This window comes from Fomitopsis serialis (assembly GCF_022376445.1).
Source record: "Fomitopsis serialis strain Sig1Antser10 chromosome Unknown B0H18scaffold_98, whole genome shotgun sequence".
Taxonomy (NCBI): domain Eukaryota; kingdom Fungi; phylum Basidiomycota; class Agaricomycetes; order Polyporales; family Fomitopsidaceae; genus Fomitopsis; species Fomitopsis serialis.
In genome coordinates, this window is record NW_025955058.1 from 23,312 (window position 1) to 79,290 (window position 55,979).

General features: G+C 55.4%; 16 protein-coding genes and 1 non-coding gene across 17 annotated transcripts; 8 read left to right on the forward strand and 9 right to left on the reverse strand.

The window, feature by feature from the left end:
• The first annotated feature begins 6,808 nt into the window (after positions 1–6,808).
• B0H18DRAFT_t131 lies at positions 6,809–6,908 on the forward strand. The gene has a single exon. It is a non-coding gene; the product is annotated as a tRNA-Thr (tRNA).
• A 312-nt stretch (positions 6,909–7,220) lies between these two features.
• Positions 7,221–8,444, reverse strand: B0H18DRAFT_1087003 (pectin methylesterase; the record flags this gene model as incomplete). Its single annotated transcript, XM_048032123.1, has 3 exons — positions 7,221–7,523; positions 7,582–7,842; positions 7,902–8,444. The coding sequence occupies 3 exons, from the start codon at positions 8,442–8,444 to the stop codon at positions 7,221–7,223; spliced, it is 1,107 nt and encodes a 368-aa protein (XP_047888489.1).
• A 4,704-nt stretch (positions 8,445–13,148) lies between these two features.
• Positions 13,149–14,214, reverse strand: B0H18DRAFT_688382 (uncharacterized protein). Its single transcript, XM_048039190.1, has 3 exons — positions 13,952–14,214; positions 13,648–13,890; positions 13,149–13,591 (listed from the first exon to the last, which is right to left on the reverse strand). The coding sequence occupies exons 1-3, from the start codon at positions 14,087–14,089 to the stop codon at positions 13,253–13,255; spliced, it is 720 nt and encodes a 239-aa protein (XP_047888490.1). The 5' UTR covers positions 14,090–14,214; the 3' UTR covers positions 13,149–13,252.
• A 1,775-nt stretch (positions 14,215–15,989) lies between these two features.
• On the forward strand, positions 15,990–17,363 carry B0H18DRAFT_1107163 (uncharacterized protein; the record flags this gene model as incomplete). The annotated part of the gene is made up of 3 exons (XM_048032708.1): positions 15,990–16,905; positions 16,979–17,125; positions 17,179–17,363. Coding segments are annotated over 3 exons (1,248 nt in total), but the record flags the coding sequence as incomplete, so codon positions are not given.
• Positions 17,364–17,786: 423 nt separating this feature from the next.
• Positions 17,787–19,235, forward strand: B0H18DRAFT_1033497 (uncharacterized protein). Its single transcript, XM_048030183.1, has 5 exons — positions 17,787–17,878; positions 18,024–18,087; positions 18,144–18,287; positions 18,340–18,909; positions 18,970–19,235. Exons 2-4 carry the CDS (start codon positions 18,024–18,026, stop codon positions 18,906–18,908), a joined length of 777 nt encoding a protein of 258 aa, XP_047888492.1. The 5' UTR covers positions 17,787–17,878; the 3' UTR covers position 18,909; positions 18,970–19,235.
• A 148-nt stretch (positions 19,236–19,383) lies between these two features.
• Positions 19,384–24,257, reverse strand: B0H18DRAFT_1033499 (condensin complex subunit SMC2). Its single transcript, XM_048030184.1, has 16 exons — positions 24,199–24,257; positions 24,010–24,149; positions 23,810–23,959; positions 23,292–23,429; positions 22,670–23,239; positions 22,160–22,624; positions 21,817–22,107; positions 21,309–21,761; positions 21,090–21,254; positions 20,941–21,034; positions 20,775–20,890; positions 20,481–20,722; positions 20,290–20,430; positions 20,099–20,236; positions 19,891–20,043; positions 19,384–19,834 (listed from the first exon to the last, which is right to left on the reverse strand). Exons 1-16 carry the CDS (start codon positions 24,224–24,226, stop codon positions 19,501–19,503), a joined length of 3,618 nt encoding a protein of 1,205 aa, XP_047888493.1. The 5' UTR covers positions 24,227–24,257; the 3' UTR covers positions 19,384–19,500.
• Positions 24,258–24,363: 106 nt separating this feature from the next.
• Positions 24,364–28,891, forward strand: B0H18DRAFT_1033507 (uncharacterized protein). Its single transcript, XM_048030185.1, has 16 exons — positions 24,364–24,597; positions 24,653–24,710; positions 24,766–24,813; positions 25,155–25,235; positions 25,292–25,367; positions 25,622–25,642; positions 25,689–25,774; positions 25,806–25,859; positions 25,916–26,124; positions 26,145–26,710; positions 26,772–26,847; positions 26,904–27,065; positions 27,100–27,285; positions 27,307–27,341; positions 27,706–28,558; positions 28,617–28,891. Exons 1-15 carry the CDS (start codon positions 24,478–24,480, stop codon positions 28,514–28,516), a joined length of 2,589 nt encoding a protein of 862 aa, XP_047888494.1. The 5' UTR covers positions 24,364–24,477; the 3' UTR covers positions 28,517–28,558; positions 28,617–28,891.
• A 360-nt stretch (positions 28,892–29,251) lies between these two features.
• Positions 29,252–29,642, reverse strand: B0H18DRAFT_1087007 (uncharacterized protein; the record flags this gene model as incomplete). The annotated part of the gene is made up of 4 exons (XM_048032124.1): positions 29,252–29,319; positions 29,382–29,416; positions 29,475–29,584; positions 29,640–29,642. The coding sequence occupies 4 exons, from the start codon at positions 29,640–29,642 to the stop codon at positions 29,252–29,254; spliced, it is 216 nt and encodes a 71-aa protein (XP_047888495.1).
• Positions 29,643–29,840: 198 nt separating this feature from the next.
• B0H18DRAFT_1033511 (uncharacterized protein) lies at positions 29,841–30,490 on the forward strand (the record flags this gene model as incomplete). The annotated part of the gene is made up of 3 exons (XM_048030186.1): positions 29,841–29,942; positions 29,998–30,183; positions 30,239–30,490. Coding segments are annotated over exons 1-2 (269 nt in total), but the record flags the coding sequence as incomplete, so codon positions are not given.
• Positions 30,491–31,872: 1,382 nt separating this feature from the next.
• B0H18DRAFT_1123430 (uncharacterized protein) lies at positions 31,873–33,959 on the reverse strand (the record flags this gene model as incomplete). Its single annotated transcript, XM_048034689.1, has 10 exons — positions 31,873–31,888; positions 31,946–32,014; positions 32,085–32,153; positions 32,207–32,319; positions 32,376–32,483; positions 32,556–32,783; positions 32,857–33,159; positions 33,220–33,340; positions 33,396–33,639; positions 33,695–33,959. 10 exons carry the CDS (start codon positions 33,957–33,959, stop codon positions 31,873–31,875), a joined length of 1,536 nt encoding a protein of 511 aa, XP_047888497.1.
• A 980-nt stretch (positions 33,960–34,939) lies between these two features.
• B0H18DRAFT_1033526 (uncharacterized protein) lies at positions 34,940–37,498 on the reverse strand. Its single transcript, XM_048030187.1, has 12 exons — positions 37,325–37,498; positions 37,205–37,269; positions 36,899–37,146; positions 36,590–36,833; positions 36,413–36,533; positions 36,047–36,349; positions 35,760–35,984; positions 35,595–35,702; positions 35,422–35,534; positions 35,289–35,357; positions 35,155–35,223; positions 34,940–35,093 (listed from the first exon to the last, which is right to left on the reverse strand). The coding sequence occupies exons 2-12, from the start codon at positions 37,225–37,227 to the stop codon at positions 35,081–35,083; spliced, it is 1,536 nt and encodes a 511-aa protein (XP_047888498.1). The 5' UTR covers positions 37,228–37,269; positions 37,325–37,498; the 3' UTR covers positions 34,940–35,080.
• A 1,219-nt stretch (positions 37,499–38,717) lies between these two features.
• B0H18DRAFT_1200507 (uncharacterized protein) lies at positions 38,718–40,840 on the reverse strand (the record flags this gene model as incomplete). The annotated part of the gene is made up of 9 exons (XM_048036116.1): positions 40,441–40,840; positions 40,142–40,385; positions 39,965–40,085; positions 39,610–39,912; positions 39,318–39,530; positions 39,143–39,250; positions 38,974–39,086; positions 38,852–38,920; positions 38,718–38,790 (listed from the first exon to the last, which is right to left on the reverse strand). The coding sequence occupies exons 1-9, from the start codon at positions 40,694–40,696 to the stop codon at positions 38,718–38,720; spliced, it is 1,500 nt and encodes a 499-aa protein (XP_047888499.1). The 5' UTR covers positions 40,697–40,840.
• Positions 40,841–42,344: 1,504 nt separating this feature from the next.
• On the reverse strand, positions 42,345–43,778 carry B0H18DRAFT_1123433 (MAGE family-domain-containing protein; the record flags this gene model as incomplete). Its single annotated transcript, XM_048034690.1, has 3 exons — positions 42,345–42,808; positions 42,857–43,396; positions 43,490–43,778. 3 exons carry the CDS (start codon positions 43,776–43,778, stop codon positions 42,345–42,347), a joined length of 1,293 nt encoding a protein of 430 aa, XP_047888500.1.
• A 228-nt stretch (positions 43,779–44,006) lies between these two features.
• On the forward strand, positions 44,007–47,018 carry B0H18DRAFT_1033546 (spindle assembly checkpoint component Mad1). The gene is made up of 7 exons (XM_048030188.1): positions 44,007–44,175; positions 44,260–44,504; positions 44,616–45,154; positions 45,206–45,500; positions 45,566–45,803; positions 45,860–46,278; positions 46,334–47,018. The coding sequence occupies exons 1-7, from the start codon at positions 44,067–44,069 to the stop codon at positions 46,667–46,669; spliced, it is 2,181 nt and encodes a 726-aa protein (XP_047888501.1). The 5' UTR covers positions 44,007–44,066; the 3' UTR covers positions 46,670–47,018.
• Positions 47,019–48,413: 1,395 nt separating this feature from the next.
• Positions 48,414–52,214, forward strand: B0H18DRAFT_1087011 (uncharacterized protein; the record flags this gene model as incomplete). The annotated part of the gene is made up of 5 exons (XM_048032125.1): positions 48,414–49,092; positions 49,144–49,822; positions 49,878–50,001; positions 50,043–50,396; positions 50,457–52,214. The coding sequence occupies 5 exons, from the start codon at positions 48,414–48,416 to the stop codon at positions 52,212–52,214; spliced, it is 3,594 nt and encodes a 1,197-aa protein (XP_047888502.1).
• A 703-nt stretch (positions 52,215–52,917) lies between these two features.
• On the reverse strand, positions 52,918–53,931 carry B0H18DRAFT_1033562 (uncharacterized protein). The gene is made up of 4 exons (XM_048030189.1): positions 53,674–53,931; positions 53,519–53,615; positions 53,391–53,455; positions 52,918–53,331 (listed from the first exon to the last, which is right to left on the reverse strand). The coding sequence occupies exons 1-4, from the start codon at positions 53,828–53,830 to the stop codon at positions 53,069–53,071; spliced, it is 582 nt and encodes a 193-aa protein (XP_047888503.1). The 5' UTR covers positions 53,831–53,931; the 3' UTR covers positions 52,918–53,068.
• On the forward strand, positions 53,932–55,093 carry B0H18DRAFT_1033569 (uncharacterized protein). The gene is given in 5 exon segments (XM_048030190.1): positions 53,932–54,059; positions 54,112–54,474; positions 54,536–54,631; positions 54,644–54,645; positions 54,689–55,093. 4 exon segments carry the CDS (start codon positions 54,232–54,234, stop codon positions 54,699–54,701), a joined length of 354 nt encoding a protein of 117 aa, XP_047888504.1. The 5' UTR covers positions 53,932–54,059; positions 54,112–54,231; the 3' UTR covers positions 54,702–55,093.
• Positions 55,094–55,979: the final 886 nt, after the last annotated feature.

Below are 55,979 nucleotides of genomic sequence, written 5' to 3' on the forward strand. Positions count from 1 at the left end.
GAGATGTACTCGTACCATCGAACCTGCCGGTTCGATGGGTTGGCGACGCCGTTGAAGAACGTCAGGGCCTTATGGTCCGTGACGATGTTGATCTTCCGGCCGAGCAGCTTGTCCTCCCATTTGAGGAGGGCTTCCATAATTCCGAGTGCCTCCTGCTCGTACGTATGGTACGCGCGTTGCGCACTCGAGAATTTCTTGGACAGAAACCCTGCGGGTCGACACGTCTGCCACTCGGGCCCTTGACCGTAGACGGCTCCGACTCCAAAGACGGAGGCGTCTGTGATGACCCAATGGGCTCATCGACCTTCGGGTCGATGGGCTTGAGTATGGGTGCGCGACTGGCGAGCGCTTTGATAGCTTCAAAGCACTTGTCATGCAACGCACGCCATACGAACGTACGTTCGTTGCGACACATCTCTGATAATGGAGATGTGTAGCCACTTATCTCGGGCAGGAAGTGCGCGAGGTAATTGACCAGTCCAAGGAAGCGTTGAACTTCCTTGTACGAACGTGGCGTACGCCACGTACGGATCCGTTCCATTTTGTCGCGGTCGGCATGCAGTCCTCGGTCATCTATTAGATGACCCAGGCAATCCATGCGTCTTGAATACAAGTCGCATTTCGTTTGACTGAGGAAAAGCTTCGCCTTCCTCAGTTTCTCGAACACTATCCCTAGATGTTTTTCGTGTTCTTCGATGGTATCGGAGAACACAAATATGTCATCTAGGTATACATGTACGAACCGACCAATGCAATCTCTAAAGATTGCAGTCATCAGCGACTGGAAAGTCGCTGGTGCGTTGGCGTCACCTTGTTGCATCACCAGGCTGAGGAACGTGCCGTATGGTGTAGAGAATGCCGTCTTCCAGACATCCTCCGCCACGATACGAATCTGTTCGTACGCGTCGGACAGGTCAATCTTTGACCTGAACTTCGCTCGAGCCACATCCATACGGATCTGGTCTTGGTCAGGGAAGGCGTTACGTCTTTCCGCGTGTTGTCGTTGCGCTTCCGCGCATCGATAACTGTACGCAGCTTGCCCGACTTCTTCGCTATGCAAAGAAGTGGGGCCGCTTGACCATTCGGAATCTGGGAAGTCTGGATGGGTTGCCACCATCCCGCCGCCGTGTACCGTTCGACCTTGTCGAGCAATTGTGGCTTCATGGCCTCCGGGCACCTTGGCAAGTGGTACCGGAGAGACAGGTCAGGGTCGATGAGCGGTATGCGGTGGTTCACGTCTCGAAACGGCGGTAGTTCGAGAGGTGGTGGGCACATGATGTCCTCGCACACCTCCATCCATCGTTCCCTGTTCGCGACGACCTGCGGGTCGTCGTCGAGTGTCTGCCGAACTTCCTCATCCTTGAGGAAGTTCAGTATGGCCCTGTCTACCTCGTCGTTTGTACCCAGTGGGTCCAATCGACCGAGTGAGTCCCGACGCGGCTGTTGCGCTGAATGTACCATAGGTACATTGGTTTCCGCGATGTCCGGCATTGCGGTGATATGTCGATTACCTGTTCGTACAGGTACCTTCCGCCGGCTCATCACCTCTGGTTTCAGACGTGGTGGGTCGGGTATCTCACGAACTCCCGGTCCGTATTCAGTAATGTCGGGTACCACCTCCATGCTAGGACGTGGTACTTTCGCCTTTTTTACTGTTTTGTCTGGTACCACCTCCAAGTTCGGACGTGGTATCGAGTTTTTTGTTGCTATTTCCACCAAGGAATCGACGGCGACGTCGATCCCCTCCCCCCTTGAGACCATAGTCCCCTCTTCAGCGAAGCGAGACTGGGGGGGTTGCACCGCGGTGGATCTCGCCGTGCAACCCTATTGTCTCGAGGAGGACGCGAGACGGAGTTGTGCCGTCAGTCGCGCACTCCGTGTATCCCGTCGATGCTCAAGGACCTCCGCCTCCTGGGCCACCGTATAGGCCGGCACCGCCACCCCATCAACCCAAATCTGGTGGGTGCGGAAGTCTAGGACCACGTTGTGCTTGATGCAGAACGTGGTTCCCAGAACGACATCGTACCTGTCGATGTCAACTACATCCATGTAGTTGACACCGTTCACCGGACCGACCTGGATACGGGGGCGTGCACCATAGTTGATGGTGGTGCGACTACCCTTCGTACCTAGTTGTAGATTGAGGGGCTCCCTCAGGTCTACCCTGTCGGCCTTGGATAGGAACGCTAGTTCTGGAGACATGGCGTCGGTCGTACACCCTGTGTCAAACAGCGTGTACGCCTTCACGCCATTGACATCGATCTCAGCGCAGAGTGTCCGAGTTGCCTCGGGACTGCGTTCTGGCTGATCCGCCGGCTCGGAGGTCCTACGGATCTTCGAGTCGTACAGCCAGGCCGCCTTCATAGTGCGGGCTGGCGGTAGTGTTTGTATCGCGCTCATTCGCGTAATGTCCGTCATGGCGGCATTATACGATGGGTGTGCCAGGTTTTCCTGGCTCACCCGAGTCGACGATCTGCGTTCGACACGCATCGCACGGAATGTCATGAGTCCGAGCTGTGCTACAGCTCCGTCTTCATCGTCATACTCGTCCACAGGAGACTCGTCTCCTGGGTCGTCGTAGGCGTACTGCGATCCACCATACTCAGATTGAGGGTGGTCGATCGTATTCCCGTTGTCGTAGTCTTGCACGTCCACCATCTGGTCGACGTGCTCGGTGGGCTCGGGCTGGACATGGACGAATCCATCGTCCTGGTCCTCCCCACTGTCCTCCGCAATCCGTGCGGCATACATGCGGCCCGTCTTGCTGGGCGGCAGTCTACCACCGTTCTTACACTTCTCCTTCTCTCGAGAAGTGTGTCCGGGCTCGCCGCAACTCCAGCACAACATGGTGCCACCACTCGCACCAGTGGTCGTCTTCCCTGCTGGTGCTGGTGTGGACTTCGGCGGGCCCTTGTCGCTGACCACCACCGCCTTAGGCAGCGGTGGTGTTGGCTTCGACGCCACCACGGCCCCCGCACTCGGTCGGGTCATGAATCGAGCGAATGGGCCAGTCGTCCTAGCACGACCGGCCAAACCTGCTGGAGCAGCAGGTTTCGATGTACCACCACCATCTCTGGTGGTGGTGGTTGACGGGGTCGCCTTAGAGGCCGCCGCCGACAACATCGCGAATTCGTAGTCGCTCGCTGCCTTCACCATCCTGCCGAACGAGGATCGTTCGGGAGAGATGTAGGAGACCTTCCGTAAGGTCTCCTCCATGTCCGAAGGTAGTGCCGCTAAAAAGCGCCGCTTCCATTCATAGTCCCCAGGACGCTCCGTCATGCGGTCGGCGTACTGGGACATCCTATCGAGCAACTCGGTGACCCCACCATTCTTGTGGTAGGTCACTTTGTTCCACGATTCTGCAGCCTTGATTTCACCATCTTGGTGAATGAATCGCCGGTGCAGTGCGGCGATCGCTTCCGCGAATCGCCAATGTCGCCTCGTCCGTCGAGGGGACTGTACGTGACGGAAGTACCAATCCTTGGCACTGTCCGTCAGCGCATTCCCAGTGAGCCGTAGCCGGTCCATGTCTAGACGTGGACCCGTTATTCGGAGCACTGAGAAATACGTTAGCAGTTCGAAGAGCCACTCTTCGAACCGGTACAGGTCATCGGTGCCGGCCCAGGTGGACGGCTTGTCCATCTTGGCCGACCTCAAATAACCAGGTGCTTCGCCATCTGGTTCATCGCTCACCAATTCGTCGATCATGCCGAGGCATCGATCGAGAGAACGACTGGTATTGTGCGATGGGCCATCCATGTCCCTCTCGGAGATGGATGGGCCGTGGTCATGAATACTGCTACCTTGCATGTACGAGTACATGCCTTGGTAGTCGTATTCATGGCTTGTTTGCCCCGAGGACGGGCTCGAGCCACCTACGCCTGGTGGGAACGACACTCGTACGCCCTCCCGGGAGTACGTGGGTCGTTTCACGGACGTCGGGACTTCCTCGCGGAAGTACCGTCCGAAAGATTCGCGAACAGGGGCCTTTTGAGAGGCACTAGCCTGCGAACGCAAACCCTCCGCGTGAACATGCGTGCCATGCTTCCGTTCCGCAGGCGATGGGGTGGCTGGGCCTGTGCCCTCAGCTTCCTCGTCGCTGCTCGACACCGACGGTCGTCGAAATGGCGGAGGTGGTGCTCTCGTCGGCGGGGACGATGGGTGGTGAGGGCGGTAGTGATAGTGGATACTATCATATTCCGGCCCCGACGTTCGGTACGGCGACCTTACCTTTCGACTACTACCTGAGGTCGTAGTCGTCGTCGCCGACGGTATGCGTGCGCTTGCCGCTCGACGACGTAGGTATGCCTCCTCCGATTCACCCTTCTGTCGAGGGGACTTAAGCGCCTCTGTCGCTGCCTTGAGGACCGGGTCTTCTTGGTCCTCTGGTCGGGGTACCTCCTCTGGAGGTACCTCTTCACCAGCCCATGGAGTCTGTATAGACTCAGCGTCGCTCACGACATCGGTGTCGTCAGCGGCCGCCTCTTGGGCGCGGATGTTCGCTATCTGCTTATCAGCCTCACCTAAGGCTGCGTTCAACTTAGTTTCTAAGTTGCTGGTTTTTTGGTGCAGCTCCTCGCGGAGCTCGCCCAGGGTTCTCCTGAACCCATCGAGAAAGTCCAGTGTCTGTCCTGCCTTGCGGGATCCCTTACGGGATCCTGCGCGGGAGCCAGTCGCACTGGACGTTCGTGACCGTGGTTTGCGCGGTTCCGCCGTCGCACCCACAGAGTGCTCCTTCACAGGCGCACTCTTCCCTTCTTCGGGCCTTAGGTCCTCACGCTCCTTCTTAATAGAAGGGGACGAAGAGGCACCATGTGGTTGCGATGATGTCTCGACCTTACTGGTCGAGGCTTCATCACTGGGGTTGCCTTTCGGGGCATTCAGTGACGACGGGCTCGTCGTCATTGTTGATGCTTTCCGTTGAAAGCGGCCGCGGCTATCTCGTTGCGGTAGCGGCCTGCCTGTTCTGTCGTACTCCGTGATGGAGTGAGGTTATTGGTTGATTGATCGCGCTCGACGTGTTCAACGTCGTATTCGACCGCACGCACTTCTGTGTAGAAGTTCGAGCTTTCGAAGGAGCGTAAAAAAGTGTGGCGCCCCCTTACTCACGCCGTGATACGCTGCACCCAGTCTCTATTCCAGAGTGGTGCGGTATCGGTGACGAGTGTAAGAGAGCTGGCTCCCACACTCGCTGGCGCCGCCCTTAAGGGACGGCGCCTACGCACGCGATCGTAGATACATGATATGTCCGGATATGGTAAATACGTGAATGTAACGTATCCACGTTACAGGAGCGGTGTGGCCGTTCGGACGCGGACACTTGGCGTTAGTGCACGTTTTCTGCGACGACGTCGATTTCCCGGGCTTCGAATAGGCGGCGAGAGCCGTGGCGGACGAGGATGCCTTGCTGTCGGAGAGGAGCCGCTGCTCAAGGTCGAGGCGGGCAGCGATGTCGAAGGACGTGTAGGGAATGCCCGAAGTAGCTGACGCCGTGAGTGACGAACCGACCTGCGACTGGAGATGGGTGAGGTAGCCATTCATGGAGTTGAGCATGCCGATGGTCATGAAGACCTCGAGATTCGGGATGCCGATATGAAAGATACGCTCGGCCAGCTCCTGGAGGCGTGTGGTCGTCTCCGAGAAGTGCTCTTCGGCGGTATAGCGACAGGCGAGGAAGTCCTGAAGAAGACGGACCTGAGCGTATGCGCCAGGCTGCTTCTCGTGTCGAGCGCAGAGGGCGACCCACAGGGCGCGTGCGTCCGTGAACCGAGCGATGAAGCGTTGCTCTTCTTTTACCGCCTTCGAGCTGAGCAAGGCGATGATCACCTGCTCGTTGCGTCGGAAGTTCACGACGGAGCTGGGGTCGTCGTCGACAGATGGAGCGATCTCATCACCGGATAGGTACCCCCAGGCGAAGCAGATCTTGAGAGAATTTTCAATGTAGGTCTTCCAGTCGTACCAGTTGTCCTTTTTGCGGTCGAGGATGACTCCGCCGCTGAGCAGGGACGACGGGACGTGGAGGAGCGTAATCTTCTCTCTGGGGGTCGCCTTGAGATCCATCTTTGGCGCCGGAGATAGTTCCGATTGCTTTCTCGGCGTTTTGGGCACCGATACCCTGGGACTCGAGGTCGGGGTAATTGTCATTGGCCGGCAGAGCGACTATATGCGGGGTAAAAGCGGGGTTAGCACACGTTGATGGGTGCCTCGAGGTTGTTCCGGGTCTGAAAAGCCGAAACGAAGTCTCAGGTAAGCGGGCGGGATCAAAAATACCGCCCGGGGCTCATAACCTGTAGAGACTAGACAGACGGTCAGACGCTCAGTCGCGGTACAACATCGACTGAGATTGATCTACCTAGACAGACGGTCAGACGCTGCGTAGGTAGTCAGTACTAGATCGTCGTATAGTAATGTGAGAGACCTTACCTCAGTCGCGGTACAACATCGACTGAGGGAAAGGGAGGAGGAGAGACGAGAAGACGAACCGCCCCCGGCGGTATGTCACGTGCCCGGTGGCTGAGATCGAGATCGCGGCGCGACCTCAACAGGAGATTCGGGCTGCGTTATGCGACGACTGCTTCAAATCAGATGGGACCTCGGCGTGACAAGTGTGCCGCGGCGGTGGAATCACACAGCGAACTGCTTGAGAAAATAGAATCCAGAGCCCAAACATCTCGCGAGGATGGGTGTCGACGAAGAGTCGGAAGACGGCACAACGCGCTAACTTGGCGCTGAAGCGCTGACCGTCGGTGCAATCGCTACCTTCCCACTTGCCCAAGTTGTAATGGCCAATTGGCAACAATGCTGTAACGCCGCGTTAGCGTAGTGGTAGCGCGTCGCACTTGTAGCACTGCAATCTTCTCTTGCCTGCTGAGATGCGAAGGTCACTCGTTCGACCCGGGTACGTGGCATTTCATTTTGTCGGTTGGTGGTGCAATCATGCCGAAGAGGTCGACGACTCGATGTGCACACACTTACGATTTGTCGATGTGTACGACACAAATTTTACATTCCTTGACATCCTCAGTTGGTACCTCGTGCACCCGAATAATATAATGAGTCGGAATACATTCCGAAGAAGCGGCTTGTTCAATTGGTTGGTACCAAGTACTTCAAAAATTCCAACCGACTGAGCACTAGCTTTATCGCACCAACTTTGGTTGAATATTGAACACCGCCATAGCATAATTCGCCGTTGTACGGACGACCGTGCCAGTGAACGTCTACTCGCGGTAGCTCCAAGGTTCGACATCGATCCAACCGACATTCCCAAACTCCCCGTCCGGCGGATACTGGAAGACCTGCTCGACGGTCGAATACGGCTCGTATTCTAGCTCCGTCATGAGCAGCGTCACTTTGCCTTCGATGCGCCCCGTGAGGTTGAACCCCGGCCCGAAGTTCTGGTACTCCGCCATGGTGGTGTTGTAGTCGATGCGCGGATCGGTGGGCTGCCACTGGATGTAGCCCGCGGGGCGGATGCTGTCGTCGAGGTAGCAGTGCGCGAAGATCGCGCGCATCTGCGCGTTCTGCGCGTCGCCGTCGTCAGCGGAGGAAGAGAAGGGGGAGGACGGGCAGAGGACGTACCCAGGGCCGCCCGAGCGCGCACTCGCCGGCGATGCTAAGGGTGTTGTTTTCCTTCATGACGGCGGAGTCGTGGATGTAGACGCCATACTTGTTGACGAAGGTCGTATTCGTGCCCTTCCAGGCGGTCACCCCGCCGCCGCACGAGCGCATCGTGACGAGCGACGATTGGATCCACGCTGTGCCGTAGCCATAGAAGAAGTCGGTCTGTCCAGCGATCTCGCTGTCGTAAAAGTACGCGTTCCCTAGCTCGCCGACGTAGATCTAAGAACAATGCAGTTAGGTCAATCTGGATACGATTTTACAACGTGGGTCCACCCTACCGTATCCTGGTAACTGTAGAATCCAGTGTAGTAGAAGCTCGCGTTCGCATAGCTCACGTCGAGAGCGAGGCTGGGGGTGTCCGAGTACGGCGCGTAGTCATTTATGAAGTCCATGTTGTACACGCGGAAGTCCGTGCTCCCATACGGCGCACCGGCAGGCGCAGCGGTCAACGTGCTCGTGCGCGCATTGTCGTTGGGGCCAGCGACCTCTGCCCAGTAAACGCCGACGGTGTTCTGCGTGCGATCGTTGGGAGCGGTGGTCTGCCCGAGTATTGTCACGGGCCCGAGCCGCGTAACGTTGACCTGTTCCGTGTAGTTTCCGGACGCGACGAGGATAATCTGTGGCGTTGTATCGTCCGGGAGACTTCGAACCGCCGCCTGGATGGTGGTATAGTTGGAGGAAGGGCCTGCGAGGATCGTCCCGGCAGGACAGCCCTCGAGAGGATCGCTCGTGGGGTACTGGCATGCTGCACGATTATAGTCAAGAGACGCGCAAAGGCAAAGACACGCGAATCCGAGGCAAGCCAGAGATCGCAGGGTCATCGAGCATAGCGGTGGCATAATGATCATACCTAGACTCAGGAGAACGCCCTTCCTGTTGCCGGACGGACCGGGAGCTCTGTTCGCATTATATAGCGTCCAGGAGAGTACGGCAGGGTCCCACACGACAGATTTTGCAGCAGCCGTCTGTGAGAATGCATCATGAATTGAATCGTCGTCCTCGGAGGCGTGGACACACGGGAGGTCTGTCGTGACACGGTCAGAGTGCGGTCCGGGCCGGCCGCGCCAGTGGGAGCGCACTGTATCCTCTCATCCAGGTAGGTGGAATCCACGAGCATAGGTGGACGTTAGCAGATCCACAGCGCCAGGTCAGGGAGTGTCGGCAGCCACTATTCGCAAGGAAGCAGTGAGCGATTTGGTCATACTGAGATGATGGTACCGTGACTGACGGGTACTGCTGTAGCGCCGGAACTGTGAGCGTACTATAAGCGCCGCGGCATGTCAGATCACAATCTGAACGTTAAGTGCGTTTGCAAATGCGTAAAAATATGTTGCCCACTAGCCGATGCCCGTGCTCCGCTACGGGTCTGCGGCGTTCAATTGTACATATGTCTCCGAGTGAATGACATTAGTTCGCAAGCGTAGGCGACTTCTGTGAAAAAAAAAAAACTGCAAGTCGATAAGCCACTCAGCCGCCTCTCTCCGGGAGTCGGCTTCGCGGCCCTATGCCAGTCTGTGTGATAGTATACCGACTGCTCGGAGGTAAGTGGATCTGCCTCGACTGGCGCCTGTCTCCCCGGGCAGCAGTAAAGGGAGAGTGTAACAGAGAATGGGTTATATGCAGATGTCACGTACGGCATGCCCATGCCCATCGCCTCTCCGGAGTCTGAGTCGGACTACCCTATCAGGTGTTGGAAAGCTGGTGAATCGTTGTCTGCCTCCAGAAGCTCGCTCTACATACCATGTTTGCTCTCCTCTCATTCGCCCGTGCCGTTGCTCGCTGAGTCGGCGATGTCCTCGTCATGCTGTTAGTCACTGGGGTTCTGGGTTCGCGCGCTCGTCCGGCGCGACTCTTGCTCGCCGTGCTCCTCTCATTGGGTGCATACTCGCTGGTAACTGCACCCGCTGTAGCACTCGGTACAGTCTGTGGGCGATGAACTCCACGAGTCACCCGAAACAAACATCACTAACTTAGGTCGAACGTATATGTCAGCGATACAAATTCGCCTTCGTGAGCAGCTGTTAGACCACGCAGACGCACCGATCGACAGCCATAGTCGCTCGCAGACCATATCAATGCACCCAGGGAAGTGCCTCATCACTGCAGTGGTAGGTAAGGAGTGGATGGTGTTGCCCCGATATGGGCATGTACTTTGCATGCAATCATGACCCAGAGCGGGAGGAGCGTAGGAATGCCTGCGGAATCGTAGTCAGCGTGTCGGTGTGGTGATGCGGGCGGTTGTCACGGTAGAAGCATACAGTAAGTTCAGCAGAACCAAAGCAGAACCATAATTCGGACTAAAGGAACCTGACGGCTCACATACTTGTTGCTCGCTATTCGTCATCGTCCACGTGAGATGCAGAATGGTGTGTCGAGCGTTCCCATGCGCCGCGTCCGACACAATGGGCTCAAGCAGACTCGAACGCGCGTTGTGCTTGCATCCTCGGTATTGCCGCGTGTCGTAGCTGACGTTCGCTCGTCCTTGCTCATACTGGCCTATCTCATCCCCTCGTCCTCACCCGTCTCTGCCAGCCATTCACCCTTCCCTGCCCACTCGCTCCCATGCGCGCCCGCCATCTGCCGGCCCTCCCTGCACGTAGCTACGGCTCACCCGTGGTCCGCAAGTCAGCTGCACTTCACGTGGGGGCTTTGTACTCCTGCATGGGAGCCGAGCATTCGCCCTCGTCTGAGCTATGCATGTTGTAGTCCACTTGTAGGCCGCTCGCCCGCTTGCGTATACGTGTCTGTCGGCCGTGTCTGCGTACCGTGGGTGTTCTCCCAGCACACTTAGTACGGTCGAGGTGTGTCAGTGTGATGTCGCCTGCCCACTCACCTGCTCGCCCGCACACTCTCCCGGCCATCCACTCGCTTACTTGCCCGTCCAGTTACCCATCCACGCCTGCTCTTCTGCCCACAGGCTCGCCCGCCTGCCCGCTTGTTCTGTGCGCGTTCGTCGGCCGTGTCTGCGTGCTGGACATTCGCCCGGCGCGCTCACGGTCGGCGTGCACGTCGCCCTTCATGCCGCCACGACGACTGCGCCATGTGCTTGTTCATTCCCCCTTCCCTCCGGCTCCTTCGCTCATGCACCCGCCGTCCGTTCGTCGGCCCTGTTTACGTGCTGTGCATTTGCCCTCACGGTCGGCGTGTGCCGCTCGCTAGCTCGCTCGTCCGCCCGCCGCTCGTTCGTCGGTCATGCCTGCATGCTCTCGATCGTCGTGCTGCACGGCGTCGCGTCCTATGCCTGCAGTTAGCCCGCTCACTCGCGGGTGTCTGCACTCACGATGGTCGTCTCCATCACTGCGCTCGCTGACCTCCTGGTCCCGCCCTCCCATGCCAGAGCGAGAGTTGAACTCGAGTGTCGCGCGCGAGTCTAGTGGTGAAGGGTGGTACATAGAGATTCAGTGTTGAATATTGAATATTGAATATGAATGTTGAACGTTGAACGGTTGTGCGAGTTCGGAGCGCTTGAGAGGTTCGGGCAGCGTTCGGGCGTCCGTCTCTCAGCCAATGAGAATGTCTCTAGCGTTTGTCCCGTCTTCTTGTCTTGCTTCTTGTCTCTGGTGTTTGTCTTAGCGTTTGTCTCGCGTTCCCACGTTCACGCCTCTTGTAGAGTAGACTAGCCGATGCCCGTGCTCCGCTACAGGTGTGCGGCGTCACGGTTCGATTGTCAGTATATCTCTGAGTCAGATACATTATCTACAGCTTCGAGCTCACGGCGAGGCGAAAGCACTCAAATATTATGACTGTATTAATTTGCAAGGGTAGGCGACTTCTGTAAGAGTGAAGTTGAAAGGCCACTCAGCCGTCTCCCTTCGGGAGTCGGCTTCGTGGCCCCATGCCAGTCTGTGGAATACCGACTGTTCGGGTGGATCTGCCTCGACTGACACTTGGCTCCCCGGCCGAGCAGCAGTAAGGGGGGCGCAACACAGAATGGGTGATATGCAGCACACCCATGCCCATGGCCTCTCCGAGTCGGACTACCCCATCGACTGCTGGCAAGCTAGTAAGTCTGTCTGTCTCCCGAAGCTCGCTCTTACTTTCGGGTGGTACTATTGTAATGAATATGCCTTCAACGTTCAACCCCTGTTTCTCCGCACAGCAGTAAGGGAGAGCACGATGCCATTGATCAATAGCAGACCTTCGAGGATATTCAAACTTGCAGCGCACCTATGCTCATGGCCTCCGGGTGGCTACTCTCTAACTCGGACTCGTGCGCGTTGTGCTTGCATCATCGGTAATGCCGCGCCGCGTCGTACCTGACATTCGCTCGACCTTGCTCGTTCACCCTCATCCTCGCCCATCTCATCCCTTCATCCTCGCCCGTCTCTGTCAGCTGTTCGTCCCTCCCTGCCCACTCGCTCTCGTCCGCGCCTGCCGTCTGCTGGCCCTCTCTGCTCGTACCTACGCCCGCGGCGCGCGCCCGTGATCCGCGAGTCCGCTGTGTTTCTGCCCTGCATGCCCGCCGGGCATTCGCCCTCGCGTTTGCTGTGCGTGTCGCGGCCCGCTTGGGAGCCCGGTCGCCCGCCTGTGTGCGCGTCCGTCGGCCGTGTCTGCGCGCAGTGGGTGTCCGCCTGGCGCGCTCAAGGTCTAGGGTGTGCCAGTGTGATGTCGCCTGCCCGCTCGCCTACCCGAGCGGCCGCTCTCCCGCCTATCCACTCGCTTGCTTGCCCGTCCGATTGTTTGTCCACGCCTGCTCACCTGTTCGGCGGCTCGCTCTGCGCGCGTTCGCCGGCCGTGTCTGCGTGCTGGGCATTCGCCCGGTGCGCTCGCGGTCGGCGTGTGCGTCGCACTTCATGAAGCCACGGCGACTGCGCCCTGCGCCTGCCCATTCTCCCATCCCTACGACTCCTTCGGTCATGCACCCGCGGCCCGTTCGTCGGCCATGTCTGCATGGGGCATTGGCCCTGCGGGCGTCGTGCGTTATGCTGCACGTCACCGCGTCCTGTACCTGCAGTTAGCGAGCTCACTCGCGTTGTGTCTGCACTCACGGTACCCGTCTCCATCGCTGCGCTCGGTGCCCTCATGTCACTCGTGAAGGCACTGGCTGACCCCCTCGTTCTCGTCACCTTGCTTGTCTGTGTCATCCTCGTCCTTCTTTGATTGCCCGTTGCTCGTTGATTTCTGTGCCTTACAGCTGCCCTGCTGGTCCGCGCCCTCCCATGCCAGAGCGAGAAGTCAACTTAAGTGCGTCTGAGTGTAAGTCTGAGTGTAATTTGAAAGGGGAAGGATGCCAGGTAACCGGTAGGTGTTGCGGCTAGCGCGAGCTCGGAGCGCTTGAGAGGCTCGGGCAGCGTTCGGGCGTCCGTCTCTCAGCCAATGAGAATGTCTCTAGCGTTTGTCTCTTGCTTCTTGTCTCGTCTTCTTGTCTCCAATGTTTGTCTTAGCGTTTGTCTCGCGTTCCCACGTTCACGCCTCTTGTAGAGTAGATACCGCTTGCTTCTCACCTGGTCTTGACCGAGAGCTTCGTGGTTGCCGTTCGACCATGGTGAAGCATTGTTGAATTGGCCGCGATGCTCGAGTCACTGGGGGCGGATGCGATGGAGTCCGTGCCACGCGTACCACTAGAGTCGTCCATCCATCGAAATTCCTCTCGTGATCGTATGCATATATAGATTCACATCCCATTCAATCACAAGGGTGCATAGAATTCGTAACGAAACAGACCATCATCGTAGTACGGGGGCTGGGAAAACAGCAAATGCGTCTTACCGAGTCCCCTTGGATAGCCCTCCGTGTAATCCTCCATGGTCTGTTCGACTGCCTGGTTGAGCCGCAGTACGATGTCGGAAGGGAGCCATTGGTAGATAGAGTGGCGAGCGCAATCCTGTGCCTTGGCCGTGGAAAAGAAGGGTCGCGGGGTCGTGTCGGAGTAGGACTCGACGACAGCTTTGATGAAGTTCTGGAAGTGAGACCAGCCCTCGACAGGAGTTGTGTCCATCTCGTCCCGGCCGGAGAAGCGTTGGAACCTCTGGTTGGACGTCAGAAGGCCAGAAATGGAGTCCGATACCCGGTGAGCAGACGTACCATGAAGTTCTTCTGCCGCTCCCAGTCCTCCATGCTCTTGCATGTGGTCGCAGTTTCCTTGAAGGTGTTGAATTCGTCACGATGGTATGCAAGGACAGCAAGCTCCACAGGGGCAACATGGCCGCCATTCGGCCTATTGGAAGTGTGGAAGGCAATATCCATGGCTATATCGCGCCCGACGCGAGCGACGAGGGCAACGAAAACCCCCTGGAGCTTAGGTAGGGATCCCAGAACATGCGAGATCTGTTCTGCGCATCAGCACAAACTTACGGTCACGACGGGGTCACGACTCGGGATTGCATACCTTCTTCAATTGGTAGATGAATTCTTCCCTCGATTGAGCTACTACACACATGAAGACCTCCGTTCCAGGGGTGGTGAACACGGGTCCATCATAATCCTCGTTGTGAACTGTATCGCTGCCCACGACACAGAACTTCATGCAGGATTGCACATCAGGGCCCTTGATTATGGTCCTGGCCGACGAGTGAAGTGCACGGCCTGCGGGCCAGTCGCTCAGCCTGCGCCATGTGCCGCGTGATTATGGAGCAGCAGTCCTCTGTAAAGGTCGGTGCCTGGAAAATCCATCCTGCAGCGAGTAAGCTCCATTGTACACGGCAGAAGATATCGCATCACGCACCTTATGCACCTAATGAACGCCACCCACTGCCTGAGACGTTGGTCCTGTTCGCTTAATTCCCATTCCCAACTGTCGTCGAGTCGATCCTGCAACAACCAAAAGCGATGTCCATCGATATCCTCAATGACCTGACGTTCTGTATATTAGCCCATAATGACACTGCAACTCGAGACAAAGGAAAGGAGAGCTTCACCTTCACGACGAATCCATCTCGGTCAGCCTCCACCCAGACCTTCTGCAGCAGGCGAATTGCTTCGAAATAGCCTCGCAGCAATTCAACGTCTGGCTGAGTAGTTGTGGCCGAAAGGAGACGCCAGAACGAGCTGGGGATGGTACTGAAATCGTCTGCAGAGGACCGAGAGCTGCCGGAACCATGTTGAACGGACACTGGTAAGCCGAGCGATGCGAGGAAGTGTGCCGAATGAGCCCCGGGCTGTCCCTCAGATTGTAGCATAGTACTAGTGGGTTCGGTATGGGATGAATCCATTAGAGATGGTAGTGTCGATGAAGTGCTTACCAGTCGACATAGCCGGAATCCTGTACTTAGCTGGCTGTAGAACGTCAGTTCAAACCCCAATTACTACGGTTGCCCGATATGGATGTAGTCCGAGGCCGGGCCGGGCGTTTCGTGCCAGGCCACACTCGTAAGTAAGTTAGACAATTTCCTAATTTCCTTCGACCTTCGTGCCTTTGTCTGGCACTTGTCCGTGTTGAGTTCGGTCGCACCCCAGTGCACCTCTGATCAGGATTGCCTTGTCTGACCACTCGTCGTCCTTAGGCCAACCTGATGTCCCAGCCACTCAGTTCTCCGCTGTCACGGTGTCGTACACCGCGCGAGCAGATTTGACTCGGAGGCTTAAATTGTACGTCGAATGTGTCTGGCCAGATGTGTACGGACTCGCTGTCTGATAGTATCAGCTACGCTGCAAAAATATCAGTATCGATTCGTCACGAAGACCCTCTGACGGATGTGACCCACATACGTTTCTCAACTCCTCCGTGCGTGGTGGTGTAAGTAGTTCCGGATGGATGACCATTCATCGCGACCCAAGATGGCCCGCCATGGCCAGATGAAAGGCGTTCATGCCGTGATGCAGTGCAAGTTGCGGATTCTCCTCACGATAACGTATCGATGTAGATGTTAAGTACAGCCGCAGATGATTTGAGGCTCCAATTGGTCGTGTGTCGTTTGCCTGTCATACTCACTGGAGGTGCGCCAGTGCATATGTTGTAACTTTTGCTTGCTGCTTGGTGCTGATGGTCGAAATACCAGGTCGTCATTACATGCCTGAAGCTCCTATGCTGTAACCGGTCTGCGCAGATATGTTTTGCTCATCCGGCGCGGCGAGAGTCTCGACTCTGCAGTTCTGGCGTATCTGATTGAGAACTCGTCCACAAAGCTGTTCTGGACGAATACTTTGCACTTCTGGCCCTCGAAGTGTTGCCGCATGGTACCTGTGAGACTATGGCTCGGCTTCCTCTCAATCCTTATCCTTATCATGCGCGCAATGGGGGACTCAGCTCAAGATTCATAGCTTGTCAACGACCGCCGTTGACCCACCTCTCGTTTGGCCGACGCTCGACATCGAATCCATGTACGCCATCGCTAGGTACTTATGACCATCCGAGTCCTTCGTTTGCTGAATTCTATCAACGTAGGTCCGAACAACATACGGTCTCGTCTCCGATTCCCCACGCAAGCATGGATATCGTGCTCAGCCGAGACTTGCAAGAGGGCGCACTGATGCGGGGAGCAGCTGCGCTTGACGCAACGAAACAATTCCCCGCCGATCGCGCAGTGCCGACCACCTCAACGCAGACCGTTTCGTCGCGTGCGTCTACCCGAGTCCCTGTGGAGGTGCAGGAGCGTATTGCCGGTTTCATGAAACCGGGCTCAAGCGGTGCATATGCGGCGGCTTTGGTCTGTCGCGCATGGTACCCCTTTGCGATCAAGGTGTTCTACGAGGAGGTCTTGTTCTGGAGCCGCAGGAGAGTCGCGATACTCATGCGGCTGGTGCTCACCAATCCGCGCGTAAAGGCGCAACTAGCGGTGACACGCAAGGCGGAATTCCACCAGTATAGTTTCTTGTCGACATTTCCGCACGTCTTCGCAAAGGTGCTTCCGTCCCTGACGGAGATTGTTATAACCGGACTCAGTGGTCCACTCCATCCAAGTTTCATCAGGGTGCTGAGGAGTTTCAGCAGCGTTGATCGTCTGGATCTGACTACGCTGTGGGTCGTCAACTTCCATGAACTGCGACGCCTTATCTCTGCGTTGCCTAATCTCAAGTCTCTGGAGATCACCAACGTGAACTTCGGGCGCAAAGGGTCTCCACTTGGGACCCCACTGGAGGATATGCCTTTCTGGCAGACGTCTGTCCCGAACTCTACCCGACTTCAAGAGCTGTGGATCAGCCTTCGCAGCATGGGCGGTCAGCCCAACAAAGAAAATTACCTCATCCGCTGGCTTGCCAACAGTTCTCTCTGCGAATCGCTGTCACAGCTGACATTGTCGGAATCGATGAGCCGACGCCGTACTGCGGAAGACTTCGTCGAGCAGGTCAACCATCTTCTCCGAACTATTGGACCAGCCTTGAAAGTGCTCAGGCTCACTGACGGTGCGTCCTGTCGATCAATCCATATTGTTTCCGTGATCTGTACTAATCTCGATGGCGAATACGATGTCGACAGCATGCATAAGCCAATACGACCTGTCCCACAACGTAAATTTGACGCACGTCGAATTCGCGCTGCTCCCAGCATTTGGCTGGCAATCATTTGCGGACCGGCTACGGGGCGTATTGAAGAGCATTCCCAGTTTACGCATGACAAGCATTAGTGGGTCATTGTTGAGCTGCAGCGTGTCTATACTCACTCTCAGGCTGTTACAGGCATCACCCACATGCTAGCGTTACTGGAGGATCAGCCAGTGCCCGATGCGACCGCTCTCAAACCTCTGCATGAGACTCTTAGGAGCCCGGCGTATGCCCGCATTACCGGGGCTAATTTCAGTATGCTTGTGATGTCGAGCTCTGGAGGATGGGAGTCTGAGTTCAACACAATACTCGCACCGTGGGTAGAAAGGGGTGTGGTCCATCTCAGTGTCACGGAGTGATTTATGTAGAGTCTCTGACGGTGGGATGTCAGTGACGTTTGAACTTCAGGCAGCCATACGTGCCTATGCAGTCTCAGGACGGGGAATTTCCCTGGCAAGTCGCGATGCCCATCTACTGTTATTGACGGATCTCGGACCCCACAGAGAGCAAGTACTGCTCATACGCATCAGACCACGCTCGAGAGACGTTAAAAAATGAGCATTGACTAGCCTGGGCAGACTACGACAGTCCGACCTGTGTTGCTCTGAGCTCTCAGGATGTTGCCACTGCCAGGCTCAAGATTCGAGATACGGTCACGTGTTTGATCGCTGATTCGCGTCGAGCGCGACGCGCATTTCGTATTTCAAGACATCATTTGGAGCCCTACAGGCGCCAGAATATTCGCGTGCCTCTCAGACAAGACCATCACCCCGTCTCTCGAAAACAACGCGAGCGATACTTATTGCTACTTTCTCTCGTCGATATGTCTACAGCTGTATGTACAGCTCATTTGCATTCAGAACGTGCCACCCATGCTAACCACCCAATCACGACAGCAAAGCCAGACGTCCGTCCTCCCCGCGGGGTACACGTTCCTTAACAATGACACTTTGATCTCCGAGTAGGGCAAGGAACTCGCGATGGCGGCGTTCAAGCAGGCGGACAACCGCAACCCCGATCTGCACGACATGTACATCTACAACGGTCGGTGTCGCCCTTGAGAGGACCTCCCGGCGTGTCTGACACGGTTTTTTCTACAGATTTCTACGCGTATGCGGTGATAGATATTATTGATAGGCGTCTTGGTACGCTCCACACTCGCATCACGAAGAAGGACTGGCCCAATGCGATGGCGCACCTCGAGGCGCTCACCCAGTTCATGGAGATGGAGAATATATGGGGCAGTGCGTACTGTTTCTCTCTTACCCTGCGTGCGGGCTAACCTTACCTCTCCAGTGGCCGACGACGGAGAGCATGTAGACCTGATGGTCCGCGCGTACGGCGCGTGCCTCGTCGCCACCCTTCGCGCGCTGAAGAAGAACGGCGAGCTCACGCCCGAGAGGTACCCCTCGCTGGAGTACTTGCTCAAGGCTGCGACGAGCCTTTGCCAGGCGACGCAGGGGATCAACGCGGGCTCGGCATTCGACCGGGTCTGCCAGGGCATTGGCAAACGGCTCTTTGATAATACCCCGCGCGCCGAGGCCCGCGCTCTGCATGAGGCGCGTCACAAGGCGTGGCTCATGACGCTCCCCGAAGAAGATCGTAAGGGTTTCAGCGAAGGAGATGACGACGACGATGATGATGATGAAGAGGAAGACGACAAACCTTGGTGGCACGGCGGAAAAGAACTGGCAGAGGACAAGAAGGACGGGGACTTCGCACTGGCGCGCGTGTGGAAGGAGTACAAGGATTATCTCTCCGAGACCCAGACAGTGCCTCTGCGTGGGCCACCCATCTGGGATCTTGACAAGTGGAGCGCGGCCGACAAGGCGGCGTTCAGCTTCGACGCCATGTCGGACGATTGAGGTGGGTTGTAGCTAAGGGTCGTCGCTGCGGAAGGGGTGCTCAATAGTCCCGTCTGAGCAGACATAGTAGGCCGCGAGTACTGAGGCTGGCTGCACCTGTTGCATGTCAAGCCTTGGTGGTCGTTGCCAATCCAAGACCGCACAACTCACTGATGTACTACCAACAACCTTGGAGAGCCCGTATATACTTACCCCAGCTAACTAATATTGACTAACTGTACTTTCGTGCATGGCTTAAGTACCGGCCGTCTATCTCGACGACTACGTTGTACAAGCTTCGGCGCCAAGCAGCCCAGGAGCTACAGCATATGTTCGAAAAACAATAATTGTAATCTGTAGTTGCGTGCTATGACAGTTGCATCAGTCGTGTCAGGAGATGATGGAGTCCTGCAGGGCGTTGGCGTTGGCTCGTACTTGGTTGGTGCTACGCTCGAAATAATCGCGCCTTGGCGGGACATCCATACCTACACCGGCACTAAGAGCCAACACAACCGCCAATATCAATAAGTTACGGGGCAAGCGATACACCAGGAGGATAGTAGAACAGGAAACAATACAACACAAGCTACAGAGTACATATGCTCACACAACACTACCGTCCAGCACGCACGCGCCGCGGTGCTCGCCCATCGTCGTCTTCGCCATCTCCTGCTGAGTAGAGTGAAGAGGTCGACCGCTGTGCAGTGCGTTCGACGATCGAGGTGCCGTCGCGGAACCTCGTTCGGAAGAGCACGTTCGCATTCGTGAACAGTCCCTCCTTGAGCGAAACTACAATGAACTGCGAGCCCTTGAACCTTGTCCGGAAGAGTTGCCCGATGTGCTGCGTGTGAGAGAGATCGAGCGCGGCGTCGATCTCGTCGAGGATATACATCGGGGCGGGCTTGAACTGCAGTAGCGACATGATGAGGGAAAGTGCGATGAGCGAACTGAGTGAAAGCCATGATTAGCACAACGAGCATCGGAAGCTCCAGTGACAATGTACCGCTGTCCACCGCTTAGCTCTGTGAGACTTTGCTTCCAGACCGAGCCTAGTTGTACCTTAACCTCGAGGCCTTGCGTTAGATCTTGGCCTTCCGGAGGTTGCAGCTTGGCAAAGTTCCCCGGCAACAATTCAGCGAATATGCCACCAAAGTCACTGCAAGAGCACATAATCAACGCGAGTGCTTGGAGCGAGGATCGCTTTCCCATACCCATTCACTTTACTCCATGTCTTCTCCAAAGCGTCACGTTTGTAGCGATCCAACTCTTCAATGGTCTGTTCGATTTTCTCTTTATCCTTCAGTACAGTTCCGAGCATCTTCTTCAGCGCCGCTTCTTTCTTCTCGACGCTGTTCACCACATGTGTTAGGTTAGGTCAACACTTGACAAGTCTCAGACCCACGTATCGATCATATTGATGACCTTCGGGTTGATTTTCTTCTTCATGCCCTTCTGTTGCGACTCGATCTCCTTCGCCTTCTCTCTCAGGCGATTGATGTCGACGTCCGTGAAGTCATACTGAGAGCCGGGTTTGCCGAAAGACCTGCGACATTCTATCAGATATTGCCGGTGCGTATGACACAACTGGCGCACTCGTGCTCTTCAACAATCCAGTCGTACTGTTTCTCCAGGTTGGCGATGAAGTTGGTAGCGGCCGTCTTCTCTTTCGCAAGGGCCTGCAAGTCGTGTTCAAGTTTCTTCAGTTGCAAATCCGCGTCCACGATGGCTTGTTTCTTCTCCTTCACCACACGCTCGAGCTCCTTGATCTCGTTGTCGAAACGCGACAAGGTAGCACGTTCCTCCTGCAGCTTCCGTTCTGCCTTCTTGAAGGAGTCCTATGTACGAGGTATCAGTCTAGTGCACTAGCATGCACAAAACTAGAGGAACCTCGCTCTTCGACAGCTCTTTCTTGAGTTTCTCCAACTCTCGTCCAAGCTTGTCCACGCCAGCTCGTGCTTCAGCGATATTCTCGTTTGAGGACTCAATATCCTTTTCAAGTTGCTCTACCGACTATATCAGACTTGCAGCCATTCTCATATAGCGATACGCATACCAAGCTCCAAGGAGGCGGTTTGAAGTTCCTTCTGCTGGGTCTTCACCGTCACTGAGTGTTTCTGGAGAGCTGCTTTCTGCTTCGACACATCGGCCTGAGGAAGACATGAAGGTGGGCTTCGACAAAAGCAACGCAAACACTTGACGAACCTTTAATTCCTCAATCTTTCCTTCTTTGTTGTTCTTGAACTCGTCCATATCCCTCTCGAGCTTCTTGATCTCATCCTTGCCGTCTTTCTGCTTCTGCTTCGCGGTCTCTACTGCAGCAGCGAGCTCTGCGATGTTGGCCTTCATCTTCTCGACCTCAGCGCCAACCTACGTATGAGAGCTTCAAGTGATGTTCATCTCGGAAGCGATGATCAGACTTACCCTCGCCGCGTTGCTGCCACCGACTTGCTCCTCAAGGAGTCGCATTTCATGCTCCTTGATCTCAAGCTCCCGTGCAAGACTCTTCCACTTCTCTCGGCCTGCCCTGTCCCGTTGCTCTTGCTGTTCGAGTATCTGAAGCCGGCCACGCGCCTCACCTAGCTTGCCCTCGACTTCCAGTAATTCTTGAACCTTGATGAGAGTGCCGTTGCCACTTGGCGCCGAACCACCACTGAGCATGCCCGAGGGGTCGTAGACGTCGCCATCGAGGGTTACAGATCGGACGCCACCTAATTCTCGAGAGAAGGTCACCAGCTTGGCAGACTCCGCATCGTCGCAGATGAGGGTATTGCCGAACACGAATGCCATGGCGTTGGCGACTTCATCAGGATAACCGACGAGCTCCATGGCGAGACGAACTTTGCCAGGGGCAAGTCTCATTGCGGCTTGGACTTTCTGCGTGCGAGGATACAATCAGTATTGAAGCACGGAGACTGACGTGAAGACGGACTGAGGCAGATATCGTGCGGCTATCGATCTTGTTCAACGGGATGATAGTAACGCGCTTCTTCAGCCGACCGTTCTGCAAAAGCTCCTTGCCGACCTGCTCGGTGGCCACGACTACGTTATAAAGCCTACCACCTGCTGTGATCTCGAGAGCGGTAGATTTGTTATAATCCTCCTGCCTCAAGGAGACGAGGTTCGCTACAAGGCCCTTGACTTTGGTGCGGTCGAAGTTCGGTGACGGTGAAGTGAACTCGAAGTCCAAGTTTGACACTCGATTCCTCACTCTATCACGGTCCTGTAGAATGCGGTGTCAAGGCGGCGGTGAGTGCCTATGCAGAGACACTGACCTCCGTCACCTGCCGGACTTCCGCTTTGGCGTTTCTCAGCGCTAGCTCGCCTTCATGCTCCTTCTCCTGGCTCCATCCAGCCTGGGCGACCTTGCTCCGGAAACTCTCGACTTCGGCTTGCATGGCCTTGAGCCGCTTCTGCCCTTCACCTGCTTCGCGCTCGACCTCCTTCCACCGCGACTCTAACGTCTTGAGCTCTTTCTGACTCATGACAAGCCTCTGCTTGCCCTGCTCTTCTTCGGTGTTGGCCTGCGCCAGTCGGGCCTTCGCGTCTGCGAGCTGCCCCATGTAGCCACCGCCAGAGTTGCTTGTTCCTTTGGATGTCAAACCCGTGAGCAGTGTCTGTAACAGCTCTTCTGAGTTCGTAAGAGCCGTCTGCAGCGCTGTCTGCGTATCCTTCACGTTCGAATGTGCTGCCGTCAACTCCTCGACCTGAGATTTCTTCTGAGCGAGGTTTTCTGTCAACTACGCAACATGAGCGAGTGTTCGGTAGTGTGGGTTACTGGTTACCTCGGCGAGCTCGTTCTCTAGCTCCTTGATTCTCTCTTCCTCGTCTGTGATGGTGCCCATCTTGATCTCGACCTGAGTCTTGATCTTCACGAGGACCTTCCCCAACTCTGCGACCTCATCCTCGAGCTGTTTGAACTTGCCCCCCTTGCGGAGCTCCTTCTCCCGCTGAGCCTCAACCTCCTTGGCATCCCTCTCGGCAGCTTCGATCTCCTTCCCGCAACGCTCCTTCCCTTTCTTCACACTCTTCGTCTCCTTCTCCTTCGCCTGAATCTCCGCCTCCTTCTTCGCTACGCGTTCATGACCCTCCGTCCACTCCCATGCACGCAACACGCGCCCGATGCGCTCTAGCTCCGAGCACGACTTCTGCCACTGCAAGAAAGAACGCTTCTCCTCTCGCAGGGTGTCGAGCTTCGGCTCGATCTCTTCCGCGAGGAGCGAGGTGATCTCTTGCACGCGCTTCTCCTTCTTGCCCATTGTCTTCTTGGCCTTGTCCTTCCGTTCTTCGAACATGCGTGTGCCTGCGGCCTCCTCCACCATGCCGAGAATCTCTTGTGGCCGCATGTTGAGTACCTGTGTCGCATTGGTCAGGTCGACGCAAAACGCGAGAACAAAGACAACACACCTTGGTGATCCTCCCTTGCATGATCAGGAAGTTAGGGTTGTTGATGTTGAGCTGCACGCTCTGAAATAGGGTCTGAATGGTGTGTTGCTGGGACTTGTGTCCGTTGAGGAGGTATTTAGATATGTTCGGAAGAGCGATCTATAAATGTTCATCAGCAATGTGCCACCAAACCACCGAGTTGCCTTTGCAATGGCAACCTAGAGCCCTTCCCAGGAGCATTCGCGACAATGAGCAACGCGCTGCGCCGCAAAGCCGCGAGGGATTGCAAGACAGGACAGACCACTCAGGGCCGGCCGGATGGCGATATGCATGACCACAAGGCATCGAGCGCGGCCCCTTTGACCCTCCATGCGCCATACGGCACCGGGCCTCGCTGTCCTCAAATGTGCAGAGTACCAGGGCTGAGGGTCAATCAAATGCCTCGGTCGCTCAATGCATGAAACTTTGAAATGCCCAGTCTCCCGGAATGTCGCGCTCCGCAGGTTCTGTGTTTCCTGTGACACAAGGTGCACACTCACCTGGCGCGTAACAGTAATTTGCTTACAGTTCTCCAGTCCGACAGGACTAGTCGAGCGATCAGAGTTGTCGAACACGATGGTGACACTTGCTTTTGTGATGCCTGCTTGCCCACGCTTGTAAATGAGGTCCTGCTGGTTTTGCGCGCGCATCTAGAAGCACTGTCAGCGTGCCGGAGTATTGGCACCCAAAAAGCACGCACTGAGGACATGTTGGTGATACCCAGAACGAAACATATCGCGTCGAGGATGTTGGACTTGCCGGAGCCATTGAGACCGGTGATCGCGTTGAAGGAGGAATCCCAGCCCGTTATCTGAGTTCGTACAGGATACGACTTGAAGCCTATATAGCTGTAAGCTTCTATACAGCCAAGCTTGGTGATGAAAGTGACCTTCGAGGACGAGTTCTTCTATGCGCATGTTGGGCGTTTGAGGGAGAGGTTCGAGTCGCGCCAAACGCGATCGCGTCGCGAGGCGCGCCGCGCAGGTCAATGTCGCGTCCGTCACGTGATCACCTACCGCCTAGGGCATAGCCGCATACGGCGTGCGTGCCTTCTTCCGAGTCTCGACTCTGAACCTGTCTCAAAAGGCCTTTTGTTCGTAGCTTCGGCAGGGCCCGCGGCTCTGCCTCTTACAGCCACTGGCAACCTTTCTGATCTCTCTTAACCGTCATGCTTTCAGACTGGGAGTCAGACCTGACCGAGTTATCCTCCGACCTCGACGAGGAGGAATATGTCCCGCCCACGCAGAGGAAGAAGACCACGACCAGAAACACTGGCTCCGACTACAAGGTGAGCCACACCGTTATATTTACGTCCTTCAGCGATCTCAATATCTGTCCTTCAGATCACCAATACTCTACGACCACCACGGACGACTCAGTACACTGCGAAGAGTCTCTTTGGTAGCTCCACCCGCCACTCGTATCGTAGTTTTTTCAGGCTAACAATGTATCACAGATCAGATTGTGGATAGCACCATTGACCTCGAACCTGAATATCAGCGAGGTGCGTAGTCGTCTTGCCGCTTCGATGACCACCATCTGCTTGGTGGACTACTGTTCCAGGAGACAAGTTCTGTGTGATCTCTCCACAGCCTCTAGCAGCGCAATTCCGGTAAACAAGGTCATCCCAGCCTTATCCGTTCTGCAGCAGTCCTTCGCACCTCGGGCCACCAATCGCCTGACCGCCATGTCTTCGGACCGCTGGGTGTGCAGGTAGCAAACCGACGCAGTTGATCCTTGCTGCGAAGGCACTGGATGTGGAAGGGCCTAAGTGGCTCTCCCGGAACAGTAGAACAACTTTCTATGTGTGAGGTGTTGCTAACGTCCTCGCCGCCACTCGTGCAGACATCGTATGGCCGGAGTCCAAGCAGTCGGGGCTGATTGATTCGATCCTGAGAAACTATTATATCCCGCCCGTCATCTTTGGTGAGGTCCGACATTCCCGGGATCGACATCATTGACTGATGATCGCGCACTCATAGCTGTAACTGCCAAAGAAGACGGATCAGAAACTCGTACCTGCATCGACGGTAAACAAAGACTGACATCAATCGCTAAGTAAGTCCGAAGTCCAATACTTGTGCGTGTGACCTACTAATGGGCGCTGCAGTTTCTTCAACGGTGTGGTGGGTGAATCGCGTCGTCTTAGGTGGCATGTAGATTAATGGTATGACTTATTTTGTGTGGCGATGCAGATATCCCGTAAGTCCGGCCCGTTGTCTTCCATGTCGCCCATAAGCTCATTTCCCTTTAGACAGAGATGCGTAAGTAGTCTATTAGTCGTGACTGCGGCAATTGTTTACTCTGTGCAGGAAATCGAATACGAGGTATTGGTATAAGGAAGGCCCAATCGGGGCCCAAACGCAAGGTACTACCAAGGCAGTATCAGCAAGTGTTTGCCAATAAACAAATCACCTGCGTTGAGTACGAGTCTCTGTCGGATGATCAGGAAAGGAAATTTTCAGGTAAGCTCCGTTGCCAGCTGAATGGCATGAGCCGCTGACCACGAATCACAGCGCGTACAACTTGGTGTCGCGCTTACGGCCGCAGGTACGTAGACTCCATTGTGCCCTCATGGAGAAACAAGCTCAAAGACGGGTATACAGAACGGCTGCAAGCGCTCACTGGCATTCGAGCAACTCTCGTAAGAGAGATCCAAGCGAAAGTCCTCGGGGAACAAGGTTTTGGAAGTAACCTTGAATGGGCCAACGGACGTGGTCGCGACTTCCAATGTTTAGCGTCCATAGTATATCTGATAGAACAACAACCGCTCGGGTTCCCCACTCCAATGCAGCTCGACAAGTGGCTTCAGTCCGTGCCGCGCTACCTGTCAAGTTCGAGAGCGACGTTATGGAGACGTTCCAGGTTTGGCTAGCCATGGTCCGCGACAGACGCTACAACACGCCGTTCTCGAAGCCGACGAGGGTGTCGCCCATCGAGTTCACACTCATTGGCGTCCTGATACACAAGAATCGGTCGAAACTGTCCCTGCTGCAGCTTTCCAACGCCATCTGGCAGATGAGGGCTGATGTCCGTTCGCATCATGTAGATATCCGCGCCAACACGAAAGTTTGCAAGACTATGTTCGACTTCATCAAGAAGATGAAGACGACCGAGTTCCAGGGCGACGGCAAGGGCGACACCCCTGCAACTACGGCCGTGAAAAACAAACCAGGGGAGAGTGGGACAGCGACTACGAAACGAAAGCGAGCCATCGAGTCCAGTAGCGAGGAGGAAGACAGCAGTGATGATGAAGATCATGTCCCACTTCGGAGGAAAGTGCCGGCCAAGAAGAAGGTCACTACCTCGAAAACGACGACCGTATCCAAGTCCTCGACTAGCGCGAAGCCTGCGGCCACTACGTCTTCCAGCAAGAGCACCACGACGAAGGCAACGAGCAAGTTGGCGAAGCCTCGGCCTCGAAATCTTCGGCAGCTGCTAGCTCGTCCAAACCTGCAACAGTGGTAATAGCAAGGTCACAGTCAAGCAAGTCATCGCTGGCCCCTCGGCCAAGTCGGTCAAATTATCCCTGTCGTCAGTCAGTCACCTACCGCCGGAAGAGAAGGAAGCATCAGCTGCGAGCCCGCTGAATAGGACACCTACCACTCCGACTATCCCGTCGACACCATGACAGCATCGCAAGCCAAGCCATCCCCTTCGGGAGGCACGTCCACTTCACCTGCCCCTCTCGCTCTCCCAGAAGGACACCTGTTGCCAATGGAACGGAGGTCAACGGTTTCGATCACCTCAGTGTCTGTCAAGAAAGAGCCTGGTCAGAGGCAGCTTCCAGAGTCCGATCGTCAACCGTGGCGAAGGTGCGGCAGCTTCACCTAATGATAGACTGGCCGTCCTTCGTGCAGCCAAGGCTAGTGTGGGTACTAGAAGCTTTTCGGCGGGGTCGCCTGTTGTTCCAGCAGCAGGTCAGTCGATATCGAAGGGCGGCCAGCAGAGACTCCCTCCGAATATCCTCGACAACGTGAGTCCTATCTCCAAGCAGGAGAGGCCACGGCTACCCATATCGATACGAGCATTGTGAACACCCAGCGCAGACTCCGACTGCACATCAGGGACCTTCCTCTCTCATCCAGCAGGCTCCTACACCGGCACTCCGCCTCCTCCGCGCTGCGAATTCCACCCGAACGACACCTCTCGTAAGCCCGCACGCTATATGTCCTCCCGTACCTCCTCCTGAAACCAGCAGACCAATGGGACGCTGAACAATCCGGTTCAACGGGTCCGAATTGGACCTTGGAGGCCTCGAAGCTCTGCTGAAGAAGCATAACATGGGACATTCGCCAACCAATCACCCCAGCCAGACCAAAAGCCTATGTTTCACGCCGAGGCGAATGGATCTGTACGGAGGACGTGGTGATGGCTGACGCCACCTCCAGGTCAGTTTCGTGCCGCAGATGACTACGGAGCAGGTGGCAGCCATGCTCAGCTCCATCCCACCCAATGTCATCAACGCCATCCAAAACGCTCAGCAGAGTGCCTCCGCTCCCTCCACTCCAAATCCCGGGGTGCCCACGGCTTTCCCGCGTTCCATGTCTTCGCGCATGCCATCAACAGCCCCGGAGCCTCCGAGCTACAACCAAGCTCTCAAACGCAGCCCATCTACACCAGCTCAAACGATGCCCCCCACGAAACCAGCTGCTATGAGGACTCCGCCTCCAGGACCCCCGCCTGGCCCTCGCCCCTCAGTGTCGACTATGGGCCAAGCGGGTACGATCACACAGCTTTCATCGCCGTCGTCGCTCCCGCCGCCTCCGCCTTCTCTACCACCTCCCCCTGTCCCGAGTTTGCCGCCCCCACCCCTACCTGTATCCCCGAGCTTGAGCGCAAAGAGCGCCAGCTCAGGCAACATGCTGGCCCGGCCTATGTCCGAGCGAGACAGATATAGTGCCGGTGGAAGCGCCTCACCTAAGAGCTCCGTGAGCAGGGGTAGAGGGTGGGAGGACCGCGATGTTGCGGACTGGGACATGGATCGGAATCGCGACAGGGAGCGAGAATGGAACAAGGAGCAAGATTGGGATAGAGACCGAGGATGGGACTCGCGGCGAGGCCCGGATAGGTCCGCGGATCCTAGGCGACGGGATTCAGGTGGTATGCGCGACTGGGAGAGGGAGAGGTCGGAGAGGGATCGCGACTGGTCCTGGCGGGGAGCGCGAGGAAGAGGGAGAGGGAGAGGCTGGTCGCGAGGGTGGTGAGGGCACCCCGGGGTTGGCCTTGATGTGTGGCTCGAGCTTAAGGTATGTGGCTCGCGAGGCGTGGACGCCGTGCTGAACGGGACACTGACATCAATATCAGTCTATAGTAGGTGCTGTACGGCGTTTTGCGACACGGGTTGGCAATGTCTCTTCTCTGTTGAGCTTCTTGTCTTCTTTCCCCGTTAAGTCTTCCCTGTTGTCGTCATACCCGGTACTATTCCGTACGTTAACCTCAGTTTGGCACTGTATGCGTACAGTCTGTTCTGCTTCTAATCGGCAGTATTGCGCTTGCGGTCCGATTGAATTGGCATTGTTACAAGAAACCCTCTTTAGTGCATATGATACTAGACACCTTCGTTGTAACTTAGAACGCAATTTATCTGTATGTGATAGTGCCGTTCACTCCGTTGCCTGGTATACGGCATAATCCACGTATTGGCCACAACATCTGAGGCATACTGATATACAGAAAGTAGGTTAACAGCGTAATAATATTACATGGACGTGGGCGAGGTCTGGGGGTAGATGCAGGGTAGGTCCGGTGACGTATACAAGCATTTCCAGCTAGCATACCCAGACCCTCGAGGCGAAGTAACATAACAACCACACTCGATCCCGTCAAGGGCCCTCGACATCCTGTACGGTTTTGTGGCAACGACGCGTCGACAATGACGATGAACATTGATGGTTCCGGTCGGGCGAGCTGGCGGGTTGAAGGGAGGACAACGTCCGTGGTCATTGCGCAAGCAGCGTTACGGCCATTGCTATACATGCCATAGAGACCCATGGTGAGAGCCGCTCGCCTGCGCCCCAACACGATTACTCTCAGTACGAGTAGACACAGAACCGAACAATGCGGACATACCGACACGCGCAGACATCCAAAATAGACCCAGGAACCTTTGCAGATCGAATGAGCCTTTCTCGCTCTACCCGTTTCACCACACGTAGGACATACCCTTCCTTGTTCCTGTCGATGAGTCGCGGCGCGACGGCTCGTACATACGTGCATGTGCAGATCATGAGAAGGATGACCAGGAGGAGAGACTGGAAGTTGAACAGTGCGGACTGTGACAGATTCACATTAGTCTTGTGTGGAAGTTGATATGACGAGTAGACGTACCATGGTGTGGTCGTCGTTGAGTCTAGGAAACTCGTCCTTCTGCGGTGGTCGTGGTCACGGTGGCTAGGAGCGCTCAAGTGTAGTCTGCTTCAAAATGACGGCCCTACACTGGGACAGCCCGTTAGCGGAGTTACATAAGCCACTTCATCTCCGAAACGCGTGCGCAAATCTCGACGCGCTCGACGCGTCGCCTTTGCTCGAGCCCCAGCCTGACGATGGTAAGGCTCTTGTCGATGTTCATCACGGTCACGAACGTTATCGTGGCGCTGCTCGTGGGCCGGGTGCTGCTCGTGGTCCTCGTCAGTGAGTATTCGTCGTCGACGGATCTTGAGCGTGTGCTGATCAGTGCGCTGTGCAGCGATGGGTATGGCCCTGACAGGCGGCGTGGCGAACCTGTTGTTTGCGCTGATCAACCCCGTGGCGACGTACTGGGCGTTCGGCGCGGACTTTGTGTTTGCAGCGGGCACGCTTTCGTTGCGAAAGTGTGTCTTCCGTACGACCAGAGCGTCGGCGGCTCGGTGTGCTCTTCCAGAGCATGACTCAGGTGTGTGTGATGTCTCCGTATTGTGTGCGTATGGCTAATATAATGGGTCCTGCAGCTCGGTGTGTCGTTCGGTTTGGCGATTACAAGGATCGTGTACGACTCGGAGCTCAAGAATATGTCTGCGAAGGACGGCTTCGACGTCGACGGGACTGCCCACTCTCACCTGCTCGCCCGTTTCTACCTGCCAGGCAGCCCTCGCCCTCATGATTGCTCTCGTCGCCCGTCTCACACGCTTGCCCGCCCACTCCCCACCCGCTTGCCCGCTCTCGTCCGCCCGCCTCCGCCTTGATGACTCGCTCGCCTACCTGCTCTTGTCTATCCGCCCATCATGCCAGCACGCCTGCCTGCAAACTCACCCTCCTGCTCGCTCGCCAGCGCTCACTGTCAGCTTGCTCCTTACCTTGCTCGCCCGCTATTTCGCTGTACCCCTCGCCCGCCTCACACTTGTCTGTGTACTGCTCACCTGTTCCGCTTGCTGACTGTCTCGCCTGCCCACCACCTGTCATCCCTCTATCCCCTCTCGCTCACTGTCTCGCTCGCTTGCTATCTCGTGCGCCTGCTGTCTGCCGACTGTCTCGCTCACCGACTGTCTTGCTCGCCGACTGTCTCACTCGCCCGCTGACTTGCTGTCTCGCCATCTCGCTGTCTCACGCAATGTCCCGGAGTAAGAACCACAACTTCAAAAGCATACATGTGACTGTTACACCCACACCTGCACAGCCTCTCATCCACGGTTCTTCTTGCACGCGCCCTCTCGCCTGCGCTCTCATCTACTCGGCCAGCCGGCCACCCACTCACCTGCACGATCGCCCATGCGATTGTCCACACGTTCACACACCCACTGCCCTGTGGACCCGCCTACTTGCACGTAGACCCAAAAGCGTGTATGAGCGAACGAAAATACGGGCTACGAGAGTGATGATCTCGAAGCAGGTGTACGCCGAACGAGTACAAATCATTAGTTTAGATATTAGATTATATCGTGATAGATCTCAGTTCTGCCACCCGCCGATCTGCCGCTGCCACCCGCCGAGTCGCCGTGGCCACGGCATTGCTCGGCCATCACAGAATGGGTAGCAAAGGGGATGTCCCGGTGTTGGGGGCGCGTTTTGAAGCAGACCCTTAGAAGACCGTCCTCTCCCCCACTCAAAGAGGTTTTCTTTAGGGTCTGCCTAGGGGAGACTAGCTCAAGTGCGCGCGCGCGACGTGTTCCCCGGGCGCTGCAGATAAGATAAGATGATGCCACCCTCCGAGATTGGATCGCGTTCCCCTCGTGCGCATCGCGCGTACTCGACCCTCAAGCCTCCGACCTCAACTTCAACACCATATCGGCTGCGAATTTTGCTGCAAGCATCATTGGCGTCACCATCTTCATGCTCAGTTTTAGTGACAAGTACGCGAAGGGATTTTACGACAAGAGATTGGCGGATTACTGACTGGACTTCCGATTACAGCCTTTTCTCAAGGCGTCGTTGAAATACTCAAGTTATGATTGGATCGAACAGTCTCAGATAATTCATACATGATTCTTGGTCGTACACGCAACACACACAGGTTGTCAGCGCATTTGGTAGTTGGCGATCGTATCGGATTCTCATTGTCGGTGAACACTCGATATGTGCTCGGTTCCTCCTGGTAGTACCACAACCAACCGCATCGACTAGAAAGGGCACAGCTCGGCACGATCATTTACTGCAGGGGAGGACTACAGGAAGGCGTCTGCGTCAAGTCATCAAGTGAAATAGACGGTGGTTACACTCACATGGACTGCGGGAAGGTGAACACGCCATTCGGGTCAACCTGCGTCTTGATCTTCCGGAGACGACGATAGCTGCAACAAGAACACGGTGAGATTAGCGATGGCCGACAGTGACAAGGCCAAGCTTGTGGTCGCAACATACTTGGTCCCGTAGTAAAGCTTATGCCATTCTTTGGGAGTCAAGCGTGGGTCGACGTAGTTCGGGTACGCTCTGTTTGTCGTTCAGCCTTGTGTTCGAGTGCTTTCAGTCCAATTGTGACATACCCATATTGATATTTGTCTGGAACATTGGTCGTAATTGAGTTGACGAGACCGTCAACAAATGCGAAACCCTCTTCCGGATATGGTGGCAGGTGAGTCGGGCTTGATGCTCGGAGCTGATGTCGGGTTGGTAAGCAACAACCCGTCGAACGACGGTTTTAACAAACCGAACCTGTAGGATCCACAAAGCGTTTCTGTTCGCATATGCCGTCGCATTCGAGAGCATCGCATCGATCTGCGAGCCATTGCCGCCGTACAGCTCTAGCTGGACAAACCAGTACTGCAGTCATGTCAATCATCGGCCCGCCATCCATCATCGCGGATCCACGCGAATACTAGATGCATTACACACCGTCTTTGTGCGCCATCCTTCCGCCGACATCCAACTTGCAAGTGCGGTTATAGCCTCCTGCGACATAGGCATATCCGATGGGGTCGTGAGGCTCTTGGTGTAGTGCGAGTCATGGTTGGCGGCGATACTGGTCGGCGTGCTTGCGAGAGGTACGCCAGGTCCGGCAAGGAGCTCCATATTCTCAAGCCATGTGGTCACTTCAACCTGCGGCGAAAACGTCGGATTGGGCTGTACGACAGTATAGAATGCACGGCAGCGAGTGATCATATGCTCTTTGAACATGGCAACGAGGCGTACACACCATCACGTCAAGAAAGGGCTTTACAATGGCGTCATATTCGTCCGGGTTGCCGTAATATGATCCCAAGAAGTTTAGAAGAATCTCGCCCTGTTCGACGCCTTTGTAGAGATTGAGTTCAAATCCAATTTCCTTCGGTATCGAGGGAGCGAAAGAGAAGTCCTGGTAGAGGGATATAGCTTCGATGGACTGGTCCAACGGCAAGGACCAGTTGTAGCTGAAGTACGTCGGTTGTGTCGGTGCAACGAAGGTTTGGAACTGGAAATGCGTAACGATACCGAACGAAGGCGCCGCTCCACGTACGGCCTGCGAGGACGTTCAGAGATCAGTAACAAGTTGGGTTTAATAGCTGACAATGAGGCGTACCCAGAATAAATCGGGATGCTGTGTAGCTGAGGCCTCAACAATCGATCCATTCGCGAGGACAACGGTGGCGCCAATGATGTTGTCCATTGTGAGACCCCATAAACGACTGTTGAAGCCATATCTGTCCGACCGACGATAAACACGCGCACTGATGTCTGGTATGGGAAGTATGTCACCCTCCATGACTAGCGTGGCCACCTATGCCGACAAGAGGACAGACACCATGTGGCAACGCACGCCCTCCCTGGTTGAAGAGCCTAATTGCGATATCCCCTAGCCGACTCCCAGTGCCGATCATAGCAATACCAGTGGAATTGTCGACTTCGATGTCATTCAAATGAGCCAGATCGACTACCAGATGGCCGTCCGTACCACCGAGACCGTAAGCAGCATGAGAATGTCCACCTGACCGAGCGGATACTGATAGTACACTTGAGTGGATTTTAATCGGTAAGACAGATGTATGAAGACTTACCGGGTATGCCTAGAGATGCACCAGCCTTGACTAGATCCGAGACCTCCTCGACACTGCCAGGATATGCTATGGCGGCGGGCTGGAGCTGAAGACGGAGGTTGAACGCCCGCGAGGCGTTCTGATATCCCGCTTGACCAGCGACATGTACCTCAATATTGTCATTGGCAAGGATCGACTGGAAAGAGGGAGCGTCTCCTGAAGCCCGATTCGCGATGGAGAGGACACCGAGCGAGTAGATCAGTAGTCGAACAAGTCCGTTCGCCATGCTGAATCGAGGACTAGTCATTGAACAACTGACGGGCATCATGGTAACAGTGCGATCTCTGCAGAGATTGTAGGGCGCACCACTTGCCTTTGAGCGAGGCCTTCTCCGGAAGGCCGTGGTCAATCACTCCAAGTGTATCTCGAGCTTCTTCGGCCTATGTATAGGTCATCCCAGAAATCACGCACTGAAGTACGTGCTAATGGCCAGACATGTAGACGGTGCCGGTCAACTCCTTCCCCCCTTATCTTGAGGGTGTCTGGATAAGTCCCGTGAGATTTCTCATCGCAGTCTATAGTTCTACCGGTTTCACGGCACGCCCGCTGAAATTCTTGATTAAATGCTACGCGGCCACGACATTCTTACATGGTCAAGCAGTGGACGCACCATGATAAACATCTTGGAAAGTCTGAATCGGTCACGTCAGAGATGGCCAAACACGATGAACCTCGTTCATATTATGCGGAACCACGGAGAAGTTATTACTGGTAGTGCGTCCCAAAGTTCCCGGCCCGGATTGCGCTCTTCTACCGCTCATGCACGACGACCATAGTGAGTTTCCGGCCACTCGGTGGCAACACGTATACGTTATTCGCTACAGTAGCCACCGTGATCTTTGCTGAAAGCCGGAGAGGCAGCAAGTTCATGGATGCATGCTTTGAACGTGAAACAGCATCTTCCAGCGCAGCATAGGAAGGAAATGAACCACAGTGTCGAGTTAACGTAGAACTGGTCGTGGTGGATCGGACGAGCCTTGGACGAGGGGCCGCTCCTCAAATTCATGACGGGCCCCGACGTATACGGCAATGTGATAAGATAGTAAGATGCCCTTTCGATCGCAGTGGCAAGTACTGGCAACTTCCACCCTCAGTCGGTCGAGACAGCAACCTGAAGGCCTGAAGTCGTACTGACAAGATGGTAGCAGGAACAGGCGAGCGGCTATGACCCACCGAGATGCTGAATTTTCAGCAGAACATCACACTCGACACTTGCTGTACACTATGATTCAGTACGGCTCGTCTTCAAGCTTCATGGCAAGTCGACGGTGTATTGAACGTGTGCGCATCATGCTCCGAGTCCTCGCCCATTTTGGTTATCCAACTGGCTTCCCGGGCGTGCAAAACTCATACCGGTGGACTAATGCACACATCCTCTACCAGTCAATACGGAATGGTAGCAAAAATGCACGTCCACTCACATAGATTGTGGGAAGGTGAACACACCGTTGGGGTCTATCTCCGTCTTAATCTTTCGCAGGCGATCGAAGCTTCGACACCAAAGACCGCGACGTTTCATTAATGCTTGACAACATAGCAAACGTCGAACACGTACTTGGACCCAAAATAGAGTGTCTGCCATTCGTGTGGAGGTAGACACGGGTCGATGTAATTTGCATACGCCCTGATCACCTGTCAACCACGCCTTCGACTTGGAAGAAAGGCTTCCTAATTAACCGAGTACTGACCCATAATGATACGTGTCCGGCTCGTTGGCCGTGATGGAAGCCACGAGACCGTCAACGAACGCAAAGCCCTCTCGTGGATAGGGTGGTACATAGCCGGAACTGGATGCGTATAACTATCGACGAAACCTAAGTTACCATCGAAACGCATGATCAGTAGTGTTGCGCGCGCGCACCTGTATGGTCCAGAGACTCTGGCGGTTGAAGTATGCCGTCGAATTTGAGGAAATCATGCTGATCTGGGAAGAGCTACCACCGTATAGTTCTAGCTGGACAAACCAGTTCTGCGTGTACCATGCATCGTAAGCGCCACGAATGCTGCCAGTGCCAGCGCCGCCCACCGTGTTTGTGTACCACCCCTCGGTGGACATCCAGCTCGCCAGAGCCGCTATAGCCTCCTGCGACATGGGCGTGTCGGACGGCGTCGTGAGACTCTTCGTGTAGAATGTATCGTGGTCAGTGGCAAGAAGTGTCGGAGTGTTACTAGCGAGCGGAGTGCCAGCGAGGAGGACTAGGTTTTCAAGCCAGGATGTCACATTAACCTGCGGCTCAGAGGTTTGATTCGGCTGCAGGGTGTATAGCACGATACTTGGTCAGCGAATATATCATGCGAACACTGTACGCTTACCATAGCAGAGAGAAATGGCTGTACGATGGCGCTGTAGTCGTCCGGATTTCCATAGTAAGATCCCTGAAAATTCACCAGAATCTCGCCCTTGCTATTGCCCTTCAACAAATTCAGCTCGAACCCGATCTCCCTTGGAATTGCGGGAGAGAAGCAGTAGCTCTGGTAGAGTGATATAGCCGCAATGGCTTCATCCAGCGGTAGGGACCAGTAGTAATTGAAGTACGTCGGCTGCGTCGGAGCAGTGAAGGTCTGGAAGTGAAAATGCGTTACAATACCGAAAGAAGGTGCCGCACCGCGCAGGGCCTGTGAGTACACCCATAGTTCAGCACAATGCTAGAAGATAGAAGTAGGAAGCCCGATACACACCCAAAACAGGTCAGGTTGTTTTGAAGCTGAAGCCTCAACAATCGACCCATTCGCGAGGACGACGGTTGCGCCAACAACAGTGTCCAATGTAAGGCCCCACTGACGACTTGTAAATCCATATCTATGATGCAACGGTCACTATGAACCAGACCTTTCATGAAAACAGGAATGGCTTACCCTCCGTAACTCGCATGCCCGCCTATGCCGACGAGGGGACACGTCCCATGCGGAAGCGCACACCCCGCCTGATCAAAGAGACTGATCGCGACATCCCCAAGCCGATTGCCGGTCCCAATAATGGCAATCCCAGTGGAATTGTCGACATGAATGTCCTTGAGCCTGGATAGGTCGACGACCAGGTGTCCGTCCGCGCCTCCAAGGCCGTAGGCAGCATAAGAGTGGCCGCCCGAGCGGGCGGTGACTAACCGAGTCGATCATGCTGAGTGTATCTCGCTCCTTCACTGGCTGAGGTCTCCGGAGACTCACCAGCTATGCTCAACAGAGCACCAGCCTTGACTGCGTTGGCGACCTCCTCAACAGTACTTGGGTACGCAACCGCAGCGGGCTTGAAGGGTAGACGAAGGTTGAATGGCTGTGAAGCATTCTGATATTCCGGCTGATCAACGAAGTACGCCTCGATACCGTCACTACCAAGGGCAGCCTGGAGGGGTGAGACGTCCGCAAAAGCAGTGTTCGCGATGCAGAGAAGGCCGAATGAAAGGCCCGACAAGTGTCTGAACATGTTCCTGATCATGAACATGGGACTTGTGGGAAGTCTAGTGGTCAACACACGTCGTTCTTGTATGTTGTGCCATTGCGCGCGTTCCGCAACATGGTCCTCAATAGAGTCTAGAAATCTGTCAATGATCAGGTCGACATGTTCAGAGGAAGTCAAGTAGCAGACCTTACTACCTCATCATCCGACGTCACGGATTGATGTCTTAGTACTGTCCCACGGAAGCCGATAATGAGTCCTTTCCCATCCGCAATCTTACCTTTCCCATAGGCACGAGCCAGTTTCATTATTCTGGGCTACAGTCCCCGAGATCCTTCTGATATTTTCTGATACGTGGCACAGGCACTGCCAGTGCCCGACGAGCATTCATGTCCACCGAGACGTGTCTTCAACGGTGAGAACAGCATCTTGCGGGCCTCTCAACTCAAGTGTGTGTATGCTATACTGCAACTGAATGTGAACCTGCACGAAAGATGGACATGATCGAGATTAAGACTGAACCTTTCGGATATGGGCCGCGTGCGGCGTCACCTTGCGGAGGCAGCGTGGTGCTAACTGGATAAGATAGTTCTCAATCAGCCACACAACATGAAGAAAAAGAGCGCCTCGGACACCATGAATGAACGATTCGCCCTGCTCAGCGGCAATGGCAGCCTTGCATTAAGATGTCGGTCCTAATTAGAAGGAGATGACAGCCGACATGGGTCGGACGAATCCCAGGGCAATGATGCCACTATGGCGAGTCATAGATTTCACCGGGAATGACCCATGATCGCACAATGACAAACTATCCATAACGCTGAGTGAAAAGGGGACCCTATAGAGGATGTGTTCAGTAATCATGCAGTGAACGCCGCAGGCCACGTACATCATACGCATGTGCGATGCGGCCTCCCAAAGTAGGACCACAAGTATGGGCTACAGCCATGCTAAGATCTACGCTTGGACGGCTGTAGGAATGGACAGTGGTCCTCGGTGATCGTACTCACTGTCACTGTACAGAACATGATGGCTTGCCGGAGCTAAATGGCATGGGATAGTACGCGGCAGGGATGACCAATGAGCCATAGAGCAATCGCATTGTCATCTTGAATGAATGCCGTCTGTAGACACATGGCTTCGCTGCAACCTCACTATGAGTATCAACAATGCACGTGTGATCATGAGCTCCGCGGTGGACATCGGAGGCGGGGGCAACGACGCGAGAACGCGCACCCCATCATCGTGATCTATTTGCATAGATAAGAAGCGCCCCGAGATCGCAGCGTTCACCTTAGAATGCATGAGCTTATGTATACATGTCGGGAGACTGCAATGCAGAGAAGGTTTGGACCGCGATTTCCGTAGATCAACGTTCAGCGCTAACAACGATAAAGCTCAACAGAAACGTTCCACGACCTTGAAAATCGGGGATGTGTAATACGCACTACTACATCAAGATTCAGACTCATTCAGTCAGTGTCAAATGGTTGATGTACCGGTTTCATCACGCCTAAGACTCGTACGGGGGGCTGATGCACAGTACATACGACGTTCAGTTCATACACGACGGAAACCGGGTACATTGACTCACATAGATTGTGGGAAGGTGAATACTCCAGTCGGGTCGACCTCCGTCTTGATCTGTTGGAGACGTTCGAAGCTAAATCGAGCACCGTATGTGAGCAATCCGCAACTGCACGCTGAACTGCTAAAGTACGTACTTGGACCCGAAGTAGAGTGCGTGCCATTCGTTCGGAGGCAGGCGTGGATCGACGTAGTTAGGGTATGCCCTAACGATCATTCAATCACACGTTTGCTCTGGTAGTAGAGCTTCATGACCCACCCATAGTTGTAGCTCTCCGGCTCGTTGGCTGTGATTGAAGCCACGAGGCCATCAAGGAACGCAAAGCCCTCTCTGGGGAAGGGCGGCTCGGCGTCAGCACTCGAGGTGTAGAACTGCCACGGACGCTGACAGTGAGCGACATGACATCAGCCCGTAAGCGCACACCCACCTGTATAGTCCACAAATCGTGTCGGTTGAAGTACGCCGTAGCGTTCGAAGGGATTGTGTCGATCTGCGAAGAGTTGCCGCCGTACAACTCTAGTTGTACGAACCAATTCTGGTTGTGTTCTCTGTGAGTGATTCCTATGTGATGCGGCTGCCACCGCCACCCCGGTAGGACGCACCGTGTCTGTGTACCATCCTTCTACGGACATCCAGCTCGCAAGTGCGGTGATGGCCTCCTGCGACATAGGCGCATCGGATGGCGTTGTGAGACTCTTCGCATAGAAAGTGTTGTTCTCGGCAGCGATGCTTTGAGGCGTACTGGCAATCGCGCTGCCAGCGAGAAGCACTAGGTTGTCAAGCCACGACGTCACATTGACCTGGGCCGGAGCCGTCTGGTTGGGCTGTGTGCCGCGAAAGGTGAATGGTCCGTTAACGAGAGCGTCAAATGCGAGAATGATGGCGCGGTCGTACCATGGCGTCAAGGAATGGCTGTACGACGGCGCTGTACTGATCCGGGCTGCCGTAGTATGATCCCACCAGGTTGAGCAAGATCTCTCCCTCGCTGCTGCCCTTCGTGAGGTCCATCTCAAATCCGATCTCTTTGGGAATCGAGGACGAGAAAGAGAAATTCTGGTAAAGTGATATGCCTGTGATAGCCTGATCCAGCGGGAGAGACCAGTAGTAGCTGAAGAATGTCGGTTGCGCCGGGGCGACGTAAGTAGTGAATTGGAATTGAGTGACGATACCGAACGAAGGGCCCGCACCACGCAGGGCCTTGAAGAATAGTCAGCATTATGATAATGTACATGTGGAGGCAGAGGCGTACCCAGAATAGATCAGGGTATTGCGAAGCTGAAGCCTCAACGATCGTCCCATTTGCAAGGACGACGGTTGCACCGACGACGTTGTCCAGCGTGAGGCCCCATTGGCGGCTTGTAAAACCATACCTGCAGAACAGAGTGAGTGAGTACGTGCGCGAGCGGCGACTCGTATGAAGATTCACCCTCCGAAACTCGCGTGGCCGCCTATGCCAATCAAAGGACACGTCCCATGGGGCAGAGCGCGCCCCGCCTGATTGAAAAGAGCGATGGCGATATCTCCAAGGCGATTTCCAGTGCCAATGGTGGCAACCCCGGTAGAGTTGTCTACGCTAATGGCGTTAATCTGAGTGAGGTCAACTACAAGGTGGCCGTTTGCGCCACCGAGACCATAACCGGCGTAGGAGTGGCCGCCTGAACGGGCAGTGACTATCGGCACAGTTGAGCACAACCCGTTCGCCGACGCAGATGTATCGATACTCACCTGGGATATTGAGCAGTGCGCCAACCTTTACCAGCTCGGCGACCTGGTCCGTGCTGTTTGGGTACGCAACGGCGACGGGCTTGAAGTTAAGACGAAGGTTGAATGCCCGCGAGGCATTCTGGTAGCCTGGCTGACCCGGGAAATAGACTTCGAGGTCGTCGTTGCCGAGGATTGACTGAAGGGAGGGAGAATCTCCCAACACACTCTTGATAGTACAGAGAATGAGAAGGGAAGATGCCAGCAGCTGTCTTAGCATATTTGGTGTCCAGTTGGGGAATCGAGGGTAAAGACAACCCGACTTTATACATTCGCGTGAGTCATCGCATTCATGTTGGCAGCAAAGCTGACTACGGCGGCAGCGGGAGTGGACCGTCTAAGACAGACATGCTCAGCCACGTCAGCACTCTGCCCGAGGATATGCACTGACGTGCTGATGCGAAGACACCGGAAATGGGCAAAGACCAAGCGATTAACCGTCTACTGAGCTGTCAACCTTCAACACTGCCTCAACGCAATAATGTACTGACCTTGCGCTACATATAAGGTCGCGTCTGCTGTCGTGTTTCACCCGCAAGGAGAGCGCTGCGCCTATTCGGTAGGAGAGCTAGTGAGAGCCGGTCAATCAGCGGTGGCTGTCCTCCACCGTCTCTGTACTACGCTCACAATCAATCGTCAGCGGAGACGTAGTTGCTCATCGGGCTGCGCTCCGAATGCGTAGTGCTCCCTACTCGGCCTGCATGAACAGGGGACGCTTATACGATGATGGCGACTCAAGACCGAGGGGTTGAACAATAGTGTCGCGCTCGTGATGGCAGTTCACCGGCCACAGACACTGACATGAAGACTATTGGATATTGGTCAACGTGCGTAGGCCGAGGTGAAAGATCCGGACTGCGTACGGGAGACGGTGGGCGATGCGCCTGCTGAGTGATCATGGCGCGGAGCGCATGTCGGGGAAACGCTCGCCATACTTTGCCGCTGCCATTCCATGGCAGATGGTGGTGTTAAAGATGCGCCGGTGAACGGGAAATGCAGGTCACTCCACACTCATGAGGCAAGATTTATGCCAGTAATATTAGTGCAGAGTCGGTATCATCACTGAAAGTGCATAACTTACCACTCTTGCGTTGATGTCTCAGTGCCTTGACAAATTGTCCTACTTCCACATAAGTATAGTCATAATTACGCACCGACGATATCTACTCACCCTTAGAGAGACCTCGCATGAACGTGTCGGGGCCAGGGTGCCAACCTCGATGTAGTCGAAATTACGTCCATCGAGTTCTGGTTTATGTCCCCCGTCCTAACCACGCCCGGCTCCCTCTTTCCCTCCCTTTCCTATGTGCGGTACCCACTGGGTAGACGCGTTCGGCGTGGTCTTGTACTTGGGGTTTGTATGCGTCACGGTAGGTGCCAGGTCGTACTATACATTCTCGCGTTGTGCACTAGCTTAGAAGATGGGTCGCCAGGACAGCCTATAGGGTAGGTAAAAAGACGTTCATGGGGCGGCCCTGTATCAACCACGGAGGTATCGGTGAGCCAGATTGCTGCAGCTCAGTGCTGCCTACGTCCAGGTCTGAAGGCAACCGGAGCGCTCAGGCCTGCGGTCCCGATGTTCGTGAAGCCTCGACCCCCAAGTAGTATATTCTTGCCAAGTAGACTCAAGTAGAGGTGTGCACGACTGCCACTACGAGTGACTACTGAAGTACTGAACGTTTGAACGGTTGGCTTACATAATCACTGGCGAAGCACCAGCGAGTTTGAGCGGGGAAAAAGAACACTGTATGTAACTTTACAAGCAGTAACGCTGTACGTATACACTCATCTTTGAAGGGAAGATCATAAGCACACAAAGGTGGAAAACAACAGCCAGAAACACAAACTAACTATGTACGAAGTCTTCTCTATTTGATGCCTTGAAGGGCTGCTCCGGCTGCAGCCCGCTCGACCCCATTGTACACCCTCTCCACCCTCTTCCGCCAATCTTCACCCCTTCCTGCATCCTCATCTTCTGCATCCTCATCACTCTCCGCTGCGGCGCCCTTTAATTCCATATCCACCATGAATTCCGCAACGAATCGGGCCATGGCCTTCTCGCTGACTTCAGCGTGCGCACGCGGGCCCCAGCGCCACTCCCACTGCTCCTCGTTCGTCGCGTTGCCGTTTGGGACTTGGGAGGCTGCGGGCACCCCGCCCCGCCCACGCTTTCCCTTGCCCGGTTCGCCAACACGCTGCCGGTCGAGGTAGCCTTGGCGAACCCAAGTAGATAGAAGCTGGTCGACTGAGAGCGAGGCAGTTGAGCGTGCGCTCAGTGGCATCTGTGTGCCGGAACCGAGCCTCAGGCGTTTCAGTAACTGCCGCATTTCGTCTATAGACCTATTAGTGACGAAGCAAACCGAGTAAGAGTGCGACCTACGGTCTCGCACGATCCTGCTATCCACGAGAATAAGCGAGAGCACGATATACAACACGCCTATGCTCGCGACCTCGTCGCTCCGCTCCCAGCCGAGCACGCTTCCTGTGACCCGTACGGACGCGTCGTCATCTTCGTCTTCGACATCGTACAAGGCCGCAAAGTCCTCGTTCGTGATGTTCGCACGCGTCGATTCGAGCCGGCGGAGTTCGCGATCGGGCGCGTTGGCCTGCGCGATGATGGCCGGGTCGAGGACTGAGCGGAGGATGTACGTCTTTGCGCCACCTGCGGGGGCACGCTTACCAGCCCCCGCTGTTTTCTTGCCTTTCTTACCCGCTTCGGCCCCGTTCACCCCGTTTGCCCCGTTTGCTGCCTGCGTGGGCTCGGGTTCGTCGGCATCTTGGGCGAGAGCGGCGCGGGTTTGGAGCTCGCCCATCTCTATGCCAAACGTCTTGCGAAGAATTTCCTGGCTCTGTCGAAAACGAGGCCAAATTGCCTTGAACTCGAACCCAGGACTGAATAGCCGCAGTATGTTAGCACAGTCTGGACATGATACATCCAAGAGCTGGATTTGATGGCGCGGGAAGACATCTCGAAGGTAATGCTTTAAAAGTTAAGTGATTCATGGCATCTCACCTTTCTTGGAGATTTCGTCTCTTTTCAACGGCACGCGTCTGCTTTCTGCGAAGAGCGCCAACCGCGCAAGATCGCCTGCCTTGCGCTCCAGCTCTTTCTGAGAATCGTCTCCTCTTCCCTCATCGTCAACGTCCATTCCATCGTCGTAGTCTCCCGCATCAACATCATCGTCCTTGTCGTCGTCATAACCGTCGTCGACAGGCTGCGAACGGCCATTTGTTGCGCGCCCTACGCGATGTCGCGGCTGAGACTGTGAGGGCTGAGGCTGAGAGCGGGTAGCACGGGCCATGTGTGATGGTTCAAAGTCAAGTAGTATAGCGCGGAGATACTCTCCAGAAGGCTGGAACAAAGTCGGCAATCAGATTCGTACGCGTCGAGGTCGCGGTGTCGAGGTAGAAGACAAGCGCGGTTACACGGGTGCCACAGGCGCGTTAGGCGCTCGCTGCCGGTAAGAATCCTGCGCACGTGATTCACCTGCAACAACGCCGCCGCGGTGGCGGCGGGGCTCGAGCTGCTTGTCCTCGACACTGAATCGGACATTCTCGTCACTGCTGCACGCCTTACATAACTCCACGGCATGGCGGACAAGTTTACTACGCCTGTGAGCAAACTCAGCCGGTTGCCTACGTCCTTATCTCGCTCGCAGACAATGAAGCGCGATTCCCTTGCGGCCGAGCTCGAGCGCGGTAAGTGCCACTCGCATGTTGCTTTGTTCGAGCACTAACGTCTTGGCTTCCCACCAACGGGTCTCCCATCTCCCACCATGCCAGATCCGCAACTATCTACTGCAAAACGACAGCAGCGCACGCAGACGTTCGCCTCGCACCTCGCACACGCCTCACTAGAGCGGCAGCTCATGGCCGCGCAAACGGCGCGTGCTGAGCTCGAGACGAAGCTACGTGAGAAGGACGTGGTCATCGATCGCCTGGAGGGCGATCGTAGGTGGCTTGCTGGGCGAGAAACAGAAGAACGCGAGGAGAAAGAACGTGAGCGTGCCGAGCGTGCTGAAGAGAAGGTTTGTCGCATACCATTCATTACCCCCTACCGTGTGGCATGGTCGCCTCTTTAACTGTCACATTCTCACCATATGAATAACACAATCTAACTCAGTTCTTGCCGATAACAGCGTAAAGCGGACGCCGAGCTACGCGCATTGCGTTCTTCGCTCTCCGCCCTCCGTGAACAACATGACGAACTAACGGATGAACACGACTCACTCTCGCGTTCGACCGCCCAAACCCTCTCGGCGCAGAAGTCACAAATCACTACCCTCACGCGACAAGTCTCGCTTCTTCATGAAGAGCTCACCGAATATCGGCAGATCGCAGAGGAACGTTCGCACGCGCTGGAGGCATTGCGGAGCGAGCTTGACGAAGCGAGCGCGGCCAATGAGAGCTTCACGCAGAAGGCAGCTGACGAGGAGACATGGGCGGTCGTACGCGGAGAGCTGAGCCGGCAGGCGGAATATATGCGCGCTCTCGAGGCGGCGAACATGAAGATGAACGCAGAACTTGCTGCGCTACGCGAGCGTCATGCGAGTGTCGAGGTGCTGAAGGAGCAGAAGCGCGCGCTGGAGAGAAAGGCACAGGGTGCGGAGGAGCTCCGCGAGAAGGTCGTAAGACTTGAGGCCGAGTTGGACGCGGCGCGGCGCGAGCGAGAGACGTGGTGCGTAGGTATTCAGGATCGTTGGTGACTCCGCTCATGAGGTCGTTGCAGGGCCTCAGACAATGCTCAGCCCTCAACTCCCTCCAAGACACCAGTGGGCATCACAAAAGCACTTGCTGATCTACGTCTGAACTATGCACGTCTCTTGGAAGAGCACGGATCGACGACTGCGACGCTGAAGCGGCGTGAGGCTGAGATCGCAGATGCAGATCAACGCATCCATGAGACTGAAGCTTCGGTAGAGGCTCTCCAGGCAGATGCACGCACGCTCAAGGCTGAAGTGGCGCGTAAAGAGCGCGAGAAAGAGCTTGCAGAGAGAGAAGTCTCTTTCCTTCAGGCCATGGTGGTGCGTGGTTGCTGCCATTCCGAGTCTTCCTCGCAGTCTCTGACCGTCATTGCTCACTGTTGCAGGCTAGTTTTACGGCGGAGGAGTCCGCGCAGAATGGCGTCGACCTCGATGAAATGACCTCTGAGCGTTTGGAACACCTCGAGTCCCTTGTAGCTGACTACAAGGCTACCGTGCATGAGCTCCAGCATGAGCTCGACGCGCTTAGCAAGGCCGGCGCTGTCAAAGGCGGGAGTGCCGCATTGCAGCGGCTACAAGAAGAGCTCGAGGCTGAACGTGCATCGAAGGAGCTGCTCCAAGCCGGTACGTATTCGTCTCTCACGATCGCTCACATGTGCTGATATTAGAATGATGTCCAGCACTGGAGAAGGCCGAGGAAATGTCCACGGCGCACGAGGAGCAAGTCGAGAACCTCGAACAGACGCTGTTCGAGCTTCGCGGGGAGATCGGGGCGGGGCGGCACCTCCCACCTGGGGTTCGCGTGCTGAGCTTGCGTGAAAACCCCGCGCAGCAGTGGGCAGATATGAGTCAAGCGGCGATGGATCGGCTGAAGAAGGAGAACGAAGCGCTGATGAAGCGATTGAAGGAGCTCGAAGATGCGGGGTCGCGAGTGGGCGGGCAGATGGGGGCTAGGAGCTCGACGAACGGTGGCACGGGAGAAGCTGCAGCGTTGGAAGGGATGGTCCCGAGGGAGAGCTGGGAGGTTGCTAACAGAGAGAAGATGCGCCTTGAGGAAGAGCTGAAACAGAGGGAGAAGAGACTATTGAGGCTGCAGCAGGTGAATTACTTTGCTTTGCTTTTCCAGTCGGGCTCGGACTCAACTTGGCCCTCAGATCTTCCAGTCGAAGTCGGCCGAGTTCCGGGACGCCGTCGCTTCCATCCTCGGCGTGAAGCTCGCTTTCTACCCGAATGGCCAAGTGCGTGTCACGTCGCACTTCGATCTCAACGCAGCGTTTGTCTTCCAGCCGACCGGACCCGCAGGGGGCAACGACGGTGCCGGTGGGATGCGAATGCAGCTCGTCGCTCAAGGTGACGGCGGACCGGAAGACTTGCCGCAGCTTATGCGGTATTGGGTCGAGCAAGAGCAGTGCATACCGGGATTCTTGGCGAGCGTGACATTAGAATGCTACGAGAAGCATAAGATAGAGATGGAGAGAGGAAACCGGTAGGAGTACTATCGGTGTGTCTTATTTTGGTATTTGTTTTCCTGTTCCTGTACAAAAGTCCCAGCTGCTGTTATACTGAATGCAACATCAGGATTTGTGCTGATGTTGCTGACCACTTAACAGCTGCCACTTACAGTGAGCTAGTAAGGCAACTTCTGCAGCTTCATAAATCAATGCTCCATGGTGTCATGGAAATGGTGAAGCTATTGCATGTTACTCATGATCTTGACCCTATACTTGCATACCTTGTGCTAGCCTGGTAAATATTGGCTACCTTGCAGATACCCTAGTAGATAAGAAATGAGTACTCCCATTCATCAACTCAGTTGTTAGCAAGTCTTTGTTGATATTCTGAAGTGTTGGAAAATTTGTGTAGAGTTATGGCATGCAAGCTGGTGTCAGCTTCAGTGCTGCTCACCACCTAAGTGTCAATTACTGTCTTCTAAATTCCCACAATGGGGCACTCCCAACCTTGTTTACAATCCTATCTTATTTTGAAATACCACAGTTTGTGAAATTCACCTATCATCCAATAGGTTTATATTTTGGAGTCATGGCATCATGCAAAGGAATATTGGTGTGAGATCAAATTCTGACTACAGTGTTCCTTGAGAGATATTGAAGGCTGGCATCCTTGAGGCTTGAGTGTCAGTCTTACAATCACATTTGTGCATAAAAAGTACTAATGCTCAAGATGACAAATAGAGTGTTCTTTGTGCAGATGCTTTCATCCTGGACTCAAACTGGACTCAAGTGATGATACTTAAGTTGTGGAAGAGGGAGTGTGCATTTTAGAAGTGTGTATGATTTTGTTCTACATGCCACACCACATGCAATGATAACTTGGGCATTGCTCAGATTGTCAGACTGAATGAATTGTGGCATTAGATGATCACATGAGGTAGGAACAACATAATCATATGGCACTAGCACAGTACTAGGTTCCACAGGGAAAGCATTTTCTACAACTGAGTATCAGTCATTGGGTATTTTCCTTGCCCCAGATTCTCATATTCTGAGGTATCTAAGGCTGGAGCTGCCTGACTGGAAGCATGTACATCTTGTCTCTGTACTGCCACTATTTGCTGAGCAGGACACTGGATCCTTGCTAGCACTATTGCCAAGCCAATAAATCTCAGCCTATCTTAAATACCAGTCATAGTGTTGGCTCTGACAGTAATTCTAAATAACTGACTGAATAAGTCCATTGAAACTACTGTCCAATTGAGTGGTGGTCAAAAATATCAAGTCATATTCACCCAGATAAATGGACTACTAGTGGAGAGTCTAAGTGTGGGAAGAGATTTCCTTACAAAGCAATTGTTAAGTGAAGGCTGTTCAAGACCCTGGTACTTACTACTGCAACTGGTGTGTTTTACATCTTACCTCTCAAGCATTCGATATGTCTCAGTATTTGATTTCTCCAGCAGAAAACCAATGATGAAGGGAACAAACATGTACAAATGTTGTGTCGGGGCGTGCAACTGCAAGCGCACGCTCTGATCGGTTCCCAGGTTGTTCTCAGGCTATCCGACACTTCATTCCACTTCTTGAATGGGTTTCTTCTGGCCTGGTTATTTCTAACCTTCTGGTCGTTGCGATATTCTCACTCTCTTCCTGGCTGTTCAGTTCCACCCTGACGATCAAGCAAAACCTGTGGCAGATCCGAAATCTGCTGTTGTCCGGGCGACCGAACGTCCTCTCGTCGTCTCAAGCTCCCTCCTCTCCCTAGTCGCTCTCTCGCTTCATGCACAGCATATTCTCTCGTGCACGCACAATCTCTACGCCCAAGAAGTCGGTCGACACTACCACCCCCGACGAGTTTGGGAGGGTCAACAGCAGAGGCTCCGCCCGCGGCCTCACCGCCTCTCCCGCCCCGGGCAAGAAGGACAAGAAGGACGGCAAGGACAAGGGCAGGGCGCGCACCGCATCCGCCGCAGAGCCCGACAGCCCCGAGTATGCCGTCCCCGATGGCACGTTCCTGCCGCTCAGCCTCGACCCGCCGCGCTTCGAGGCGACCGCGGACCAGCCCGCGTTCGAGCAGCAGAAGGGCCACGACTACGGCCACCTGTCCTACCAGCGCCACGTCGTGCTCGGCCTCGAAGAGGTCGCGCGGCTGGTGGACGTCGTCGGCAACGAGCTCGCGCTGCGCGGCCTGACGACGCCGTTCATCTTCTCCGCACTCGCGCTGGACGTGTCGTCCAACTCCGTCAAGCGGCTGATCCGCGCGTTCGTGCGCACATGCAGCAAGGCGTCGCCCGAGGCGGACCACCAGTGGCACGAGGAGGCGCGGCTGGCGGGGCCGCAGGAGCTGGGGATGTGCCTGCGGTGGGGGCTTGCGCGCGTTATCCGCATCATGAAGGGCCAGGAGGTGCGTGGGGTTGTCTCGTACGAAAACTACCTCGAGTGGCGGGACGCGGAACTAGGTGCGTGCATTGCTGTCGAATCTGCCGCGCGCTGAACGGGAGAGAGCACAGCGCACAGCTACCCAGAGTCGCACTTTGCGGCGTTCCTCGCACCGCTCGCACCGCTCGTGCGCTCGATCATCGTCGGGCTGCTGACGCTGCTCTCGCGGTTCATCGCACATTCAGGGTCGTCCGGGCACACGCCGCCTACGCTCTCGCCGCTATTCGGACCGCTGCTGTTCGGCCTCGGTCCATCGACGCTCTCGTTTCACCAGGCGTACGTCGCGTACTCACGCGTGACGACGGCGACAGAGCACCTCATACTGGCGTTCATCCGCTGGCAAGACGCTCCGAAGCCCGGCTCGGGCGCGAGCGCGGCGCCGCTCATGGGCGTGCCGACGCGGCTGAAGGCGTGGATCCAGGGCTACCCTGCGATGCTGCCCGCGATCGGGAAGCTGGACCGACGGCCGGAGCCGCGGCGGGGCGCGCGTACGGTGCGCGTCGTGGCCGTGCGGCGGAACGTGCGAATGTACTCGCCCGACCTCGTCAAGACGGCGGCGAGCTGGGCGCAGCGCCCGCGTGGGCCAACATCCAACATGGCGGAGCGCGCGTTCGTGGGGTCGAGGGAATGGGAACGCGTCGCGCCGCCGACGCTGAAGCTGCCGCCACGCTACTCGGACGCGTACCGCAAGCGAATGGACCTCGCGCCGAACTTCCATCCCGCCACGGGAGCCGGATCGACTTCGTCCTCGTGAGCGCCCGTCGCTGTCTTCTTCGGTATCCTCCGCATCGTCGGCGATGTCCAGCATGGACGAAGACCGCTTCCGCAGCCTGACAGACCTCAAGTGGGGCGAGTTCGAGGCCATGGGCTTCGGCGACGTGGCGGATGGCAAGAAGCTGCAGTTCGACCTGACGGAAGGCGCCCGGGCGGTGAGTGCTCCTGAGATGCACCACAGATTAACAATTCATAGATGGTGGGCTCTTCACAGGCACGCGCCGCGAAACGAGCCACCCTGACCTGGCAGGACTTCTCCTCGTCGGGCTTCTCGAGGACAGATGCACCTCTCAACGCCACGCTCCAGTTCAGTACGCCCGTCACAAATACAGTTAACTCCTGGCCCGCGCATTCGGTGGAGATACATCGGAAGCTGAAGAAGGCGCAGAAGGCGCTACCGTCGTTCGGCTGGGATACGGAGCCTGTGCTCGGCTCAGAGGAGGTCGTCGAGGAGGCATTCGTTGACGTGTTCTGCGACCTCGTGTACGGCGGAGGTTGGTTGGACATTGAGAGATGTGAAGAGGTTGATCGAGAGTGTAACTGGGCTTTGGTGAGTGATCATATATGAGCCTCATGGAAGTGTGACAGAGTTGATCGGCCGTTCATACAGGTGGAGTTCAAGTCACTTCCGATGTCAAAATCTACGGTCTCGGGTACCGCTGATCCCCGCACATCGTCTACTATGTTTCTCTTTGAAGAATTTGTCCCCCTTGAGTATAGGCAGCAGCTAGCGTCGTCAGGGCGCGCGCGACGGCGGATGCCTTCATTCTTCGGCAACGGCTCAAAGTCCAAGCAGTGGAAACCTGCCGCAACGCTCAATGGTCGTCCCTATGTTGTCGGGCACGTACCGAGCAGTCCGTCGTACCGCGAAGTCGAGTTCGAGGGTTTGCTCCGCCAGAATGGCACTGCAACGAAGGTTATCTCTCTTGCACGTCCCGCCGAGTCTCGAAACGTAACTTCTCCCAGCGCGGTCGCTTCTCCTAGTACGCTCGCCTCACCCAACTCTGTTGCTCCTTCCCCTACTCCGGCGGCGACCCTTCCCCAACCTACGATACGGCTCGAGGCCACTCCAAACCCCCGGCCGAAACGACATGATGCCCTGGACATCGCCACCCAGATACACCGGCGTACGTCGCGGTTTAGGCTTCCGACGGGGCTGCCTGTTAGTCCAGGCGGAGCACGAAGGTCGGGATTACCTCCAGCCGAATACGAGAGTATCGACTTTGACGCACGTCTGACCAGCTTCTCCGACGATGACCTGCTTGATGGCGGTCGCGACAAGCACGGCCGGCGGCGCTCGCGGGATGACGCGTGGGTGGATATCCTCGTCGCGAATAACAACCGTCGGATGGCGAGTCAGGACGCGGAGCTGCGCAATGGACAGAGGCTCAGGAGCCGGCGCTCGGATCCGGAGCTGGCGAGCCAGGAGCTGTCCGAAGTGTTGGCTGCCGTACGTGGACAACCCTTCTCCGACGACGAGGATATGAGCATGGAGCCTGTGTCAATGCGGCAGAGGGACCGCGACGATGATGGCGATACTACCACTATGGACGGCTCCGTCGTCCAGCACTCCATTGGTCTACAAGAAAGAGATTCCTACCTGTTCACCGATGATGAGACCGAAGAGGAGCCGAGACCTCGTCAACGGCGACCAACGTACTTCGATCTCCACCCCGATAGGCGTCCGCCGCGCTCGATCGATGGTCAGTCGCATGAGCGGCAGTCGTACGACAGCGATGCCTTCTCCACTGACTCATATGGCCAGTTCGACGAATCGCCGACGCGCCCTCGGCTCAATGGGGTGCGTCGTGGCGACGCAATGTCGGATTCGTACATATCGGAGGCGGAGTACGAGACGACGCCTAGCAACTCGCAGGTGGACCTGTCGGATAGCGGTGGGCAGGAGATTAGGAGGCCTGCGTACGTTGCCATGAGCCCTCCCTCGCCCAATGTTCCCACCTCACCAGCTCCGCCCCGCCCTCCACGTGCTATTCCTGTTGCTACCCCAGGAACAGCTGCAGACGCCGCGAAGAGCAAGACGGCTTCCCTCATTGAGATGTATCGCGAACGCGAGAAGACCACTCCAGGATCTGCTGCCGCCCCGTCCAAGTTGCCGCTGCGCTCCGTCTCGTTGCCACAGAACCCCAAGCTGCCTGTTGGTGCTGCCCCGCCCGCCGTTCCCGGAGGCAAGATACCTGATGAACCGACGACCCCTACGGCCCCCGCCGCTCCTAAACCCACTGCGGAACCATCAGAGTCAGATGTGGAGTCTATCCTTGAAGAGATTCCGGAACCCAACCTTCCGGTGCGTTATATCCACGGTGCACCGTTGCATAACGTGCTGGAGGAGGAGGAAGAGGAGGATTAGAGTTCCGGCGTGCTGGTAGGCCTTCATCTCCGTTTCTACTAGGGCCCCGGCAGCTGGCGTGTATGTACTCCGTTCGCTCACTGTTTTCGCCTGTACCATATGTACAGGCCCGCTGGACGCGCGCCGCAGAGACACTCGTACATCGTACATATTTTACCTACAACCCGCGTCTCCTGCCTCTCTTATCGTGCATTGCTTTCTTGTTACCCTAACGGCTTGCGCAGTTAGTCCGTGCCCTCCAATCCCTTGTCTCTATCCGTAGCGTCCATCCATGACTCGGCCATGTCTAGCCAGTACTTAGTACGCATAGGTCGCGATGGCCGTGTTCTTTAGTGCGATACCATACGCCGTCCTACTTTTTTGAGGTTGGCTGATATCACGTATCTACAGCATTCTAGTGTTCTTTATGCTTTCTTCGTCATGCATCAGGTTGTTGGAAACACGTAGTCAGTATCTATTGCTAAGTGGGCAATGGGATTACAGTATGATATATAGAAACGATACTGGGGCCAACGTGAGTGAAGTGCAATAGCCTGTACCGTACGGGCCAAGTTGAAGCAAAGAAGGAAGCTGCGAGGATGTGCAGGGACGTGCACAACTGTCAGCCTGCAGACCATTAGTGTGGATCGTATTCCGTGTTAGTACAGTACAGTGATGGCTACATCCAGTGTTTTCCAGTCCATAAAGAAACACTGAGATGGGTGGAGATACAGAGCACAAAGATGGGGCAGCGGCATTACTTGGGGATTACACTCCGCTCAACGGCCGAGTCTTGTCCGACACGACTGGCGGAGGACCCGGAGGTGGGGTGTACTGGGGAGGCTGCGTCTGGTAAGGCTGTACCGAGTCCGTTGTCAGATAAGCGACAGATAGCAGGAGACAGGACAAAGACATACGGGGGCAAAGCCAGTGTGCGGATCCCACCCGTTATTATGCGTCGGTGGCGGGTACTGCGGGTACTGTGGGGCGTATGCTTGCGATTGATAGTAGCCTGGAGGCCCGGCGTACTGCGAGCCTTGCATCCCGATATTGTTGTTCACGTAGGCCATGTTGTTCCTCTTGATGCGGCGTTGACGCATAATGCCTACAAAGAATATCAAGAGCAAACCGGCAACGGCTGAAGGAAAGATTGAGGTTATATTATGCTTCAAATGGGTCGCCTTGAACAATGCTTGCCTATTGCAATGCCAATGCCGATGCGAGCGCTAGGAGAGAGGACGCTACACTCCTGGAATCCGCGTCTGATGATCATCATGACCTGCGTTAGACAGCTGCGATCGACAGTGAATGAGATCACGACGCACCCAGTATCCACACAGTATAGTGCCCGCACACTTCGGAGATTCGAGAAAAACAACAACGCCGCTGCCAGGAGCGGGAGAACATGGGAATTGTGACTCGCTACACCCACAGCCCACGATAGTCAGCAACCTCGTACCGCTCCGGGAGCCATACATACACGCACACATCACAGATGAAGAAAATGTCGGGGAAGATCGTGAGGAGGGAGGGGTCGTTGGTGAAGGTATGAGACAAGACGTGGTGTTTGGCCCGTGGGGCCCTAGCCCGGCATAGCAGTGCGTAGACCGGCGCTTCCGCTGCCATGGAAAGCGCATCAGCGCCGTCGCACGTGATCCTAGCCACCTCTTCTCAAAATGGCAACTATACTCAGTGACCAGAGACGACTGTCATGCAACGTCGATGCATTCTCCTCTGCTCAAATCCTCTCACGGATGGCTGCTTTATGCTCTTCGTTACGAATTTGCAGTAGACTCTTTTCTACTGGCTCAGCAAGCACCGAGGCTGAGCTTGGCTTAAGCTCATGTGCAGATGCCAAGTTGACAGGTACATACGTCGCCGAGACACACACTATGTGTGGCGGTTCGAATTCCCTTAGCGATGAATACATATTAGGCCCCGCATATATTGGCCGAAAGCAGCACAGACGGTCACACTTTTGGCGTAAGTGGTCCCAGGGTGCATTGCTTAGCCAGTGCCGTGATTGCTACTTAGTACCATGTCCCCGACAGCCCTCGAAATTCTGGTTTCAACATTGCCGACATGTCGCAATTGGCTTCTGTGGTTCGTTGTATGGCTGACTGGTCACTTGACAGGGAACTTTCCGTCTGTGACCTGTCTAGGTCGCAGTCTTCTCGCGAGAAACCCGGAGCTACAGACGGCAACGTCACCGCCTCCCTTGGACACGTTCTACTCTGGCATGCGACTGCTGCGGCTCAGGCCGAGTGATCGCAGCGTGAAGGTCTGTATTTCTCAGAAGAGCAGTTCGCCGAAATCTGATATTACGTCGCCTCAATTGCCAGACCTCATCTACCACACTCCAGAAGAAATGTTACGACGTAACAAGCCGAATGAAAGTGCTCTGGTGTGGGTGCGATGCCCATTCAATGGCAATTCTTGTATTATTGAGAACAACATCTCGTGTCCCGCTCAAGCTGATCAATGTTGGCACAGGAAGTGTCACAGTGATCTCTTATTCTCGAAGGCTCTATGAGCGCATCGTGTTGGGGATAATCCCATGCAATGAAGTCGCCGCACCCATCACGACGGCAGCGACGGGCCGTGCGGAAACGCGTAGTCTTTCCTAAGGATGCGTGCATTCTTACAATCACTGAAGTTATCGGCAACGTAGGATCTGCGCACCGTGTTTGGCTACGACACACACGATCAGGAGCGATAGACTCACGGCGAACCTGGGCACGGATGCAATACAGTGCAGTATGTCGTCAACGCGGACTTCGCACTGTGTTTTCCTCATAGAGAAGTGCTTCTCGGCCACACATCACGAACAACGTTGCAGATGACCCGTTCTTTATGCTCGACCCTCGAAGTGGCGTGCACCGGACTCTGTGTGCTGATTCGCCACTCTTGGTAAGGAATTAGAGTTGCGCTCCACCCTTGCGGCACGCTCTCACGCAGGGGTCGCAGGTTGCTAGCACTCTGCGTACGTGCGTGTTCAAGGTGTGAAGTGTCGCATACTTTGTTGTGTGGCTTCAGCCTGCTGTGGACGGCCGTGCATCGATTAGACACGGCAACTGTCCAGTTTTTCCGAATAATCAGCAACTAGAATCTACTCGCTCTTGGCGGCCTCGAGTCCCTCTTCTCTTCGGATCGACGTATTGGCATCAAGCTCCAGAAAATTCGACACACAAAATACGAAAGTCGTGTTGAGCTGAGGGCCTGAAGTAAGTTCTAACCATCTACCTTGTAGCCCATGAATGCTTACGTCGCCGCATGTTGGCAGAGCCTGTAGTACTCAGTGCGAGTGGGGCACTGGTGTCGAGCTATTGTACGGCGTCCACGACGCTATGAGAACGATCCTTCACGATATGTCCTTCTCTTCGGCATGAATCCCTGAATGAAGCGGCAGGCAACTTCATGCAAGCCGAATGCGGCAGCGTCTCTACGATCTAGAGCCACTCCTCCGTTTATCATTCAAAGTCATAGAAGTCCGTGTCACATTCTGATCACAGCCAGACACACTCAGGTGCTGATTGGAGGCGGAGGTGCATTGACGAAACGGTACGCATGTTTTCGGCGTCCGTTTCCAAACGTAGGTCTAGAACTGACTTAAAGACAACGGTACTTAGGCACTCCCACATTCCGAGTCCTGCATTCTTGTTTTGACAAATAGGTCCGGATTGCAATCTCTCCGGATCGAGCGGCACCTAACTATTGTTCGCACCAGCCCAACGGCGAGGAAACATTTCGCGTTTGTATTGTGCAGGTCGTCGGCGAGCCTGGGAC

Excerpts from the sequence above, each read along its gene's own strand:
- B0H18DRAFT_688382 (XM_048039190.1), bottom strand. The coding sequence starts at position 14,089 with ATGAAGTTCTGTGTCGTGGGCAGCGATACAGTTCACAACGAGGATTAT. Across the intron at positions 13,891-13,951 it reads TCATCTACCAATTGAAGAAG|ATCTCGCATGTTCTGGGATC; the intron begins GTATGCAATCCC and ends TGCGCAGAACAG. Across the intron at positions 13,592-13,647 it reads AGCGGCAGAAGAACTTCATG|AGGTTCCAACGCTTCTCCGG; the intron begins GTACGTCTGCTC and ends ACGTCCAACCAG.
- B0H18DRAFT_1033497 (XM_048030183.1), top strand. The coding sequence starts at position 18,024 with ATGGCGGCGTTCAAGCAGGCGGACAACCGCAACCCCGATCTGCACGAC. Across the intron at positions 18,088-18,143 it reads CGACATGTACATCTACAACG|ATTTCTACGCGTATGCGGTG; the intron begins GTCGGTGTCGCC and ends TTTTTTCTACAG. Across the intron at positions 18,288-18,339 it reads GATGGAGAATATATGGGGCA|TGGCCGACGACGGAGAGCAT; the intron begins GTGCGTACTGTT and ends TTACCTCTCCAG.
- B0H18DRAFT_1033499 (XM_048030184.1), bottom strand. The coding sequence starts at position 24,226 with ATGCGCATAGAAGAACTCGTCCTCGAAG. Across the intron at positions 21,255-21,308 it reads GTGGCAGCAACGCGGCGAGG|GTTGGCGCTGAGGTCGAGAA; the intron begins GTAAGTCTGATC and ends TCTCATACGTAG. Across the intron at positions 21,035-21,089 it reads GAAAGATTGAGGAATTAAAG|GCCGATGTGTCGAAGCAGAA; the intron begins GTTCGTCAAGTG and ends TGTCTTCCTCAG.
- B0H18DRAFT_1033507 (XM_048030185.1), top strand. The coding sequence starts at position 24,478 with ATGCTTTCAGACTGGGAGTCAGACCTGACCGAGTTATCCTCCGACCTC. Across the intron at positions 24,711-24,765 it reads CACTGCGAAGAGTCTCTTTG|ATCAGATTGTGGATAGCACC; the intron begins GTAGCTCCACCC and ends AATGTATCACAG. Across the intron at positions 25,368-25,621 it reads AGACTGACATCAATCGCTAA|GAAATCGAATACGAGGTATT; the intron begins GTAAGTCCGAAG and ends TACTCTGTGCAG.
- B0H18DRAFT_1033526 (XM_048030187.1), bottom strand. The coding sequence starts at position 37,227 with ATGGCACAACATACAAGAACGAC. Across the intron at positions 35,985-36,046 it reads AGCCATTTCTCTCTGCTATG|CCGAATCAAACCTCTGAGCC; the intron begins GTAAGCGTACAG and ends TACACCCTGCAG. Across the intron at positions 35,224-35,288 it reads ACACTCTATTTTGGGTCCAA|CTTCGATCGCCTGCGAAAGA; the intron begins GTACGTGTTCGA and ends TTGGTGTCGAAG.
- B0H18DRAFT_1033546 (XM_048030188.1), top strand. The coding sequence starts at position 44,067 with ATGGCGGACAAGTTTACTACGCCTGTGAGCAAACTCAGCCGGTTGCCT. Across the intron at positions 45,155-45,205 it reads CGGCGCGAGCGAGAGACGTG|GGCCTCAGACAATGCTCAGC; the intron begins GTGCGTAGGTAT and ends AGGTCGTTGCAG. Across the intron at positions 45,804-45,859 it reads GAAGGAGCTGCTCCAAGCCG|CACTGGAGAAGGCCGAGGAA; the intron begins GTACGTATTCGT and ends AATGATGTCCAG.
- B0H18DRAFT_1033562 (XM_048030189.1), bottom strand. The coding sequence starts at position 53,830 with ATGCGCTTTCCATGGCAGCGGAAGCGCCGGTCTACGCACTGCTATGCC. Across the intron at positions 53,616-53,673 it reads TTCATCTGTGATGTGTGCGT|CGAGTCACAATTCCCATGTT; the intron begins GTATGTATGGCT and ends CTGTGGGTGTAG. Across the intron at positions 53,456-53,518 it reads CTATACTGTGTGGATACTGG|ACGCGGATTCCAGGAGTGTA; the intron begins GTGCGTCGTGAT and ends GATGATCATCAG.
- B0H18DRAFT_1033569 (XM_048030190.1), top strand. The coding sequence starts at position 54,232 with ATGTCCCCGACAGCCCTCGAAATTCTGGTTTCAACATTGCCGACATGT. Across the intron at positions 54,475-54,535 it reads CGAGTGATCGCAGCGTGAAG|ACCTCATCTACCACACTCCA; the intron begins GTCTGTATTTCT and ends CTCAATTGCCAG.